The sequence below is a fragment of the Archocentrus centrarchus genome, chromosome 18, assembly GCF_007364275.1.
Source record: "Archocentrus centrarchus isolate MPI-CPG fArcCen1 chromosome 18, fArcCen1, whole genome shotgun sequence".
Lineage (NCBI taxonomy): Eukaryota > Metazoa > Chordata > Actinopteri > Cichliformes > Cichlidae > Archocentrus > Archocentrus centrarchus.
In genome coordinates, this window is record NC_044363.1 from 14,743,126 (window position 1) to 14,811,683 (window position 68,558).

The 68,558-nt window shown below is 39.4% G+C and overlaps 1 protein-coding gene across 1 annotated transcript; it reads left to right on the top strand.

The window, feature by feature from the left end:
- The first annotated feature begins 12,563 nt into the window (after positions 1-12,563).
- Positions 12,564-60,109, top strand: htr2cl1 (5-hydroxytryptamine (serotonin) receptor 2C, G protein-coupled-like 1). The gene is made up of 6 exons (XM_030753993.1): positions 12,564-12,987; positions 37,807-38,007; positions 51,848-52,011; positions 52,121-52,274; positions 56,580-56,812; positions 59,537-60,109. Exons 1-6 carry the CDS (start codon positions 12,564-12,566, stop codon positions 60,107-60,109), a joined length of 1,749 nt encoding a protein of 582 aa, XP_030609853.1.
- Positions 60,110-68,558: the final 8,449 nt, after the last annotated feature.

Consider the following 68,558-nt stretch of genomic DNA (forward strand, 5'->3'; position numbering starts at 1 on the left):
CAGCAACAACAGTTTCAGTTCATACGATTTGATGCTATTTAAATTTATTTCAATAGTCCCAATTCATAATAAATGTCTGAACAAATGCACTTTATCATGTAGGGTAAAGAGCCCACAACATTACAGATAGAAACCCAAAAATTCAACATTTCTCATCTCGAGGGATGTTTCAGGGTCACCTGAGCCAGCCTTGCCTTTGATGCTGCAGGTTGGAGACAGCAGCAAAATCACTGAGACCATGTGCAATGAACTTGCAATCCTGTTACTTTTTAAACGTTTGCTTCAAAGACGGGGACCAGGGCTGGAATCGCTTGCAGTCAGTTGATAGATAGATATCAACTGACTGCAAGAAAGAAAGGCAACACTGTGCAACACAGCTGATAAAAACACACAATATATAAAAAATATACAGAGAAAAAAATGTATATAAAAAAATACAACATATATAAAAAGGTCAAAACAGCCAGTAAGATTAGGCAAATGTCAGTGCAAAATGTCAGTGTAATGTAAAATACTGTAAGCAATATGTATTCATCCTTATATGTGTAATAGTGAGTGCAATAGACCATAATAGTGGTATTAAATATGATAGTGGGTATTACTAAATAAGTACAATTATCTAGTACACAGTAATGACCCGACACACAGAAGAAGAGCTGTACAGTGTGATCGCAGTTGGCACAAATGATCTCCTGTACTACTCCTGTACTCCTTACTACAGCGGAGCTGAATGAGTCTGTTGCTAAGCGTACTGTCTGGCCAGTAGGTTATGGAGGGGGTGTGAAGTGTTGTCCAGAATAGTCATAAGTTTATTAAGTGTCCTCCTTTCCACCGTCACCTCAAAACTGTCCAGAGAGCAGCCAAGGACTGAGCCAGCCTTCCTAATCAGTTTGTTGAGCTTGTTTGTGTCTCCACTCCTGATGCTACCTCCCCATCAATCAGCTGCAAAGAAGATAGCACTTGCAACAACAGACTGGTAGAACATCATCAGCATCTTGCTACACACACTGAACTATCTGAGCTTCCTCAGAAAATAAAGTCTGCTCATCCCCTTCCTGTACACAGCCTCTGTGTTGGCCTTCCAGTCCAGTTTGTCGTCCAGGAGGACACCAAGGTATTTGTTTGTTTCCACCTGCTCAACATCCTGTAATAGGGCTGATCATTGTTCTCTTCCTCCCGAAGTCCACACTACCTCCTTGGTCTTGTTCACATTGAGCAGCAGATGGTTCATATCACATCACTCAACAAAGCTATTCACCACCTTCCTGTACTCACCCTCCTGACCATCGCTGATGCGTCCAACCACAGCAGAGTCATCAGAAAACTTGTGGTGCTCCAATGTTACTGACTAAGACCTCGGATGGGTATGCTCCCAGCTGCACATACTGGGGTCTGCCAGACAAGTAGTCTTTGACCCAGGTGATCATGGACTTGTCCACCTGCATTCTTTCCATCTTCTCCCCCAGTCTGAGAGGTTGGATGGTGTTGAATGTGTTACAGAAATTGAAGATGGTGATTCTTGTGGAGCTGTTCTGATCCAGATCTTTGTGCACCTTCTGTAGTAAGGCACGATGTGTTCAAAGTGACTCTGGTGCATCAAGTCAGCAATCAGACGCCAATAAGACGAAGTCGGTCTGCCAACAGTAGTGTCAAGTTGCAATTCTGTGCAATCTCTTTGCAATAATATGCCAATTAACTGTGAAATATCAAAAATCTGTTTCCTGCCTGTTGCAAATCTGTTTCCCTCTATGTACACAGAAATTCACAATAAACAGAAATTCACATTAAATACTTACTTGTGGTTTTTCACAAATAAAAACCAGATTTTACAGAAGAACTAGATTTTTAAAAAGTAGAATGGCTGGACTCTGAATGTAAGTCTGCTAAATAGCCTACTGTGTCATGTTTTTGGGGGTTTAAGGTATAATGGAGCTTGGTCAGTATGAGCTCTGTACATGAGAAGTATCCTTTTAAACTGAATACTGGATTTTACAGAGAAGCTAAAATTGCAGAAATATAGTTCTTTTGTAGTTCCTGTTATTACCCTTAGTGCAGTATTTTGGTTCAACTACAGGCTTTTCTGAGCTATTTTAATATCCTGATATACTGACTGGCAATGGAAGTAACACAGGCAAACACTGAGCACTTATCAGACGCTGAACCCTTTTTAGACTTTCTCTTGTTTCACGCAGTGGAAACTGATGCTCTGTATCATGTTTGTAATTTACTCCACATAACATACTATATAACATATACTTAGCTAAGTGCCTTTTCCTGCTTTTCTAGTATTTCTTGCTGCTAAAAATACTTAAAAAAAATTAACTATTTATTCAGTGCCACTGTGCTTGTGTTGGATGAAAGAACTGAAGATTAATGGTACATTTGGTTGTAGTGCTGCTGCTGGAGTGTGGGTGTGTGTAGGAGCCAGTGTGGTTTCATGTTTTCACTCACTTTTACTTCTGTTTTGAAGTGAAATGTTTCACAAATGAGAATTCAAAAGTCAATACCTCACCCCGCCCCTTTTATTTTCCCTTTTCCTCCCTCTTTCACTGCAGGCAGATGGATGATGCTGCTGATCCCTCAATCCAGAGGTGTGGAGTGACAAATGACAGAGGGTTTGATACAGCAGGAGGCAGAGCCGGAGAGAGAGGTGACGACGGAAAGACTCACCACTGCTGATAACCAAAAAACAGGAAAGGTCTAGCGCATTGATTGGGAGGTAAGGAGGAGTAAGTGACTGGATTTGATGATGCTGTTCTCACTTGCGACCTGTCTTTACATTCGTAATTTTTTTTTTAACTCATTCTACTTCCCTCACTGCAGCTTTCTTTTTCCCCCTTCTTCTGTCTCTCCACCTGAACAGCTCAGAGAGCTCAATATTTCTCAGTAAAGCCGCTTTAAAGTTGTATTTGTGATGCACTGCATCGCTTTCTTGCTTTTGTGATGAAATGTCTTGCAGTTTTGTTGTTTTAACTTTAAAGCCTGTGGCTGAAGGAGATGTGTTCTTACAGCAGTGCACTACACCACAGCAATGACTCAACACATAGTCAACTCATTTAACTTCTTCTGTTTTAAATTCTTGCTATGTCCATGCTCTTTCTGGGAAGACTTAAGGTGCACTTAAGTTTTTAACACAGGGGGAACAGCAATTTGTTTAGAGCAATGGTGCTAGCAAAATACACGGAGCCATTAAAACCACAGAATTGCATTTAATGACTGCATGGTTTATGATCAACTCTAAAAACAGCAACGCCTGCGAGATGAAGCTCACTTGTCAGGCAAATAAAGTTAAAAGCACTAGAAAGTTTTCTCAGTAGCCTAACTCCCTACCAAGGCTAGGGTGTTTGCACTGTAGCAAGCTAATTTCATGCATGGGGGCTCAGTGTGCAGTACTGTTCCCTCACAGCAAGAGGGTCTTGGGCTCAAACCTCAGCAGGTCCCTTCTGCGTGAGTCTGCGTGCTAGAACCATGTACATGTTTTGGAAGGCTCTGCCTCCCGTTCTACTTTTAGAAACTCTAGGAATCTGAGAGTGAAGTGCTCTATTGGGATACTGTGACATCTTTAGGTTATGACTGGGGCTGATCACTCAGGACATTGAGGAGAAGGATTTTTAAATCCAATTCTGGATTTAACAAGGTAGCAATTAAGAGAAGCCAATATGGTCTCTCTTTCTAGTGCCCATTGGTATTTGTGCTGCTGCATTTTGGATCATTCAAAGGTTTTTAACACAATAATAAGTACTTATAAGTAATAGGAAATAAGGAATTTGCAAGCCACTGCACTGGAGTATATTCTGGTCTCTCTTATTCTTTAACCTCTTTAGCTTCAGCAAAGTAAATGTGTTATGTAAAAGATTCAAGTGTAAAAAAAAAAAGAATTATTTTAAGAAAATCTAATTAAAATCTATTTTTTACAGTCTACTCAACAGATTTCATGCAAACATGAAAACAAGTTCATATTGCATGCAAATGGAATTCAATGGAATCCCTTCAATACTTGCTTCCAGTTTTCTGGATTACAGTTTTAATTCAAGTTACTGTTTGGGGTGAATCAACAAAAGACTGAAGTAGCTGATACTGCCAAGGATACAGCTCACGCAATGCTAAAAAGAGACCTTTTTTTATAATAATGTAATTCTGGAGTATTTCCAAAAAGCACAGCATGCCAATTTTAGGATGTAATTGCAAGATAGAGCCAATCGGTGCCCAGTTAGTCTGCTCCACTATAGCTTCTCTCTCTCATTGCTGTCTCTTTATTACTTTCATTAGTCTGGAGAAAAGAAGTTTGTTCCTGAGGTTTTCTTTCCACATTCACATGCAAGTTAATGTCCATTACAGTTAAAGCCTTTGTCATTTTTGGGATCAAGTTCATCAAGTTACACCAGTCAGCCAAAACCAACTAACTCCCCCACATGCCATGAAAACACAGCTCTGACCACATGGCATGGACACTGGACCTTTGCAGTGTCCTGTGGTGTCTGGCACCAGGGCATTGGCCGCTGATTCTTCGGGTCCAACTGAAGCACAGATGCACTGGGTTACTGCTTAATACATGTATGAGAAGTCTGTTGGTTAACACCATTGTGATGTTCCTCGAGCCATTCCTGTGCATTTTTCCTCAGCATTCCTTACTGGTGTGCCACTTTGTGCTGCTGAGAGAGTGCCACTGTCATAAGAAATGTGCCCAGGCTACAACAATGTGTCAAAGTAAAACCAACATGAATGCCAGGACCCAAGATTTCCAAGTATAAAATTGCATAAGATAAGATAAGAGATAAGATAAGATGAAACTTTAATGATCCCACAATGGGGAAATTTGCACATTACAGCAGCTCAGTACAGAGAAAAATGAAAAGGATGAGTAAAATGAACTAAAATAGAATAGAATAGACATAAGCACTACATACATAAAATATATATCAGTGTCAATACACACATATACATATACACATATACACATATACACACACATCAAAACACTATATACAGATATCAAAACATTATATCCATTATATCCATATCCATGTTATTTACTTCACCTGTCACTGGTTTTAATGTTGTTACTGACAGATGTACGTGTCCAAAGTAATTTTTTTTCCCATCACTGCTGAGCAACATTTAGCATCTTCTCCTTCTCTTTTCCTGCTGCTCTTGTATCAAGCAATGCTGATTTTCTTTTAATTAAAGGCTGCTAAAAATAGAAATATTAAATAAATATTCATATTGATTATCACAAATTGTTTAAATATAAGATTTAAACACACTGGAAAAGTTCTGTCCAGGCAAAATTTTTAGTTAGTTAGCATAGTTACAAACTGTGAGATTCTGAATGGAGTTCTATTGGTGCTACTCAGTTCAGCTCACTAGTTCATCTTGCACATGTGTAACGTGCAATGCTCAGAGTAACTCCAAAAACCCCAAGAGCTACATCTCAGACTCTACAGGCATCAGTTTGTTAAATGTTGAAGTTCATGACAGTGCAATTACAAAAAGACTGAACAAGTACGGCTTGCCAGGAGAAAGCTCTCTGAAAACAACATGGCAGCACGGGTTTGAGAAGGTTTGAGAAGTTGCACCTGAACAAACCACAAAGCTTATGGAACAACATGCTTGGGACAGATGAGACCAAAGTGGAGATGTTTGACCATAATATGCAGCACCACATTCGGTGAAAACCAAACACAGCATATTAGCACAAACATCTTATGCCAACTATGAACCATGGTGGTAGAGGGGTGATGATTTGTGTTTGTTTTACAGCTATAGGATCGGGTCACCTTGGAGTCACTGAGTTGACCATAAAGTCTTTTGTATACCACAGCAGGAGTTATTCTCTGTGGTGATATTTGTCCTACAAAGCAAAAGTAGTGCAGACCACCTGTTGCTGCTGCTGCTGTTGCCCCAGTACAAAGTGTTGGCATTTACCGGCACATATAGCTGGCGGTGTTTATAGTTCGGAAACATAAACCCTTGAATGTTAAGCCTCAAACCACACAAAAAAAGGCAGTGTTTGCTTTGGTAGGGTACACTAATAAGAAGAAAATCCTCCCATCCTATTTTCCTTTCACCCTCCACTGTTTAATCTCACAGAGCAGAAATAGCTTAAACAAACACAAGTGCAGCGACAATTTTTTTTTCCCCCACGGTGAAAAACCACAGCAACCACGGCAACATCTGTGCTACAACTAGGCTTCGGCAGCATGATCCTCTGCGAGTCTCCAGCCGTGTCTGTGTAACTCTCTCTAGGATGTGGGGTGGGATGTGTTCTACAGTCACAACAGCAATTACAAACCTAATCTACATATGATGCGATTGGTTAGCTGAGACCCTCTCGCATTCACTCCGCAGGCTGCCTCTCATCTTTGGTTTGAAACTAATGAACTGTGTGCTTTCACGCCAGTTTCAAGATAAAAAGATAATCGCTGGTAGAATAACAAGTTACTGTCGTGTGGAGTCGAGAAATTGGTTTCATTCGGGGTGACTCATAGTTTGTGTGCGTCTCTCCTCGATCTCTTTCTCATTCCTTTTATCTGTTTCCTCTCCTTTCAATCACTTTTCCTTTATCTCCCCAATCACTGCTTTGTCCAACTTCCCTCCTCCTCTTCTCTTCCTCCTTCCCCCTCTTCATTGTGTCTCTCTCTGTGACTTATTGCTGCTTTGTCAGACCAGTTAAATGGCTTGCCTGCAGTGCTGTTTAGTTTCCTGTGAACTATGCTGATACTCTCCCTGAGAGGAGGCGATAGGAACCAGCCTGTCTGTTACACACTAGGCAGTGCAGTGGTGACAAACACACACACACACACACACACACGCACACAACACACACACATGCAATTCATAATCACATATGTTATTCTTCCCTCATCTCGAATTAAAGTTCTTTATATCGTTTTCTATGTTGCATTTTTTATTACGCTGTTTCCCATTATTTACAGCCATGCATACCACAACCTCATTAATGGGTTTAGTCAAGAAACAACACCACAACACCAGTTTCATTGACTTTATGTCATGTTTTCTTTTTTTTTCTCGCCCTCTCTTTTTTTTTCAAGTGCAGATACAGTTGGGAGAAATAGTCAATAAATTCTGGTAGAGCAAGTTTTTGCAGCCTCCTCTATATTGTGGTCTTCCTGCTCAAAGCTATAAAATATGTCCCAATAGTTCAGGTTAAAGCCCTGCGAGGAGTTGAATGTTCAGCTCTTTAAAGCCAAGGTGGTGAGGTTGCATTATGAATGACTCGAGTTTGATATTGTCTGAGCAAAGAAGCAGTCACTAATAATGGTACCATATACCAAATCTGTCCTCACCCCAAAAGCAATAACCTCCATTATTTTTGTGTTTCAAACAAGCTTTTTTTTTTCCTTTTTACCTTCTGTAAACTCAAGCTCCTAAACTTCAGTTTGGTTGTTTTCTTTACTAACACACACGATCTGTGTTTGTCTGCAAACTCCTCCTACACAATCAAACTTGGCACACCAGGTGCATCTTAGGCTTCTGAAGGTTTTTATCTATATCACTTATTATGATGTCATTATGTTCCCTAAACCCCACAAATGGCACCAAATTTATGCACCTATAGCAGTGCATAAAAACCTTGTGTCATTTTAATTTCAACAGTAGCATCTAAGTCATATCCACAAAAGTTGAGTTATGCATGATATATTATGATCTCCTCACATTTATTAGCAACCACCTAACAATGGAAATCCAACATGTATATACTTAATCACATTTTGTCAACATGATTAAGTTGCCACAGCACAAACATGTACTGGTTCTCTAAACTTAACAATAAACTGAAGTTTGGAGTAGCTCCAAAATAGGCAAATAGCATGCTGTTCTTTTAATCCATCTGCTGTAAACTTTGAGGTTTTATGAGACATTATGTGTCAGTTTTCCTTGGCAGAGTTTTGTTTTACTGGAAACTCATTCAGTTTGTGGCAATTAATAAATGAGAGAGAGAATTTAAATGACAAGGATAAATAATAGATGATGTGTTCTGTGGCAGAGCATGTTTGACCCTTAAACTCTAGGTTGCCTGACTAGCGTGATCACTGCATGTCAGCGTACTGAGCCCTAGCCTTCTTGAAAGAGTGGGCAAGGTATGATAGCTACCTGTGCTGTGGTTTTATGCGGTTGTTGGCTGTTGCTAGGTGACTGCCTTATTGACTGGCAATACTGCTAACTACTTACTGAGTTATAGTGAAACTTAAAAAAACCTGAAAAGGAGACTGTTTGCCTTCAAAATAAAAGCTGTACCTTACCACTGAAACCAAAACATTTCAAAAGCTGCAGCTTTTATTTTGAAGATGAACAATCTCCATTTTCTGATTTCACTCATCACAGTTTCACTACAACTCAATGAGGAGCTGGCAAGTGTTTGCAGACAGGTTGGCATCTTCCATGTAGACTACAGGCGACCATGGCAATCTGCTAGCAACCAAAGCAATCGCAAGGAGGCTTTTGATGCAAATTTTGCAACTGAAACATGTGGAAATTTTTTGTAGCTTTCCTTATTGCACAGATATTCATCAGTTTCCCTTGTAGAGCACAAATTTTGGAGAAAATAGCATTTAAATGAATCATAAACATGAGGAAGGGTTTGTGGGAAATGGCAAAAAGAGCACTGACTGGTGCAGGTGCAGGGTTCTAGCTAAGTTCAGGGTTCTAGAAAAAATTGGCAGTACCGATGACCGGGGATGGGGTGGGGGGGTTTAGGATGACAACCAGGGGTGTCTTCCCTGGTTACTGGGCGGCCGCTTGCTAATTGTGGCGATAGCAAACAGTTCCGATAGCGATCCAGTAAAAGCCTGACGCAACACAACCTCAGCCCGGTGCACCGCCAGGCAATCAACCACTGGCTAGAACCCTGTAGGTGGACTGCTCAGAGCCATAAACACTCTGCCAAAAGCTTTTGGCTCTGTAGCTCTTCACGGGTATGGTACAAGGCAACTGTGAAGTACAAGGCAAACTAAGTAGGACATGTAGACTGCTGTTTTACTTCATTGCAGTGTCCATATATGTGTTATGGATTAAAATGCACTGGCTAAGTGTCATTTTTCTGTTGCATTATAAGTCAGGCACAAGAAAAAAACATAATTAGAAGCAAATAATTGCATTTCAGGAGGGCAGGTATTCATTGCCACTTGCAAAATAAAATTCTTGCACATAAATTCAGCAACCTGCATGCATAGAACTCAGCAGCCAAAGAAGCCATCGTGCACGCGAGAATGTCTGCTTTGTGCCTGCTCCTGTAGTTTCACGTTTTCACCAGTAACTCTACAGCTGGAGCTGAATCCTGCTTGCTCAAATCAGCTGACTTTTGACTATTTAGAGGGCGGAGCCCAAAAGATATGGTCCCAGTGTGATTGGTCACTTTGATGGACATTTCAGATTACTGTATTAAACAAGTTATACCATGGCACCAACATAAGTGCTGTTTTAAACATTTTTAAATGTATTTGTTTGCAATTTGGAAAATGACGTTTGTCGAATCAACTATCAACAGTTATTGTTTTCTGTGTACCAGTGGAAATACGGAGAACTTTAATGCTGAATAAATCTTTAAAACCAGAAGATTCAAGTTCTGAAGCCTCTGCACTCCTGTCTCATTTATCTGTTCTGTACTTCACTGTCACATGCATTTTATGATTTAAAAAAATCATCTTAACTTGGCACACACATCATTCCTTTAAAAAAAAAAAAAGTTTTCCTAGTCAATTGAGTGAACGTAATGTTCCAAAATGAACAAATATAAAACATACTTATGTTGCTGCCAGATGTCACTTAGTGAAACACAGCAGTACACATCTGACTGTGGGTTCAGGCTCCACTATAAGAGTTCATCCAGAAAATATAACAGGTTCTGTGAACAGGCGGTCTGTGGAGTGGACAGGAGAAGAGACTGTGACAGGCTGTCTTTTTGCAACATTGTGAATATGGTGAGTAGCTCATTTTTCTGATCTGAATTCGTGGCTGATAAAACATTTAAGGTTGTTGCTGTCATTTTGTGTAAATCTAAAGGGTCTTATAACTATGATACACCCCATCCTTCTAGCTGCTGTGTGTTAGGTGGACTATGTTTTATGGTTTGTGGTTATCTCTGTGCAGCTAACAAGCAGATAAACTTTAGTTATTTCTGTTGTAGATCCATCACTTTGGTTTCCTGCCCTTGACCCGCAGACCACGGGGAAACACTACACATCTGTCTGTCATCTTTTGTCACTGCAAAACTATTTCTTGTACAATTTTCTTTACATTTTTTTTAATTTTTATTTTAGTTTGATAAGTTAGAAGTCTAAATCAGGTCTAACTTGGTTTAATGCAGTAACCTGAACTGTCCAAGGTGACCAATCACATTAGGACCCTGCTCTTTTGGGCTCCGCCCTCCAAATACTCAAAAGCCAGTTGGATCAAGAGAGCAGGATCCAGCTCCAAGTGCAGCGAGTTAAACTCGAGAGCCTGAAACTGCAGCAGCGTGCAAAGCAGACACTCTCATGTGCGCAATGGCTTCTTTGTGCACATGGCTGTTGAGTTCAATACACACAGGTTGTTCAATTTAGGCACAATTGCATGCAAACCATTAAGTGCAATGTGATTGAAGACCAGTAGGGGAGGGTGTGGTACAAGGCAATCTGGTATGTGTATAGACTGGGTTCAGGGGTCACAAGTTTCTCGCTGCAAATAGTGTGTTTTATTTTGTCATTTAGGTATGAGGATTGGTTGTTTTTCCTTTTATAAACAACACAAGTAGGAACACACAAAGTATCTGCCCCCCCACACAGCAGTAATCTGAATGAATTATTGTGTTTGCACACAATCGCACCTAGACGATTCATTTGCATGCATAATAATTTACACAAATAAATGCAAAGCAGAGACAAATGAATACACTTACACACATTAAACAATAGAAATGTTAACAGACGAACACAGTGGGGAAAAAAAGAGGCACAGTTTTTATTACTGCGCATATAGCATTCAGTAAAAATGTACAGACATATTCTATTCTTCCTGATATTATCATAGACTCACCGCCCACTAAACTATCTCAGCTTGAGGCTCGGTTGTGTCTGGAGATGTGCTTGCTTTTTATCTCAAAATACACACAAGTGGACACATGGGAACACCAAAAGAAAAAAAAAAAATCACAAAAGTCAGCACACACACAGTTATTCACATTTCATTCTTAAACATGCCCACACAAATGAGAACATGTCTCATCGGTTTTTGGTCTTTTGTGCTCTTTAAACATATTGTATGTGTACACAGGCTCACACACACACACACACACAAACTTTGACTCCTCCACTTCTCCTTGAAGACATTTATGAGGTGCTAAATCACTAAGCCTGCCGACTGGTAAGGGCAAATAGAGAGGACAGCCAGCGCTCCAGCACACACGTATATGCTGTGATGTGAAGGAGTAAACATCAAAGCATCTGTTGGATTTTTATCTTCTTTAGTTCATTTAAGTGACTACAGTGTTTAACACTCTTCTCAAAAACCTGTTTTGAGGAGTGCGGACAATATCGTAAATTAGTCTGGTAAAAGAAGAATCACTTTGAGGATGAAGGAAGCTGAGAAATGGAGGAAAGAAGAAGAATTGAGTGGGCGGGTTGATGGATGGCTGAAGAGGGAGGAAGAAATGGATGAAAGGTGGAAGGAAAGATTTAGAGAAGCAAAAATGGAAAGTTATTGAGTTGAAGTGAAGGAGAGGAGTAGATGAATGGAGTAAATGGATGGATGAAAGGACGTTGAAAAGATCAATCAAAGGGAATTGGAAAGAGAGAATATATCAAGACAGATCAGAAGGAATGTAAGAGAGGAAGGTTTGATTTATTCTCAACTGATGAGTGACTGGGTGAATCCAACTTCTGCATACAGGAAGTTCAAACTAGATGATCTGATCTCTTTTTTTTTTTCCTTTGCTTCTTTCCGCAGTTCATCCTGACCACCTGTTCCCATAAACACCTTGGATCTGTCCAACCACAGCAGCAATGTTTAAAGCTGAATGCAGACATTGAAACTGACTGATACCCTTTGGCAAACTGACTACAGTGATTGGGTGGACACGGGACGATGGTGGCCTGCAGCCATGGATATGAGTCATCTAATTTCCAGCTCTAAATTAAAAACTCTTAAAGTCTCACTTCCATTTGGATGTAGATGTGGCTGAACACCAAAAAGCAACTTGGGACATATTTGATTAGCGTATACCTTGAGAACTCCCCAACAATGATTTGTTGGCCGGAAATGAGAAATATAAGCCTAAGAGAACATTTTGAGACCGTTTGCAGCTAGCGAGATTTATTACAACACAATAATAAATTCACTTGTAGCTACTTCCTCCCTATCTCCTCTCCCCGCTTCCCTGTCATTCACCATCCCCCAGATTTCTCCCTTTCATATTTTCTTCCCCTCCCATGGATGACATCAGCCCTTAGATGATGTCCTTTATAGAAGTGTCCCTTAATTTTCAGTGCATCTTCTTCTTCTGTATGCTTTAAAAGAGGATGATTTACTAAGAAAGTCTTTCCCATCTCCAATCATTTTTCTCTGAAATGGGTGGCCCAGCAAGGGCTCTTCTTGGTGGGTTCGGAACTACCACATCATCCTTGGAGGTCGCGGGTCAGATGGCTTGGCCAAGCAACAACCCCTTGGATCTCAATCAAACCCTCTCATGGGGCATAGGACTTGGAAGCAGCAGTGGAGGTGGAGGTGCTTCAGGCATTAGTTTAAGTTTAGATAATTCTACAACCCAGGAGTCTGTGAGCAGGGCGGGGATGAAAGAGAAGAACTGGCCAGCACTACTCATACTCATTATCATCGCGCTGACGATTGGCGGAAACATTCTGGTGATCCTCGCAGTGTCGCTGGAAAAGAAGCTCCAGAATGCCACCAACTTTTTTCTGAGGTCACTGGCTGTGGCAGACATGCTCGTAGGGATCCTGGTCATGCCGATCTCCCTCATCAACATCCTCTACGGTAAGTCAACACTACCCAAAAATGACATCAAACACTTACTGATAACTCTTCACTGCTCAGTGTTTATTGGTCAATAATGTATTTATACTTACTATAGTTCAAGGGTGTGTGTGATAACACCTTACTAGTCTGTCTTAAACAGCTTTAATGCATCAGTGAACAAGAGTTGGTTTGTTTTTTTTTTCTTATATGCTTTACTAAGAAGTGGTGAAGACACTTTGGGAAATAAAATAAATAAAATCCATATGTTATAGGTCACTTCACAATCTCATGTGCATTATACTATCCTTCCATCCATCCATCCATTCTCTTCCGCTTATCTTGTTCAGGATTGCAGGGGGTGGGGGGGTGTGGAGCCTATCCCTGTTGACATAGGGCGAGAGGCAGGGTACACCCTGTAGAGGTCGCCAGCCTGTTGCAGGACTTACATTATACTAGTATTTGGTTATTGTAAGAATGTGCCAATCCTTGGAGTAGATGCTGAGCAACATGAACTAAATTTTGCCAAATTGGACTGCTAGAAGAAAAGCCAGGCAGCATTATGTTTAACACTCAAAACTGATTTAGCTGTGGTCCTCTGTGTTGTTTTTTGTTTGTTTGTTTGTTTGTTTTTTTTGTCATTTTAGTTTTTGATAGTTACATTTTTTTCCCTTTTTTTTATTTTAGGCCTTTTCTAAAAATGTTTCAGGAGTTTGTCATCATGTTTGTGTACTATGATTTCTGGTACTTACAAAAAAAAGCTGTCACAATAATGGAAGTGATTCAGTGTCTATACTGTTTAGTGATATAACAGGCCAAATCGGGGTATTAGCATTACCATTAGCAATGCTACCTACCTCCTCAGCTTAGAGCAGGAGCATCTGTCAGACGATGAGTCACTAAAATGCAGTTTTAATTTTTGGGTTTAGTTTTAAAAATGCTTGGTTTAAAAAAAATGGTTGGTCGGTATTTATACAGTTATCAAATGGTCCTTCTTAGCAAGTATCTAGAACCAAATCATGAGTGATGCCTCACCAGTTTTGATTGGCATTACTTTCCTGTTTTATGAACTTTGGCTGCTGCCTGCATATTTATAGTTTCCATTGTTTTGTTGCCACGTCTTCTCATTGTAATAAGATGAATGTGAGGATCTTTTTATCAGTGCCGGTACAACAGTTAAAACTTCTGAAGTGAAGATGTTTTTTGGTCATCAAGGAGTCTTTTGATGATCTGGAGTTTAAGTGGGAGACGCCATGAATGGCTCAGTCATGCTAGAATAAAAATAGGGCAGCAACTTCTTTGTGACAAGGAAAAATTAGTCGTTGCCTGGTGATTGCATGAAATTTTTTTGCAGTTGGTGTCTGATTGCAACTAGTTGTGGCGACCAACTCAAAGCATGGAACACCCTCAACCTCACCTATATCGCAAGGAGATATACCTTCGGCAGGAAGCCACCTGTAGCCAAGTGTAATTGCAGTCAGACAGATTGGTGAAGGTTTGCAAATATTTGCTAACACATTGCGATCAATCTCAGTCTACGTGTAGTGCAACTCCTCTGCAACACGTTTCTTTGCAAGGGGAGACTCTATTCAACTGGTTGCCAACTGGTTTTATTCTGGTTAAATTTTTATGTAAAAGCAAGGTTGCCAAGCACCTGTGTCGTTTTGCAGTTAAATTGCTCTCCTGCAGCAACTCCATCACTATTTGGGAGGAATTTCAAAATTTCTCTCTCAGATCTTTAAGGTTTTGACTGGACTCTGAATAAAAATGGTTAATGTGAATTTCTGTGTATGTAAAAGACAACAGATTTGCAACAGATGGCAAAAGATGAAATTTTTGACAGTTTATCACAGTTACTACTACTACAGTTACTACACTGTTATCACTGCATTATCCCAAACAGATTGCATGTAAATGCCAACTTGACCTCATTCAATCACAGTCTGACTCTGCCTTCTTGCTTTTTTATTGCCATCTTGACGCACCAAAGATGCTTTGAAGACAGCCACTGACTGCAAATGGTTGCAGACCTGGTCCCTGTCTTCGAAGCAACCATGTCAAAAAGGTTCATTGCCCACAGTTGCAATAATTTTAGTAATCCTGCAGTCTCCTATTGCTGTTTTCCCTAGTGTGACTGCAGCATAAGGCTCTGCATAAGAAAAGTGTTGAATTTCTAATGATAATACAGTTTTTATTTTTTTAACAAAAATGTGAACAAATACAAATTTCAGATTTATTTTTGCCATAAAAGAAAAAGGTCCTCAATAAATGTTTTTTGTCATTGGTTTTGTCTCCTCAGGATGATTGTCTCTCTAGTCTCTAATAGTGTCTTTTAGCTTGCAAAATATTTTTAATTTCAACTGAAGAAATAAACTATATGCTTGACTAGATACCACTTAGTGAGTAAACTGGTATTTAAACTGAGGAGAAACTGACCATTTAAATATTAAAATAATAGTTTTCTGTTTCTGTAATTTCATAAAATATGTCCCTCATTCTCAATTTCCATCGCACATAATAACTTGTACATTACTTGCACATCTTTAAAAGAGTAGCAAAATAAATGATTCACTTTCCGTAAGTGCTTGTAATTATTGATTCTTTTCTTTACAGCCCCTCTTTGATCATAAAAAGGCATATTCGTGCCTATAAATCTCACCCAATTTTTAGACAATCTGCACCTGATCTCAAGCACCTACCTACTCACCAGCTGTTGCCAACACACTGTGACATACGCCCCATCGTCATTAAAAGAAAATGAAATCCATGCAGTTATTGAAAGGATTATTGCTTCTCAGACACTGCACACCGTTGTTTTGCAAGTGATTCAAAAGCAAGAGGATGCCAGCTTAATAATTGCAGTTTCATACCAGCTTTTGACTGCTGCTCTTGCTTACAGTGTCTGTGCCAGGATTCTGCATGAACGCCCACATTAGCGTAAGAGGATATGCGCAGCATTTCTTCTCCAAGTGTGTGTGAAACTATTAGATTAAAGATAGTCTTCTAACATTTCAGCCAGCTCTCTACATGAACACCTCAGAGGGGAGGTATATTTCCTACTTTGTACCTGTAAATGTCACCATCACAGAGACTATCACAGAGCTGAGAGTCAGTGAGAAAATCTGTTTCAGTGATGTAGACAAACAGATGGTGACCTTTGCAGTTTTCAGTGACAGTTTTCTTTGTCAGTAGTCACATCACTGACTTCCAAGAACTCTTAGCACTTGGAAGTCAGTGATGTGAGCAGTGACAAAGAAAACTGATAAATTTATCACAAAGAAATCTTAGCACTTTGTGATAAATTTATCTGCATTTTTTTGGTTGATGTCATATCTGCAATCCAACATGTCCTCCAAACTTTCATGCTTGGAAAGTTTTATTTTTACTTTTTACTTTTATTTTAAAATATAGATGTTGGTTGTAAAACGTGCCAGCAGAAATGACCTGTGTGGTTGTTTTTTCAAGAAGGACATATACAGTCATATGGAGTAGGGATGGCACGATACCACTTTTTTATGTCCGATACCGATATCGATATTTTACATTTGGATATCTGCCGATACCAATACAAATCCGATCTTTAAAAAAAAAAAACTATTGTTTTTAAATGCCTGAATACAAGTCAATAGTCTCTCATACAACAAAATTAAAATCTTTTCGTTGTCCCACGTACAAGACTTAGGACCAGGGGGGACAGAGCTTTTTTAGGCAGTGGCGCCAAAGCTCTGGAACTGTTTACTACTCCAGCTCCATTTAGCTGACTCTGTGGCATCTTTTAAAAAGCCGTTGAAAACTTTTCTGTTTTATTTTTATTCTTTTAATATGGTAATGTTAATATGTTTTTAACATGGTGTTTTATATGTTTTGTTTTGTTTGTTTTTTTGATATTGTGTTTTAATTATTGTACAGCGCTTTGTGACATTTTGTCTGTGAAAACGTTATATAAATAAATTTTACTTACAACAATCGCTCTGTCACCTGAATCCTGCTGCTCCCATGTGAGAAGGTGATGCATTGGCTTATGGCATGTTGCAAATTTCATTAGGGCTACAACTATCAATTATTTTAGTAATCGGGAATTCTATCGATTATTCCATCGATTATCCAAGTAACTGGATAAGAAATACTTTTTTCGTATTAACAGTTCATCTGCATATTTTAACATCCGTACTGCAGTTTTTCCCTGTGTGAAACAAACAGGGTGGATGGAGCAGCTACAAAGTTCTCTTTTCTTCACTCACTGATCAGGTGGTTGATGAAGGACCTCCAGCTGTTTCCCCAGTAAAGGTTTAATGGTGCTTACAGGGGGAAAAGCTTCTTTAGGATGCTAGAAAAACATTTCTTTCCGCTCCACCTGAGCTCACGTCACCGGCTCTACCTCTTTGCACTTGTCCAGACTGCGCGCAAAACAGCTGACTGCTGCTGTGTCATCAGTGTTTATGTTGAAAAACTGGGGGCTGTGTGAGCGTAATGTTGTAATGCTTTGTATTCACAAGCATTCTCCTAAATACGTTTCTGCTGCAGGTCAAGATTTAGTCACTAATCAGGGATTAAAGAGCAAAAAATATTTTGACGGGGAAGGGGTCCTTCCGGTGCCGAACGATCGCTAGCGCTAATAGCTGCACTTGCTAGCAAACTGCGATTAAACTGGGAGCTGAAGTAGAGGAAAAAAATTACAGCTGAAATTCTCAGCACAGCGAGCACAACACACAAACACGGTAGAGAGCGGTGGAGGCGTGGAAAAACATGTCAGCAATAATCCACCATGTTAAAGGGAATCCGTCGCAGCGATGGAGAACTTTTTAGAATCTGAGGGGTTTTTTAAACCTCTGATCCCGCCTCCATTACAGTAGGTGGCGGTAATGCAGCTCTAAGCTGGTTTGGTCAACCGCAAACCCACAAGAAGAAGACGATGACCGCGACTTGTAATGCAGCTAATGTGGGTCGGATCGGATCGGCTTGCATTTTTTGTTCCTTTCCGATATCCATATGATCCATTAATTTAGGTCAGGATTAGACCGATACCGATACTGAATATCGGATCAGCGCATCCCTAATATGGAGCCATATTTAAAAGCATTTTGATTCATCCATTCAATAGTCTGAGAAACCTGAGGGCATTTTATGATGGCAACATTTTCAGGGATGCTGTGCACTAAAAAGCAAGAATCATAACACATAGCGCTACAACAACTGACAATATTTTCACAAATATAACAAATGGAGAACTAATGGGTGGTATTTTGATGACTGATGTAAGTGATCATTTACCAGTATTTATGATTTACAAAAATGATCAATATAGTACAAAAGTAGTTAGAATTAAGAAAAAAACAACAAATACTTCAAAAAAAGTTTTGGATAAATTAAAGGATGATTTAGGAAAACAAAATTGGACAGAGGTGTATGTCAATGATGTAAACAGAGCTTATGACGTTTTCATGAATATTTTAGGAACTTTGTTCAAAAAGAACTGTGTGCAAAACAATTACAATAAGACAAATACTATTGATAAACCATGGATGACAAAAGGACTGAGAAATGCTTGTAAAAAAAAGAATTACTTGTACTCTTGTTTCTTGAAGTTGAGAACAAAAGAATCAGAAGAGAAATACAAGAAGTACAAAAATAAATTGGTATGGATTATCAGAAAGCATAAAAAGAAACATTACAGTGATTTTTTAGATAAAAGTAAAAATGACATGAAAGCGACATGGCGAGTAATGAATGGTGTTTTGAAAAATAAAACAAAATTTGGTGTTTCACAATATTTAGTTAAGGATGATCATGAAATTTACAAGCAGAATGAAATTGTAAATGAATTTAATAATTATTTTGTGAATGTTGGCCCAAGTCTTGCTGCCAAGATACCAAATGTAAATGACAGTGTGACTGATAAGGTGATGGGTTGTACCAACAATTTTTTTCTTGATGGACCTGATAAAGAAGAAATAATGAATGTGGTAAAAAATTTTGCTGATAAAAAATCTAAAGACTGGATGGACATGGATATGACGTTTGTGAAGGAAATAATGGGTTATGTTATTGAGCCGTTCACATATATTTGTAACTTGTCTTTTTCGACAGGGATTTTTCCTGACAGCATGAAAGTAGCGAAAGTAATTCCTCTTTATAAGAGTGGTGACAAATTTATGTTTACTAACTACAGACCTATTTCCCTGTTGCCTCAGTTCTCGAAAATTTTGGAAAAATTGTTTGTTACAAGATTGGATCAATTCATTGATAAACAAAATTTTTTGAGTAAAAATCAATATGGCTTTAGAGCTAACAACTCAACATCGATGGCACTTATGGATTTGATAGAACAAATATCAACAGCTATTGATCAAAGACAATATTGTGTTAGTGTTTTTGTTGATTTAAAAAAAGCTTTTGATACTATTGATCATAGCATTCTTCTTGAGAAATTGAATAAATATGGTATGAGAGGTCCAGTATTACAGTGGGTATCCAGTTATCGTACCAACAGGAAACAATTTGTTCAAATAAATGACGTAAGATCTACATTTGGTGATATTACATGTGGAGTCCCACAGGGTTCTGTTCTTGGACCAAAGTTGTTTCTTTTATACATAAATGATTTGGTAAATGTGTCAGGATTGTTTGGGTGTGTTTTGTTTGCTGACGATACCACATTTTTTTGCTTGGGCAAAGACTTAGAGCGAATGTTGGGAATGATGCAAACAGAATTTGCAAAAATACAAACTTGGTTTAAGCGTAATAAATTATCGCTAAATTTGGATAAAACAAATTACATGATATTCAGTAATAGAAAAAGAACGGTGGATGTTTCATTTAGAGTTGATGGTGTTGAGATTTGCAGAGTCAGTGAGGTGAAGTTTTTGGGTGTTATTATTGATGAAAACCTGACCTGGAAGTCTCATATTAATTACTTAAGAACAAAAATGGCAAGGTCTTTTGCAGTACTATATAGGGTAAAGGAGTTATTTAATGAAAAAGCACTGTTTATATTGTATAATGCTATAATTGTTCCACATTTGATTTATTGTGTTGAAGTTTGGGGGAAGGCATGTAAAACATCTACAAATTCTATTTTTATTTTGCAAAAAAGAGCTATAAGAATTATTGCCAAAAAACATTATAGTCACCCATCAAATATATTATTTGATCAATTGGGATTATTGAAGTTTTATGAGTTGGTTGATTATAAGATTTTGTTGATTATGTATAGGGCACACAAAAATGTATTACCTTTGAATATTCAATCTAATTTTATTAAGAGAGAAAATATTTATAATCTAAAGGGATTTGAAATGTTTGTAAAACCTAAAATCCGAACAAGTTTGAAAGAGAGATGTACCACTGTTCAAGGAATAAGGTTGTGGAACAATTTGGCTAGTGATAACAAAAATGCTGATTCGATTAAATTATTTGGTAGAATGTTAAAAGTAAATCTGTTGATGAGATATAAAACTATATAACATGTATTTATACAGGCTATTATTTGAGTGGTTGAAGTTTTTTTTGTTTGGTTATTAATAAGGGTGTGAAATTTGTATATGTGTGTATGCATATATTTTTTTGTTAAATAGGGGCAGAGATTATAAGATTTTTTCTTCTATCTGCTTCCTTTCATTTTATGAGATTTGTTTTTTGTATTGAAATTTGTTTTGTTTTTAACTAAAATGAATAAATGATTAAACTATATACCGTATTTTCCGGACTATAGAGCGCACCATACTATAAGCCGCACCTACAAATTTTTTGGAAAAAACTGGAAACGTACATATATAAGCCGCACCGGGCTATAAGCCGCTGGTATCTCCGCCGCTCTCGGTTTTCCACAATTACTCGGCACTCAGCAGAGGGGGACAGACAACCCCAAATTTGAGTTATAACAAGTCAATTCACCATTGATTCGTTCACGCCGAGCTTACGTGCAGCGGCTCTATTTCCCTCCTGTAGTGCCAGGTCGATAGCCCTCAACTTAAAAGCGGCATCATAGGAAGTTCTTTTTGTGGTTTCCATGATGAGGGAGTTTGAAAAAAATCTCTTTTGTGCCTGCTGCTAGCACTTGTTGGCGCTTTCTTCTTTGATTTCCAACTTTGACGTCCCATGATTCATATCCTGCTAAAGAGCCCCCTGGTGGTTAAAGAAAAATCCACAGAAACGCCGCACCGGGCTATAAGCCGCATGGTTCAAAACGTGGGAAAAAAGTAGCGGCTTATAGTCCGAAAAATACGGTAGCTTTTTATAGGGGAGCTATTCAGCTTATTTCAAGACCCATCTTTTTTATCATTAGACTCTACTGGACTGTCTTTGCATGATTTATACTTTAAGATCGTCCTTTTTTTTAATCACTGAGCTTTGGTGCAGCCCTTCAGTTTATTAGATGTTAGATTCAACTCATTGTCATTGTGTGCACAAGGCACACAACGACCAGATCACTCATCCAGAGACGAGCATCTGCGGTCAGAGACCGCCAGAGACCAGCGCTACCGTTAGGCAATGTGGTTTAAGTGTCTTGCCCAGGACACAACGCAGGGACAGGGGCTCAAACCTGCAACCTTCCAGCTGCATGGCGAGCACCTACCCACTGCACCACTGCCACGCAGTCGCTCTAAAGCAAGATATTTTAGCTCCCTTCCATCTTTGTTTAAGCCCAGACCACTTGGAAGTGGTTGTGACCACAGTGGTTATTGGCAGTCTCTGTGAAATCAATTGCTAATGCCGCATTCACACAGGTCGATAGAGTGGTCAGTGACATCCCCATACTCCTTTTCCACCCCGTAGGGAAAATTTGCATTCCCCAACCAATTTGGTAAGTGGTTGCTGGAGTTTGCTGGCAATCACTAGTGTGAAATTGGTGGCAAAGAGGTATACATTGCTATATCAGAAACATGCTTTTGATTGCTTTGGTCATTAACAGATTACACTGGTTGGTGTCCACTAGCTTGCATGGAAGATGCCACATTGTCTGCAAACAATTGCAGCCACTCACTAATCGGTAGTGAAACAATGCCAATTTGCAGCAAAAGGGACAATGTATCACAAAAGTGAGTACACCCCTCACATTTCTGCAGATATTTAAGTATATCTTTTCATGGGACAACACTGACAAAATGACACTTTAACACAATGAAAAGTAGTCTGTGTGCAGCTTATATAACAGTGTAAATTTATTCTTCCCTCAAAATAACTCAATATACAGCCATTAATGTCTAAACCAGCAGCAACAAAAGTGATTACACCCCTAAGAGACTACACCTGTAAATGTCCAAATTGAGAACTGCTTGTCATTTCCCCTCCAAAATGTCATGTGACTCATTAGTGTTACTAGGTCTCAGGTGTGCACAGGGAGCAGGTGTGTTCAGTTTTGTAGTACAGCTCTCACACTTTCTCATACTGGTCACTGAAAGTTCCAACATGGCAAAGAATTCTCTGAGGATCTTAAAAGACGAATTTTTGCTCTCCATGAAGACTGTTATATAAGCTGCACACAGACTACTTTTCATTGTGTCAAAGTGTCATTTTGTCAGTGTTGTTCCATGAAAAGATATACTTAAATATATACATGTGAGGGGTATACTCACTTTGGTGATACACTGGAAAAGGAGAGCATTTGCCTTCACACTAAAAGTTGTACCTTTTGAAAGGTGTTGGTTACAGCAGTAAGGTACAACTTTTACTTTGAGTCAGTCCATTTGCATCACACTATTTCAAGTTTCACTGCCACTCAGCAAATAGTTGGCAGACAAGTTGGTGTCTGCCAGCAACCAAAGTAACTGACGAGGTTTTTGGTGTAGCGCCCTCTTCATGACCAATTTCACCAGCAACAGCCAGTGATCATTTGCCAGTGGGAAAATACACATTCTTCTGCCAATCGTTCTTTAGGCTTGTCTGACTGAAACCTTAAGAGAATAAAGTCTTCGAGTGAAGCTCAAAGTAATGTCACAGGATTTAAACTCACAGGTCTCAAGTTTCCAGTAAACTAGACTATATCATGTTTTTAACAGTGATGACAGCAGTGGACGCCTTTTAATGTAGACGTACTATGAAATTAATTTATTTATTATTGATGAGGAATTTTAGCAGGTCAGAACATGAGATCTTCACTATGAAATCTGATAATGCATGCAGACAAAGTAAGCAAACTAATTGGCTCAAAAAATTAAGTAAAATTAAAAGATCAAGTTCAGTTTCATCATTGTGAGTGTGCAGCACTTACATTAGTAGAACTAGCAAATGATAAGTCAAAGGATAATTCACATGAATTGAATTATGCCATAGTAATTGAGTTTTAGCTCATTTTATGTTTAAAGCATTTTATATGCCTTAGGTCAGCCGATTTAGTGATCAAATTACCTCAGAAAATATGATGATGAGTAGCTTTCTTTTTGTTAGAAACTTTAGTGTACTTGTACACATTGGTAGCACTACATGTGAACAGATCCCTTTTTGCTGCAATCTCACATCCCACAGCTGCAGGTGCACTGCTTTAATCAGTAGTGAAACAAAGACCCTGAACATGAACAATTACCATGAGTGCCTACTGGAGTTGTGAAAGACTTTAAGAAAGTTTTTTTTTTTTAAAAAAAAGGGGAAAAAAATAGAAAATAATAAAAGGGCTATGTGGGTCCATGGGGTTTGGGTTAGGGAGGTTGTTTGGAAAAGAGGAAAGGCGCTCTTCTCCTTTAACAAAAAGAAAACTTCAACAGAGGCAGGCTCAAGGATGATGGCCATCTGTGTCGAATAGTTGTGGTAAGGGGAGAGTGGAGAGAGAAAAGAAGAGCACAGAGAGACAACAAACAATACAACAATAAACACTCAGCAGGTTGGTGAGGCTAGTAGCTTCAGATTAGAAACATGCAGCTCTGGAAAGGGACATAACAGAAAAAGCACAAATCAGGGGAAAGAGAAGAGAACGGGTAAAACTGGAGATCACTGAAAGATCCATACTTCAGTAGCTCATCTTCTTGTGGTTGGGCATGCTAGTTTGAGATTCATGTGCACAAGTTATAAAGAGTATAGAAAACAATGACAGAGATATATGCTCTCTCTTTACCTCAAATATAAACTAAGGATGATCAAGGATATGTTGCATATATGTTAATCAGAGAAGAACGCATTAACATATTTCTTCCATCCATCCTCCGTAATACAAACAAATACAATAAAGGCTTTCATGAATTAATACTCCCATGTATTGTATGTATGGAGCGGAGTCCTAAATTGGTTTCAACTGAAACCACTGATTAAATATGACCCACGCCCCCTTCACACCTGGGCACATGTGTTCACGCACATGATCAATAGAGGGTCATAACCACCTCCAGGGGACTACGCCCACAGGGGTTTAAATACCTGGGTCTCTCCACCATTTGGTTGAGAACTGAAGAAGCCTTTCGGATGAGAGGTGAAACGTCTTCAAGAAACAGAAAGAAGTCCAGTCGCCTTTTTCAAGCTCCAGAGACTACTATGACCTGGATGACTGAAAATCAACACAGACATACTCCCATGTATCTTCAATTCACTAATAATGCACTAGGACTGTCCAAAAGCCTTTTGCCTTGTTTATGATCACCACCCTGGTTGTGTTGTGAACTAACTGTGACATCACAACTGTTTATTACAAGCGCTGTGGGTGTGCCATACTCACTGCAGTATCCTCCTTAACAATAGCTGTCAGCACTCAGACAAAGTTTCCACATCAGCGCTGGTATAGAAGTGGAAGAATTCAAGACGAGGGGCAAAGATTTTTTTGTTCAAAGTTTTCTTGAGAAAGTCTATTAAAAATCAACACGATCAAACATTCACGTCTTCAACATGACAGCACCAAATGCACCACCTGCATCAGGTCGCAAAAACTGAGAGGTGCACAGCACTGAAAAGGATACCAAAGCACAGCTCACACCAGCAGTTGTGATATCACTTTGGGTGTTTTGGCCATTCACAAGGATGAAAACAGCAGGTGTAAATGAGCCTTTATAAGTATGATAATAACATAATGATAATGCTGTCTGTAGCCATCATATTTGGAGTTTGATGTTTACACCAAAGCGCCTATGTAAGCTCTTAAGACATATATACAATTATCAGGTTCTAGACTATTAACCAGGTGCTGAATTTAGTATTTCATGCATTGTGCTGCTTGTATGTAGAAGAGTTTATCCAGAGCTTGAAAAAAAAAAACCCTAAGATAGACTGGCATCCTGCCCTGGGTGTGCCCCATCTTTTGTCCTATGACAGCCGGGATAGGCTTCAGCCCCCCTACAACCCTGAATTAAATAAGCAATTAAAAATGTGGCAGCATTGGCGGATGAAGAAAATGGTTTAAGTTTAAGACTGAAAACCTTCAGCTTTGCCTTCCACCATCAAAATTGTGAGACAATGGGCAGTTCACAATGAAAAGATACCAAATCAGTTTGCATATTTTCCTTCCTGACACCTAACTCCATATACTGACTTCACTTTGCAAAGATCTGGGTGTGCTGTGTTTGGCTCACTAGAATGTAAAGTAGATTGAACTGCAGACTCCAGAAAGCAGATAGATTTTGAAAGCAGAGTGGGTCTAATGATAGAGTGGAGTGCAGGGTTTCTGCACAATTATCAACCCGTATTGTACTGCTGATTGTGAAGCAAAGAAGGAGCAATGGAGCTTTGTTCACGTGGGTGCACCTCTTCACACACTGTGGATCAGCAGAGCCAGTAGGGAGTTTATTTACCACTTTACGGGTTATACCAGCTGAAGATTTATTGGCAATGAGTACAACAGAGGGACAGCTCAGGTTGAGCAGTTTGAAGACAAAATTAGAGAGGCAAGTCTGAGATGGTTTGGACCTTTGCAGAGGAGGGTAGTGGATATATTGGACAAAGGAATATGGAGAGGAAGACCACAAAGAAGATTCATGGATGTAGTAAAGCAGGACATGCAGAGGATTGGTGTGACAGAGAAAGATGCTAGGGATAGAGTGAGATAGAGCCAGATGGTTAGCTGTGATGAACCCAAAAGGAAGCAGCCGAAGAAGAAGAAAGGTTATACCAGCAGGAGAGCATAAAGTCACAATTAACATATGACAAAGAATCCTTAATTAGTGGACATAGTGGATGAATATTAGCTGAACAGGTAAAACAGTATTAGGTTTTGCCAGTATTTTCCTGGTTCTTTATTAGCCTCAAAGCCTCCAGTTTTTAAATCTTTCTTTTATGTCCTTCACATTTATGGCAGTTCAATAAAAAAATGCTGGAATACAACTTTAAATCAGCTGAAATATTATATTCTTGTTTATGAGCCTATAAAATACAGATGTGAATCTGCATTTTCTGCACATACTGTGTGGATATTCATGCTCCTGTCTAATTCTTTTATTTTGCCCTGCAGGCCTTCTGGTTCCTCTGCAAAACTTGACCAAATTCACAATAGTCATGCCTTTCCTTTTGTGGCAGGCAGGCATCCTGCTGGAATGCTAAGCAGGACAGGGAAGGTTGATTGCTGCTTAATGGGCCACGCGTGGTCAATGGACACACTCGCTCGCTCGCTCTGTGCCTGTCTGTTAGTTCAAGCCGCCACAGATTGCTCACTGTGGTAATCAATGTTTCACACAGACACACACTGAAACAAAACACTGACAAGTCTGTCCATTCCTCTCGCTCTTTCAGATGCACAAACACACCGAGACAGATAGGCTGTTTGTCTCTCTGTCATTTATATACACAAAAGAACGCTAGTCTCTGCAAACACACCGAATGCTCACACACCCTTGAGTGGAGCCTGGATCTTTACGTGCAGTGTTATCCATCAGACTGGTACTTGACTGCATTGATCCCCGTGGCTGGCTGAGTGATCGACCAGACGCACAAGCACACACGTCACTGAATGTTCTCACACCATTTCAGTTGATAATGAATTATTCTAGCTATGGTAATAATGATGATGCTAATGAGAATGATGATGACAATCATGATAACAGATGATGGGGATGGTAATTTGGCGATTTTTATTCACCACTCTTTTTAATGCATAGCCCTACACACACACACACACACACACACACACACACACACACACACACACACACACACACACACACACACACAGCTTTTAGCAAATATGTGTTTGCATTTCTTTAATTGGTATTGCCAGATGATTAACGGAAATTGATGGAGCCTAAGCTTTTTAAAATAACAAGGATACACACATGCACAGGAAGGCAATTTGCCATGTAATATAAAATGATAAATGTTCTTGAGCAGGAATTATGAGTCTAATTATCATAATTAAATCATGCATTTCTGATACATTTCTAGAAACCCAACTAAGGACACCAGCTTGAATGCGGTCTCCAGTTAGACAAACACACAACCTAATTTTGTCTTCTGTTGTGTGGGAATGTTGGATAACAGTCCATGTGAAGCATGTCTTGCAGTGAGCAGAATGTGCTAGAGTGGAGTGGAACTTATATAGTGGTTTTACACTCTATTTGAGCACTCAAGGTTCTTCGGGGGGGCAACTCAGGGTTCAGCGTCTCGCCAGAGGATACTTCAACATGCAGACTGGAGGGCCGGGGATTAAACCATTGACCTCCCAGTTGGTAGATGGCCTGCTCTACCTGATGAGCCACAGTTGCCCCAAAATGCATTTCAAAAGGCAAATGAAGACGTGCGCTGTGCGCACACATGTAAAGTGGAAGGCAAAGGTCACTTGAAGATTCAGTTCTATTGCATGAAATCTGATGAAGTGGTTTGAGTCACGTCACAAGAGACACTGTGGGTGGCCCAGCTAGCTCAGTCAGTAGAGTATGAGATTTTTAATCTCAGGGTTGTAGCTTTGAGCCCCATGTTGGGTGTAGGTGTCTTATGACAGAACTTGTAGGACTTTACAGTAAGGGAAAAAAAACATCTGTCTCTCCATACCCAAGGAATTTAAAAGATTTAAAAGATCTTTTATTTAAAAGATGAGTGAAGCCTAAGGGGCTGAGTGAAGTCCCTGCTTTAATGAACTGGAAAGAGGACCAGCATATGCAAACAGACAGGGACTCTAATATAAGATACATATATATATATATATATGTATATATATATATATATATATATATATATATATATATATATATATATATATATATATATATATATATATATATATATATATATATATATATATATATATATATATATATATATACATATTATGGAATGCCGTTTAGGAAATATTATATATATATATTAAAATGAGAGTCTGAATATATTGAATGAAACTTGAATATATTGAATGAAAGTCTGAATATATGGAATGAAACTTGAATATATTTAATGAACTCTGAATATATTGAATGAAAGTCTGAATATATGGAATGAAACTTGAATATATTGAATGAAAGTCTGAATATATGGAATGAAACTTGAATATATTTAATGAACTCTGAATATATTGAATGAAAGTCTGAATATATTGAATGAAAGTCTGAATATATGGAATGAAACTTGAATATATAGAATGAACTCTGAATATATTGAATGAAAGTCTGAATATATTGAATGAAAGTCTGAATATATTGAATGAAAGCTGTGGTCACGGAAGCGCCATCTAGTGTTTTCGTTACGTAAAGCGCATAATATCGCTACAAGAAGCGGCACTATGAGTCAATCTGCAGTTCATCTTCACTGTTTCATCGTGGAAGACCAAATGCAGCGAACCTCTCAGATCAGACAGCTCCTGCATGCAAGCTAACATTACGCAGAACATGCACAGGCACCCTCCACAACAACAGGCGCCGTCTAGAATCTGAGATGTGGATGTGGAAGGCATGTTCTGCTTATTGTTAGCTTGATAAGCAGGAGCTGTCTGACCTGAGAGATTCACTGAATAAAACTCTTCATCAGTAGTATGATTAAGAACACTGCTGCTAGCATTATGTTGGCCAGTTCATGCATTTGACGGGGTGTTAATTAGCTACTCATTATTTAGGATTTCTGCCACTAAATTCCCTGCAGATTGACTATTTCTTGTAGCGACATAATGTGCTTTACGTAACGAAAACACTAGATGGCGCAAGAGCTTCCGTGACGTCAGTTTTCATTCAATATATTCAGACTTTCATTCAATATATTCAGACTTTCATTCAATATATTCAAGTTTCGTTCAATATATTCAGACTTTCATTATATATAATCTGAGTTCATTCAATATATTCAGAGTTCATTCTATATATTCAGACTTTCATTCAATATATTCAGAGTTCATTAAATATATTCAAGTTTCATTCCATATATTTAGACTTTCATTCAATATATTCAAGTTTCATTCAATATATTCAAGTTTCATTCAATATATTCAGACTCTCATTTTAATATATATATATAATATTTCCTAAACGGCATTCCATAATATATATATATATATATATATATATATATATATATATATATATGTACACATATACAGTCTAATTAGATATATTTTTTGAGAGCATGCTGCCACTAAAATATGCATACGAGAACACCATGACGGTTTCTTGGTACAATTACACACTGAGCATTTGTCAAATAATTGTATTAAAATGCTCCAAAAGAAATAATTACCATGACTAGAGTTGTCATGAAGGAAAAAAGTAGCTGAAGAGACCAAAATTATTAATTGTACCCAACTAGAAATGTGCTTTTTTCTGGTGCAAAGTTGGACAGTTTATAGGGGTTGACTTGCTTTTGGAGCCAGCCTCAAGTGGCCGCTTTAAGAGCTGAAGTCTTTGAGCTCTGGCATTCAACACTTGGTCATACACCTTCATGGAAATTATAAGTCCTATGTTACCATCGGTCTGGCTGATGCATTTGATGCCAGCGTTTCATCAAGCTAGCGTAGGAGGTGGTCTCCAAATAGACAAACACATAACCTCACATTGTCGTCTGTTGTGTGTAAATGGATAAAGGTCGATTTGAAGAATGTATGGCAGGGAGCAGAGTATACTAGGAAATACCTTTTTTTTTTAAAAAATGAAGGTATACACTGTGATCATACATGTAAGGCGGAAGCTAAAGGTCACTTGCAGTTTCAAGGAGTCCTGTTGCCTGAAATCTAAAGTGGCTTGATTGATGTCACTAGCTCAGGTGGTAGCACATTAGACCCTTAATCTCAGGGTTGTGGGTTCAAGCCCCATATTGGGTGTATCTTTTAAGATGAAACTAAATGTAATTACTATAAAATGTTTGTTGTTGGGGAAGCACAGGACTTCCAGTCTTAAGTGTAGAAGTGTTCTTGAGTAAAAGACAGAGCCCTGGTGGATCCAGCAAGATGAGCACTGTAGAGTAGATTAAAAAGTCCTTTGAGAGGTCATTAATACCAGAAAAATGAATTAGCTGAGATCTAGGAAAAGCTGGGAATTTACTGATGGAGAAAGCCTGAAATTCATCCAGGTATCCAACTGTAAATTTGCTTTGACCTGGTAAAGATGGATATTTTACAAGTAAACACTTGGCAACAATGAGAAACAATGAGAAAAAAAACTTCCTTTTAACAGAAAGAAACCTCTGGCAGAACCAGGCTCAGGGAGGGGCAGTCATCTGCTGTGACTGGGGTGAGGGGAGGGAGACAAGACAAACAATGAAGAGAGCTAGAGATTAATAATATCCAATGATTAAATGCAGAGTGGTGTATAAACACATTGTGAGCAAAAATAAGTGAGTGAAGAAGAAACAGTACATCATTGGAAGCCCCCAGCAGCTTAGGCCTATTGCATCATAACTAAGGGATGGTTCAGGGTCACCTGATCCAGCCCTAACTACAAGCTTGATCGAAAAGGAAAGTTTTAAGCTTAAGCTTAATGTCTGTCTCCCGAATCCAAACTGGGAGCTGGTTCCACAGAAGAGGGGCCTGAAAGCTGAAGGCTCTGCCTCCCATTCTGCTCTTAAGTATCCTAGGAACCACAAGTAAGCCAGCAGTCTGAGAGCGAAGTGCTCTATTGGGGTGATATGGTACTATGAGGTCTTTAAGGTAAGATGGGGCCTGATTATTCAAAACCTTGTATGTGAGAAGAAGAATTTTAAATTCTATTCTAGATTTAACAGGGAGCCAATGAAGAGAAGCCAATATGGGAGAAATCTGCTCTCTCTTTCTAGTTCCTGTCAGTACTCTAGCTGCAGCATTTTGGATCAGCTGAAGGCTTTTCAGGGAGCTTTTAGCACAGCCTGATAATAATGAATTATAGCCCAATAGTCAAGCCTAAAATAAATGCATGAATTAGCTTTTCAGCATCGCTCTGAGACAGGATTTTGAGATATTGCACAAATGCAAGAAAGCAGTCCTACATATTTGTTGCAATGTGCAATTAAGGTTATATCCTGGTCAAAAACTACTCCAAGATTCTTCACAGTGTTACTGGAGGCCAAGGTAATGCCATCCAGAGTAAGTATCTGGTTAGACACCATGTTTCTAAGATTTGTGGGGCCGAGTACAAGAACTTCAGTTTTATCTGAATTTGGAAGCAGGAAATTAGAGGTCATCCAGGTCTTTATGTCTTTAAGATATTCCTGCAGTTTATCTAAATGGTATCATCTGGCTTTGTGGATAGATAAAGTACCAAAGATCATCCCCGGCAAGCCCAGTCCTTTTGCCAGCTCAGCTCAGCTTTAACCACACGTTTTGTAGTCTTAAAGGAGTTTATATTCAGGTACAAATTGAGAACTTGTATTTACTGGCTTGTTGTGGAAGCTGTTCCACAGACCTTCCAGTCTGCATGAACAACCTTCCTTTGGTACTGAACCCTGATGCATCCATCAGGTTTTGTGTGGATTATAAAAACTATACATCCTAGGACTTATGAATATAACAACAAAAGAAATGCGAATTCAGGTGCAGTTAAGAATAAAGGGCTTGAATGTAAAAATCTTTTAACTTAGTTTAGGCCAGAAGCACTAAAACAGCTGATACTTTTCTTTATGGGAGGAAAATTCTAAAAACAACAAAACATCAGATTTTTGCTGGATTATGACTTACGCCTCTGTTTTTTTCTGATGACAGGTAAGGACAGTTTCTGGAAAATTTGTTCTGTTTTGCAGATGGTATCTAAATTCTATTCTGCTTTTCAACAATTTGTTCATGTTTTCCCTTCGTCCACATTGCGATCTTATAAAGTGAGGGAGATATGGTAACATCAAGTGAATGTAATTCAGATTCATTTGGCTTCTTTCCTTCCTCGGGTCTCTGTTTGCTCTGTGATAAATCACACAGTAGAAGTGATAATATAGCACTGATAATACATGAAGTGAGAAAACTGTTCATTTTTTGCAGGTTTGACAAAAAGAAAAACAATATATCTCACTTCAAGTTTTACCACCAAATGTAAAATAAATACACAAAATGATGAATTATTAATGCACAGGGGGGCAGAATGGCTAAGTAAGGACGGAAATGAGAAGGAACAAAGGCAACAGAAAGGGAGATGAGATCTTGGGAATAAATTAAGGCAGGAGGAGATTACACAGAGGAAAATACAGCCAAAAAGTATATGACATTCAAGGTCAACTCAATCAGTGTTCACTGTAGGCTGTTCCTCTGCACAGAGCCCAAACTGGAAGCACAGATTCATGAAGAAGGCATGTAAAAAAAAAAAAAAACATTTTTCACTGACAGAGAATTGACTTGATACATCAAAGTCTGACAGAAGACCAGCATATATACAAACAGAGGGGACTACTGTATGATATACAGATATATACGGTCTATCTGGGGATATTTTAAGGGCTTGTTGCTAAACAATATGAGAACAGCATGATGGTTTTGGTTGTACAATGTGTACAGCAACCCATACTGTTTATGAGTGCTTGCGCAATCAAGGTGAGTAGTGTGCGCTAGAGTGGGAAAATATCATTCAAAGGCTATACAAAGACATGCACATATGCTTGGTAGCGCATGAGATTCTTAATCTCAAGGTTGTGAGTTCAAGCCCCGTGTTGGGCAAAGATCTTTAAAGTGGGAGTTAATAACTCTTTATATAGTTCTTTGTTGTCAAGCTCAACAAAAAAGACAGCAGTCCACTGTTCTTGAGCAAGAGACCAACAAGATGTGTGCAGCATCTTATAAACTACTGTATGACTGTAGATTAAAAAGTGCTTTTGGTGGTTATTAACACCACCAAAGTCATCACCATTTGCTAAGGCCCATAAGCTTGAAAATCTAAGGCTTACTTGGATCAATCATTCATTTATATAACTGTAAACATGTTTTGTTTTGTTTTTCCTATTCAAAGTTGGGCATTTTAACATAGGAATCTGTAGGGATTTATTCTTTTTGAGTCAATCTCAATTGGCCACTTGAGGAACTGCAGTTTTTGATTTCATTTTTCAGCTCTAAAGTTTTAAGACAAATTAAGACATACAGCAATTAACACATTCGCTTGGCAAGCGAAAGGTTGCTGGTTTGATTCCAGGCGGAGACATAAATCCCCCTTAGGGTTGCGTCAGGAAGGGCATCCTATGTAAGACTCTGCCAAATCAAACATGCAGTGCTGCTCATGCTGGTGACCCCTAGTGGCAAAGGAGCAGTCGAAAGTAGCTTTCTTTCTTTCACTGTGTATAGATGTGCAATTTCCAGGATTCCGATTGCATGAAATCTGATAAAGTGGCAGCAAAACCAGCTATCTCAGTTGGTAGAGCATGAATTCTTAATCTCAGGGTTTTACTGATGGGTTTTGAGCCCCACGTTGGGGGCAGCTGTTTTAGCACTTAAAGGGAGAAATACTTCTTTATTTTTGGAAATCAGTGTTACCTCAAGCTAAAGTGGGCAAACACAAATCCCTCCTTGACTAACATCTGACCATTTTCTACATTATGCAAAGCCTGACAAAATGCATGATGATTCAAAAGTGCAGTTTAATTATAAGATATTTTTGCACATGGCAGTTCAGTTATTTTCACTTAATCTATTTAGAAGAAAGTAACTCACCCGGTAGCCAGCTGAGTAACACCTTGTGCGTTTGTGTGTGTCATGCACTGCCCCCCAAAAAAGTGTTTGACCTCTGAAACATTATGCAAGCTGCCTCCCACTCAGCATGCACACAAACAAGTGTGTGATTCATTCCACATGCATCACATACATGCTGCTTGTCCTACAAATCAGAGATGAAATTAAGTAACCAGATTACACGTTTGCAGGTTTGGCCGCAGTTCTTGTCCTCTGTTCATATAAATAGCTGCAGGCATAGAGAGACACTGATAGACAGACTTTGCAGGATATGCCCTCTTTAGGAAGCTGAAACAGCCGGAGATAAAACACAGAATCAGTGATGGATATATTACATTTCACTTTGTGTTTATCTTGCACAGAACACCTTTTGAGTGAAACAGATCACTTAAAATCAAAGGAACTGTTTTCCCAGACGATTACCTTTACTGATTTTTGACATAATATAGTCCCCTGAAATTTGGAAGCACTGACATGAATTTCAGTTAGAAGGCTATTCACAGGGAAGTGACAGAAAAAATATGACCTAGAGTGACTGAAAAAGACAATAAATAAATACAATAATGGAGCATTCGTGCCTCAAGCAGTTAGTGTAACTGTAGTAGATGTTTTCCTTGTTTCATTTCTTCAAACATGTTTTTTTGTTTTTTTTTCCCAATAGTACCTTTGAGTCAGAGAGTGCCAGAGTAACATTTTAGCCAGTTTAAGCAGTGTGTAACCTTTTGATTTAATTATGTGTCCACTGGTCTGTGCTGACTCCCTCTTGTATTTTTGTAACTGCTGTATCCCATGGGGTGGGGGGTACATAGGCCCAACGCTGAGATGCCAGAGAGTGATTTTATTCCCCCTCGACCCAAACTGCTCACCCTTCAAAGCATTGAGGCGAGACTGACTAGCTACCAGCTCTACAGGGTATCACACTGGCACTAGATTTGACCTTTGATCTCCATGTGGAGGGAGCGATAAAACAAGAAATTTACCCTACGGGGTGTTACAGCATCACTGAAAGACAAAAAAAAAGGCTGAGCATTTTTAGCTTCACAAACTATGCAGGTCTTCATCTGATCCTGGCATCTGTTTCCTGCTGCGAGGTAAACTGAGCTCACTGTGGTCAGGAATGCTTCTCTTTTATCTTTGTTTGACTTTTAATGTTTCGTTTCACACGGGGGGAATGCCCAGCACAAGCCTATGGACTCTTGGTCATTGGCTTGCTTCAAAGCATCACACTGAGGTTAATGAGAGAAGACTAAATGTGTGTCCTTTATACATACAGTCACCTATGCAGTCCTATAAAAAACTAAGCACACGCAAAGATGCAGTAACTTGTAAATAACTTCAATAGCTTGAAGTAATTGTGTGACTCAAGAGCCTGAAAAAAAGGCGACTTGACTTTTTGAAGATGTTTCACCTCTTATCTTCAATTTTAAAACCAAACATGGAGAATCCCAGGTATTCAACCCCTAATAGGGGATGTCCCCTTTGGAGGTGGTCATTGACCCACTATATACCATGTGCATCATCACATGAGCCAAGTTGTGAAAAAAGGCGTGGGTCATTACCATCAGGGGTTTTAGGTGAAACCACTGTGAGACCTTGCCCCACCCTATTAAGTGATCTATTCAGGTCACATGATAGCCTCTTTTCTTTCAAACCACCTGTCTTCTTGGTCCAAAATGTGAACATTGGCATCCTCAAAAGAGTGTCCTTTCTCCTTTAGGTGCAAAAATACAGCTGAGTCCTAACCTGCCCAGGGGGCTCTTCTATGTTGTGCCATGTATTTGTGGAGTGGCTGTTTGGTTTCTTCAGTGTAGAGGTCCAAGCACTCCTCACTGCACGACAAGACAGGACAAGACTCAACTGTAGGATGCCAATGTTTGGTTTAAAAGAGGAGTAAAAGAAGTCAGCTATGTCCACTGTGAATGACCACCATTGAAAAGAGGTGGTGGATTACATCACCAGCTGTCAGCTACATACACCTTCCCAGGTGCCTCATCCCCCACTCACACTTTACTTCAGTTGACTTCAGTCCTGTCACGTCTTTTTTTCAAGCTTTTGAGACTATCATGCCCTGCGTGACTGAGAATCTACACAGACATTGTCCACGTGACTTTAATATTTTCTCACATCGTTATGGAGCAATTTTGGTCTACTCTTTTTTACAATGTTGCTTCAATTCATTCTGGTTTGGGGGCATTTGTTTATGCACTACTCTCTTAAGATCCCTCCACAGCATTTTTATCAGGTTGAGGTCTGGTTTTTGACTGGACCATTGCAACACCTTGATTCTTTTTCTGTTGTATATTTGCTGCTGTGCTTTGGATAACTATCCTGCTGCATGACCAATTTTAGTCAAGCTTTAACTGTTTGACTCTAGAATACTTTGGTATACAGAGGAGTTCATGGTCGACTCAATGACTTACAAGGTGCCCAGGTCCTGTGGCTGCAGAACAAGTCCAAATCATCACCCTCCACCACTGTGCTTGACAGTTGGTATGAGGTGTTTGTGCTGATACACTGTGTTTGGTTTCTACCCAAACATGTCGCTGTGCATTATGGACAAACAACTCCACCTTGATCTCATCTGTCCAACAGACATTGCTACAGAAGTATTGTTCAGATGCAACTTTGCAAACCTAAGCCATGCTGCCATGTTCTTCTTAGAAAGAAGTGGCTTCCTTTTGGTAACCCTTACAAAGCCAGTCTCGTTCAGTCTTTTTCTAATTGTACTATTGTGAATTTTAATATTTTACATGCTGAGGCCTGTAGAACCCTAGATGTAGGGCTTATGATTTTTGCATCTAAGTGTAAGTTTAAGTAGTACAGTTAGGAGTGCATGAGGCTCCTAATCTCAGGATTGTGGGTTCAAGGCCCCCTTTGAGTACAGCTGTTTGATCTGGCCTTGGTAATTTCCTACAATGACTGCTTTTACAGAGGTGCTCACACTTGCTCATGATTGGTTAATCAAGTGTATTTGATTAGTAGCACCTGGCTGCTATTTATCTCTTTATTCCTCTGGAAGCAGTAAGGATGTACTTACTCTTTCTGACATAAATGCATGCAGTTAGTACTTACAACCTGCAGAATAAATTACTACAGGCCCACTTCCCTGTGTTATGTTGTCATGGGCCTACAGTATGAGGTTTTCATTGCCAACTTAAATTTTGTCTGAGTTGCTAAACACATAAAATAAATCTTTCATATATCTGAATAAGTTGTGGGTTTGTGTAGGCACGTGCCCTGAATGTTCTTAGCAAAGTCTTTAATTCAGTAAATCTCAAGCTATACAGTTACTACAAACCCCTAGCTTATGTCACAAAAACACATATAACTGTTCAGACATAGTAAACAATTTTGCTTTTAATTTTCACACACCAGTTTGCAGTAATTGGCCTGCACAGAAATATGAAAATAATACTTACATAAAACATTATCTCAGCCTGAACTTTACATTCCTAGTGGGATCATTGGTATGCAAACTAATCATCTACTCTTAACCTCTATTTTCCAGCCATTAAATTAGCCATCTAAACAACTCTACCTAAGCCTAATCATAATTATTACAGTAAACCATAGAAATGCTTTAATTAAAATATTGCATTCATCTGATTTCTCATGGGAACTTGGAGCTGCATGTGAAGCGCATTCTTACTTTGATGTACTCTAATTAATTAAAGTTTAGTCAACCTCTCCATGCCGAATGTTAAGTCTTCATAGTCTGCTAACCTTGATGGCATTCACTCAGCCAGACTTTTCGAACCAACTGAACATAATGAAATTATTGCTTTCAAAGTCAAAACCAGCAACCGCAGTGCGGGAAAAACAGTAGGCAGATTACTATAAGTTACATCAGCTGGGCGTAACCTGGTGGCATAGTCATTTTTCATGTTCTCTCTCAATTCTTCCAGACTACGCCTGGCCTCTTCCCAGCGCTCTGTGTCCGATCTGGATCTACTTGGACGTGCTGTTCTCCACTGCCTCCATCATGCACCTGTGCGCCATCTCCCTGGACCGATATGTTGCCATCCGCAACCCCATAGAGCATAGTCGCTTCAACTCCAGAACCAAAGCCATGATGAAGATCGCTGCAGTGTGGACCATATCTATAGGTCAGCATTTACATTTTAATACATAAAGATAGACTTGGTGCTTATTTCACATACAGTGTTAGTTTGCAGAATCCCAATTGAAAATATTTCAGTTCTAGTCAAAAGTCTCAGGATGGCATAATTATGCATAATTGTGCAGTTTATTTTCATAAAGTCAAGAGGTGGAGGAGTCTTGACTCCTTGATTGCCACAAATGCTCCCAATTTCACTCACCAAAACTGTTGTACAGACTTTTTAGACGAGCTGTGTAAAATTACCCATAGAGCAAGCCATATTATTTGCTAAATTATCACATTAAAAACGCTCCACAAGGCACCAACATCACAAACATGGTCAGATTTAATAAAATGAATTAGCTGAAGTGAAGCATAGCAGAGCTCCTGGCTTAGCACAGACAGTGTAAAAGGTGAATGTAGCTACCATGATGTCACCTACTGGTTTCATGAAGTCTCATTTTGAAGCTTTGAAAATTGGTGTTTTTACTGCCGCCATCTTGGTTTGGACCAGAATGTCTGTGAAACTGCTTGCTCATTGGCTAATGCCTTGTAAATCACAAGTCGTTAGTTTGCGTACCACTTCCTTTTTGAAACATAGCATGGCCAAGATTTACAAAAAAGACTTTTTTTGTTTTTTTTTTTGTATTAATTATGACGCAAAATGAGTGACGGAGCTTATGAACGCAACAGGAAAGTGTTTACAGAGGTCAGGACAGAAAGCTGTTTTCCCAGCTTTGAGTATAAGCTCTTTGAGGTCTCAGTTAGAGTAGAAAAGCCCAGTATAAGAACTAGCCCATTTACCACGTCATTTTTTTCAGGCTAAAAAAAACAATACCCAACTAAATATACGGGACAGAGCAACTTTTATGAACTGTGATTTAAATGTACTCCCACAGGGCATGCCCTGCTTTTTTGACGGCTCATTACAAAGCACTTAAAGGAGCTACGTCTCTGACTGATCCCACCGTGCCCGAAATTCGTGAAGAAAATTGTGCTACTACAGATTTTGAAGTGTTCCATTAGGTCTCCGGGCCTTTGCAAAAATATGTTGTCGCTATACTGTTGCGTTCTGCAGCCAAAAAAAAAAAAAAAGAACCAAAACAAAGCAAACAAAAAAAAAAATTTAAAAAAACATTTTCTACTTTTGCATTGGAGTCAATTCTCTCTCTTTCACTTAATTCAGTGAACCGTCCCTCTCATATTTACACATCTATGTATCACCATCCATCCACTTCCGCTTGCCCTGTTCAGGGTCACAGGGGGGCTGGAGCCTATCCCAGCTGACACAGGGTACACCCTGTACAGGTCGCCAGCCTGTTGCAGGGCCAACACAGAAGGACAAACAACCATCCACACCTATGGACAATTTAGAGTGGGCAATTAACCTAACCCCAGTAAGTGCATGTTTTTGGACTGTGGGAGGAAACCAGAGTACCCAGAGAAAACCCACGCAGAGACGGGGAGAACATGCAAACTCCACACACAGAGAGAGAGAGAGGCCAAGGTGGAATCAAACCCAGGCCTTCCAGATGGTATTCTAAATGTGAGGCAGCAGTGCTAACCACCGCGCCACCGTGCTCTACGTATCACATGGTGAAGAAAATACACTGCCACTTTGTCGTTTTGTGGTCAGTTCTAAGGCTGGATTTTTGTACAGTGCTCCTGTTAATTTACCATCCCCTACAGGCACACATGGAGAGTTTCCAGACTGATGACTGTGGTTAAATTTAATGACTTTTCAGAATCCCTTTGCAGTCTTGCCAAAGGTCCTCTTAGTGCACCTCCTGACTTTATGAAACAGTGGGAACCCTCTCAGTTTGTTGACACTCTAAGCGTCTGGCTGTGTACTGTTACACCCCAGAGGTGATCGCAGCGCTTATTCATTTTTAATAGTAGCTAGGACAATAATATGCAAATCAATTAATTTTTTAATACAGTATGTTTTACCACAAGGATTTTAAAGAAAATTAGTAAACCTGCCCTGCAGCTTTGCTTCAGCAAAATCAGTAATCTAATACAGTCTTATGATTTCTTTTGGGCTTTTTTGTTTATAATTTAAAGTGACAGTTCACCCTAAAAAAACAAATTTGCATGATGTTTCCTCTTGCCTGTTATGATATTGATCCATCTACATAAATAGGTGTAGAAATGATTCACTTGCCAAACTGCACATTTACCATGTAGATCAGGAAAATAATACACCTCAGCAGCAATTTCTCTTTCAAGAAATCATGGCCCAGTTTCATATAGGAACCATTTCCTCTCTGCTGGACTGTACCTGCCAACCAAAAGAAGGGTGCAGCTGGTAAACATTACAGGTGTTTCAGTCTTGTCATGCGGTCACAAACACAAGCCCCTCATCACACGTAGATGCACGCTTTCTTCTCGACCCACTGTGTTCTACCATTTTGTAAAAGTCACTGGCATGTCAAAATGATGTACAAAGTGTTGTCATCTGTGTCATGACAAAACAAGTTTAGGCAACAGTAAGTTTCGTCTCACTCCCAACTTCAAACACATTGGCTAAGGCCTCAGTCATACAGGGCTAGAAACCAGTCAGTGAGTCCCTTGGAACCACAGGTAGCGGGTTGAAGACACAGGTGTACAATCGTGTCAGTTTTTACCACAATTTTAATGATATATCAGTACAGAAGCTTCAGGATTCACAAATTATACAAAGAAAGATGTTGCAACAGTTTGAAAAGATGAGACATTCTGTGTGTGTGTGTGTGTGTGGGGGGGGGGGGGGGGGGGGGGGGGGGCACTGCAGTTTTTCTGTTTCCAGCTTTGGTTTTGTCTGAGTTACAACATCTATCGTTCAGGAGAATACTGCAGCAAGTCCCTAAACGCTGGTATAAATGGTACAGAGCTGTGGCGACATCACTGTCAGCATGCAAAGCAACCGGTGTGGTGGGTATAATGGAGCCTTTAGTTGTCTTCTAGGTTCTTTCAGGCCTTTTGGTGTTGCTGAGCTGACCGGTGCACATTATTGATTTGTCCTCTTCTAAAGCTTTTGCTATCTCTCTGATAGCAAAAGCTTTTAATTATTTAATTATTATTTAATTATTTAGCCTCATGATGGCCTATTTTCCTTGCTTCAACATCCCTTTGGCCTTTATATTGAGAGTTTAGTGAACAGATACCAAAATACAAATTCAACGCTTGGAATCAACTCCACAGCTTGTATTTGTTTAGTTTGTCATAGAAAATAATGAGGAATCAGGCCTCATCTGGCCATGAAACTGCTGGTCAGCCCAATTGCTTCTGAGCATCTGAAAATGCTCAGAAGCAATTGGGCTGGCTGTAATTCTTGATGCACTTGATGCAACACTTTTGTGAAAAACCTCGAATTAAAGCTGAAAGTCATGTAGTCACGTTTCGCTCCTTTTCTTCCCTTGTTAGAGCATTATTTTCAGCCGCTTAATAGCTTGAAGAATTTAGTTTATCAAGTGTGCTCATTTGTGTCTGTTTCTGTCTGTGTGTGTGTGTGTGTGTGTGTGTGAGAGAGAGAGAGAGAGAGAGAGAGAGAGAGAGAGAGAGAGAGAGAGAGAGCTGTACAGGGAAAGTGTGACCTCCCTCTGAGGAAAGTGATGGGGGATCAAATGACTTTTAAAACTTTTCCCTCAGCCCTCCACCGGTCTGTCTGACCTCCGGCTCCTGCTGATGCTGTTTTGTGCTCTTTAACACCCAGGAGGGCTTTCAAGTCTTGACACACACATACAACTGTGAAAGTGTGTATCATTACTGTACGTCCTCTGACCTCTGAGTGAATGCAGCGCTATCCAAAGTCTTTGCATTAGTGAATAAACCCTCCTGGGGATTGATTGTTGCTGCATTTAAAGTCACAGTGTCACAGAATAAAATGCAAATGCTGTAATTGTTTCCTGTGTGGGATTTAATATGTGTGCACCTTAAAGTTACATTAAGATTCAACTGAATGAAAAAGTGTATTTAATGAAGGGCAAAGGTTTGATATGTTTTGGTTGGCTGAGATTAAATGTTGGGTCATGTCCCAATAATTAAACATTTAATTAAAGATTAAGGATGTTATAAGAGATTAGCCGCAGCTAGCCTCATGTTGACACTTGACAAATAACTTTGTTTTTTAAGTGGTTAAGGCAGATCAGTGTGTCAAGCTATGTGCCCACAGTCAAAAAATCCCAAAAAATAAAGACACAAACTCTAATAATTCCAGGACTTATCTTAGTTATCTGCTGTTCTTTCTTCTTGTCACATACTGATACAAAAAACTTCTAATTGCCAAGTCAAAGAAAAAAGTGGATCAAACATTAAAGTTTTATGCATTGCCTCTCTTCACTTTCTTTACTCTTTTATGCACTTTTGTGTAGAAAAAAATCTACTCCTAACCAAAGACGATTGCTTTAATAGTTTCCTGTGAAATACATTTTTCCAGCTGTTAAAAAGTTGTTTTGCAGAGAAGGGATTACTTCCTGAAAGTTTCAATGACAGACTGAGTTGACTGATGACTCCAGATAGCAGGTTGGATTTTAGTTTTCAGTACATTCTCACTCTGCACTCATTCGCATCTGGCTTTAAATCAGAGCAAATTGCTGTTTTCCTGTTGGCATTTCCTTGACCCCCCAAGAGGTTCTGCACCATCTCAGCTGTGATTGAGGTCTGAGAGGGCTTACAGGGATCAATGCTAAAGGATTAACAACGAAGGATCCAACAGAAGATGTTCTGCCTCTTGCTGACATTTTACTTTCTAGCTTTCATCTCTCCTCTGGCTCTTTTCCCTCTGTCCATTAGAACTAATGTGTCTCCTCTCAAGTAGTCAGTCTGGACACAAGAGTTTCCTCATTTGTGACAAATTTAAAATGCAGATTAGGGGACATGCACAAATTACCTCAGTCTGTTTTGGTCCAAACTGACAGCTGTTACATATTTAGATGCACTTGTACTTTTCAGAAGTTCTGGGTTAATTTCTATAAACTGATATCAGCATATGAATATAAAGCATCTGTTCTCTGTTTGTAGTCTTAAATTTAATGGCCTATCATATTAAAGCAGGTTTTGGCTGCATGCTGTCTGAATGGTGACCAAAAGATAGAATACATTTACTAAAATGCAATCATATTCTAGTGAAAATTTAGATTTTTATTAACTTTTTTGGGTTTACCTACATTCATAAACAGTTTCCATATCCAGTGAGTTTCCAAATTGCATCTGCGTGACCAGAGTGGGCTTTTTACTTCTGCCAAGGAGGTTATGCTTTTGGTAGCATGTGTGTATGTGTGTTATTCTGTCTGTAAATACGATAGCTCAAAAGGTTTTAAGTGAGTTCTGATAAAAGGGGTGCAGGGGTGTAGTAGTGTTAACAATCCATTAAAATTTGACTTACATCCACCAAGGTCTTCGAGGTCAGCTTTATGATTTATTGGTCAAAAATGGACAAAAAGCCTTATAACTTAGAAACTGTGATTCTTACATGTGTGGTGTCAACATATTGTCAACATATAAAAAGCACCATATAAAGATTTAAACTATCATGTCACATTTGACATCTGACCTCACCTTCAAGGTCAATAGATTGATCTGAAGGTCCAAGTGGATATGCTAATTAGAACTATTTAAAACTATGTTTCTTAGTGTCATTGTTTGTAGTGACAACGTATAGGCATATAGGGAATGATTTATGGGGATTCTAAATGTCACGTCACTTGGGACCTATGACCTCTTCTTCAAGGTCAAATAGGTCAAACTTTCATAAAATGTATTTTGTCTTTAAAACTGTGCTTAAAATTGGCCTCACATTTGACTCTAGAATACTTTGGTATACAGAGGAGTTCGTGGTCGACTCAGTGACAACAAAGTGCCCAGGTCCTGTTGCTGCAAAACAAGCCCAAATCATCACCCCTCCACCTCCGTGCTTGACAGTTGGTATGGGGTGTTTGTGCTGATATGCTGTGTGTGACATTCACTAAACATGGTGCTGTGCATTACAAACATCTCCACTTTTGTCTCATCTATCCAAAAGAAATTGTTCCAGAAGTCTTGTGGGTTGTTCAGATACAACTTTATAAATCTAGGCCATGCTGCCATGGGGTTTTTTTTTCTGTTTCTTTGAACAAAACAGCATGATACTTTTAATCTTGAGGTCATGGGTTCAAGGCCCATGTTGGGCAGAGCAGGTCAAAGACAGGATTTACTAAGAAAAATTGTACTCAGGTGAAAAATGGTTGGGGTGTCTACTCCTGGGGACAACTGTGGAATTAACACAGACTTGGGAACTGCCAAATTTTGTTTATTTATTTATATATATATAGATATATGTATAGAAGTGCTGACAATCAGTTAATCAAATGCATTTGATTAGTAGTTTCTGGTGGCTACTTGCACTTTTAATTCATATGGAAGCAGTAAGGGTGTATTTGGTTTAAGGGCTGCACAGAGTCCTGTGAAAACCTTCTTTTTCACGTAAAAAGTACTTAGTTTTTCCTGACTGGGAAACCAAGTGAACATTCTTGGTACTACAGGCCCATTTCTGTGTTATGCTCACATCGAGAAGTGCTAATATAAAACTTCAGAAGCTTTGTTTATCAAGTCCCAAGTCAATGCTTTATGAAGTAAAATCTGTATAAGGTCAAATTTCAGAGGCGGAGGTTGGCTTTTGCTGCCATGATTGACATGACAAAAATTAAATTGTCCTGACAGCTGGCAGAGCAAGCAGAGAGAAAACCAAGTTTAATGAAGGATTTTTTTTTTTTTAAAGCAAAAAAAAAGCATAAATTTATATATAGCTCTACTTCAGAATCCACATGGCTTTAAGAAGGTGAAATGAATTAATGAGCTGTCTCACAGCTTTGTATTTAGATTCACCTGATTGCTCCCTCTAAATGAGAAAAACACCAGATGGAGGCAATTGTTTATTCTCCTTGTGTGATGCATTTTAAAACTTACATTTACTCTCTTGGTCTGAAGCATATCACCATGTTCTGCAGACATCTTTATTAGCTTGAGAGCATCTGTCAGCAAACTTTTGTAAAACTGCCTTAAAACAAAACCCTGAATGTTATATTTCAGTTCTCCACTGACCGTCTCTGAGCATAGTGAGTATTTCATTTTGATTGTTACCTTTAAAACGCAATAACTGCAGGGTCTTGGTACATATACCTGAACAAAATGTCTTATTCTTGGGTTAAAGCAGAACAACAAAACACTTTTGGTGCAAAAGATTATTTCTTATAAGGTGCACATCTTCTGAGTTGATTTTTTTGCTTCCAGCCCACATAAGACATTCCTTGTTTTCCTGTTGGCCTTTCATTTATCCCCCTGTAACGTAAGTTGTATGTTTCCTGTACCTACAGTATTAATCCTGATGGACTGAAACAACTTCCAAGTCAAACAGTGTGTGTGGTTCTTAAACCAGAGAGACGGGCAGCAGGGCTCTTATGTTACAGAGAACTTTGTAGATATTTTAGTATTTGTAAAGTTCATCAACAGTATTTTAGTCAGTGGTTTTGCACAGAGAAAGCAGTAATAAGCATGCTCTGCTGTTTTCTTGGCACTTCTCAAGTTTTAACTACAGATGTAATCTTTTTTTTTTTTTTATAGTCAGATTAAAACTTTAAAGTGAGGAACCTAACAGTTGCCCCTTTAACAAGTTCCTAATGATATTATTCCTTTGATCTCAAGAAACCCTCCCAGAGAACAGGGTTTTGTGGATGTGGCCAGCTATTAATTTTAGCTAAAACATGTGCTGGTGCAATGTCCCATATGGTCAAGCAGTTAGGATTCCTGATTTTCACCCAGGTGGCCTGCATTCAACTCCTGGTATGGGAATGTTGTAAGTGAGCTTGGACACTAAGGAAGGATATCAATTGGCTGGAAAGGATGTACAGCAGGTTAGGGTAATTGAGGATAAAGACTGAAATATACTAATCAGCGAAGAGCATGTATTGAGTGTCCTCACATTTACAGCGTATCCGGGCTCTGTTCAACCGTTTGGCAGATGCCAATCTCACAATCAGCCTCGCCAAATGTGAGTTTGCTAAGGCGACCGTGACGTACCTGGGGAGGGTGGTTGGACAAGGCACAATTCAGTGTGGGACAAGGTGAAAGCTGTGGAACAGTATCCTACGCCTACCACGAAAAAGGAGCTGATGCGTTTTTTGGGGTTGGTAGGATGCTACAGGAGTTTCTGCAGGAACTTAACTGATTTGCTGAAAGGAAAAGTCACCTTTGTTTGGTCTCCTGCCTGTCAACAAGCTTTTGCAAGTGTGAAAACATTGTTGTGTAGTGCTCCAGTGTTGGCAGCCCCGAACTCTTCGACCTTTCTCACTTCAGGTGGATGCTAGCCATGTGGGGGCAGCGGCTGTCCTTCAGCAAGCCGACTCTTACTAGTTAAATTATTCAACCATTGAAAAAGAAGCATTGGCGCTGTTATGGGTCCTAAGGTATTTTGACATTTATGTGATACTCTGGTGTGGCCCCTGTGGTGGTCTACACAGATCATAATCTTTTGACATTTCTTAACTCTCTGAAATGTCCAAAGCAGAGATTGGTAAGATGGTCACTCTCATTACAGTCTTACTGGTTGGATATTCGTTACATCAAAAGTTCTGACAATGCCTTTTCTAGAGCTCCCCATCAGTAATGGTGCCAAATGTTGCTTGTTTTTTTCTAACTTTGCTTTCTTTCCCTCTTAATTTGCTTCCTTTGGTACCAGGTTGATGAGGGGTTGAAGGCAGAGTAGGAATGGAGGTGGGTAACATGCAGTATGCCCTGTTAATGGTTTATTGGGGGGTGCAGTGATGTTTTGAGTTTTACTGTGTAGTCATATTCAATTTCACCAGTCTGGGGTTGGTGCCCCATTGCTTGTTTGTCTGTTTGTGTGTGTCTTCCAGGCTCCTGGTGGGTGGAGTTAATCAGTGCAACTGGGAGCACCTGGCCAGTCTCCCTGGAGCATTTAAGAGCTGGCTGTCTCAGCTCTAGAGAAGGGCTTTTACCTCTATTCATCCAGCACCATGTTTTTCTGTTTATTTGAGTTTATACTGGGTTAACTTATTGTTTGTGATCAAATAAATGGGTGATATTGAGTTTAAAAATATCATCAACTGCAGCAGCAACTTCATTTTAATAGATACCATTTTTACAGTGTTTGAGCAAAAGCAGCAGGTCAACAAACCAGATTACTCATTGGTACTTTTTCTATAGTACCACTTAATATTAATGAAAGTATTTCTTAAATGAATGGGTCATATGATATATCTGTGGTACAGCCTTTACATTAAGACTGAACACAAACTTGGCTAGGCCTTTGGCCTCATCATAGGAGGATACCTTGCAGATTAAGACTTCCATGAGTACCGAAAGCGCAGAGTGTGTTCACTCATTGTTCACCTATTCAAGGCTGAGTGTATATAGTTCCAGCAGAAAATAGCTTGACTTGTTTTGGGGGTTTTTTTATGGCCTTCATCTTGTATAGTTGCATTTTATGCCCTTAATCTTTGACTAAAAGCAGTATGTTAGTCCGTTACACAAAACTCAACAGGAAAATTGCAGTATTTAATGTCTTAGACAGTGACTGGAAATGTAAGAGATTTGTTTGCCTTTAGTTTTTCTTTCTTTCTTTTCTATGCAGGGACACCTAGACTTTACACATGGTACACAAAGTTAGCCCAATGCAGAATTGTCACTTTTTGCCTTAAAATATGCCATCCCAAGTTTTATTCCAAAAAAGATTTTTTATTCAAAAAAGTCATCCCAATGTAATATTTGTAGGAAAAGCGGGACCATTTTTTGAGTGGGCAGTAATTACTTTTGAGTCTAGTAACCAGCCCTCATTGAACTTTCTGCAAGGAGAGGACCTCAGGCTGCTCTCATTGCTTTCCACTTTAAGTGAAACTTAAGTGGTGCAGCCACTGAAATGAAAGAAAACAAACACTGAATTCAAATTCAACTGGTGGTGCTTTAATAGTATTGCACATATTTCACTCTGCTGGCAGCTTTGCTATTCAAGCTTTTGTTTCTGCATTACTGAATGTGCAAATGTGTGTTTGGCCCTCTGTTTTTAGCATCTATAAAGTTCATCAGCAGCATTTTAGCCAATAGTTTTTCAACAGAGAAAGCAGGCCCTGTTTGTTTGTTTGTTTGTTTGTTTTTTGGTCCTTCTTATGTTTTAACTATAGAGTATGTTATCTTAAGACTTTTTATAGTGGGATCCAAAATTTAAAGCTTTATAGTGAGAAACCTAACAGTTGCCCCTTTAAATAAGCTCCTAGTGATAAACTCCTTTGAACTTTAAAAAAAACAAAAAAAACAACGGGGATTTGTGGGCGTAGCCAGCTGTTCATTCTGTCTAAAACTTTCTAAATATAACTTCTCCCCTCTCTGTTTTCTATTTACAAGGTTTCCTCCACTGATTTTGTATACAGTATGAGCTCATGCCATGCCCCATATGGTCAAGCAGTTAGGATTTCTGTCTTGCAGCCAGGGTTAAACTCCCATTATGGGAATGTGGCTTTTATAGTTAGTTGTATGTGAGGCTAGACACTAATGAAGGAGAAAGTAATTTGTATTAGAGATTAAGAACAGCGAGATCACGCTGGAAAGGATGTGCAGCAGGTTAGGATGGTTAAGAATAAAGGTGGAAGTTTGTTAATAAGTGTGGTGAGAAGGTGGAAGGAGTACTTCGAGGACCTGATGAATGAAGAAAATGAGAGCGATCAGGATGGTAGGATGGAAGTTAGGGAATCAGGAAGTGAGGGCAGCTGTGAGGAGTGGAAAAGCAGGTTGTCTTGATTTCATATCTATGGAGGTATGGAGATGTCTTGGGTAGTGGGCCTATAATCTTTGTTTGTAGGCTAGCTACTGTAGCCTTACTGGATAAACGGTTGGAATAGCCAGCTGAATGTATGAATAAAATGTCAAAAATTATTAGCTAACGGTACAGCTAGCAGTGGGAATTGTTTGCTAAAAGCTAAAATAGTGAAATAAAAGAATAGATAATCAATTTAAATTGTTAGCTAACCACATGAATAACAAATACAGTTGTTAGCTAATCAAAATGGATAAACTGAAAGGGACCACTAAACCTAATCAACAGTTGTAGTTAAATGGTGTAATAGATTGTGGATTAATTCTTGATATAGGAGGCCAGTAGTTATGGATAAATAGTTGTGATTTTTTTTTCTAACATAACTGAAAGTAATGCAGATCCAGTTTTCAAATGAGTTCAAATGAAAACAGTTGATTATGAGAGGTGGTGTTAATAAAGTTATTATTGAGTCGACTTGAAGGTACTGTAGAGGTACATCAGAAGCAAAAGGTTGGGAACCATTGGTCTACACTCTGTGTGAGATGGTCAGGTTAATCGTGACTTGACCCAGACCAATGGACAGCCTCTTTACTCAGCTTTATTTGCATTCATAAGTTATCCAAACATTCAGAAAAGTAAAATGTGCTTTTAATGTGAACAAATTTATCCTTCTGGGCAGTGTGTGTGCAGTCGATTGCAACGATTGCATTAGGGGAGCCACTACTGCTCTAAATTGCATTTTGATGTTGGCCCGGTCGCCAGCAGTCCAAGGGAAAATGATAGATCTTGCACTTATGCCTGCCCACACTGTAGGCATGACACAGCTAAAAGGGGACTGAGATGTCCGACTACTCTGTAAAACACTACTGCTGCCTGTAGAGCTTTAAAACATGGAGCTGCTCCTCTTCTCTGTCTCCATTCTGAAACAGAGCCAAGGGCACCAAAAACTTTTAACGCTCTTTGAAATCAGAAGCGGCACATTAGTCAGTGTTATTATCATAGGTCAGAAAATCAGCTCCGTCTCAAAGGATACGTCTCACCTCAGGCTTTTATCAGCACAAAAGCACCACTACAAACACCCATTACACACTGATAGATTTTTGCAGATCTTTCTCTTATTTAATATCTGTAATATGTTATTCTACAGTACCTTATACAGGGTAGTTATTTTCTTTCATTACCATAAAAAGAGAGCGTTTACAGACCAGCGTACAAACCACCAAATGTGTTTTCAGTTGCTCATGAGGAGATAATGCTGCATTTTCTAGCTGTGATTTGTGATTATCACTCTAAAAATGACTCTTTCCAGGTAATGACTCTGGGTCTGAGCATTTGAAGTAACTGAACCCTAAAATTGAGTAGAAAGTGGTCTTGTTTCAGCTTTCATTAATCGTTACCTTAAAAATTGCAATGGAAGTCATTCACATGGAGTGAAAATACTGTATAAAGAACCATAACATTAATACCACCTGCATAATATTGTAATTCCTAGATTTAAATTTGTGCATCCTAAATATCTCTGACACCCACTGGGGCATGGATAGAGGGACTCTGGATAATCTCTGTGGTGTCTGGCACCATGGGATTGGCAGTGGATCTTTTGGGTTCTGTTGCAGGGTGGAGCTTCTGCCAAACAGGCTCATTTTGTTGCATTCCAAGGATGTTTTATCACATTGGCATCTGGGGAGTTTGGAGTAAAAAAAAAGTGGCTCTTTGTTATCTTTCTTTAGCTGTTATCCTACTGGGGGATAGCATTGCTGCCTGGGAGTACGTTTGCTTTTGGGGTGTATGCTTGGTTTGTAACAATTTTTAGGTACATGTTAAAGTAACATTTGCTTGAATGTGAGGGCAAAAGGTTTCCCAGCATACCACTGTTACAATTTACATTGTAATTCATTGGTATGCAACTTTTGTTTTTTATAATAGCAATCTGACAGCTGAGATAGGCTCCAGGCCCCTTGTGACTGTGAAAAGGATTAAGCAGAGGAAGATGGATGGATGATAGCAATCTAATTAATATTAATGGCTTTTAAACATAATTAAAGTGGTGCTATTATGCCAATTACACTCATCCACCTCCATATTTGTATTATTGCACTCTAGCAGAGTAGCTTTTCATGATTCACAGATCATCCTCTGTCCAGAATAAGCTGTTTTAGCTCCTTTTCCTTTAAGCTAGCTTTTTTCTGATTGGATGCCTCACGACCAAAAGATCTGCACAGCGTGTAGGTAGGGCTTCAATGCACACAGCCAGAGCAGACCATAAGAGGGATATCCCCTCTCTCTGAAATCATACAGAACCAAGAATAGAAAAAACACCTCTGAATTCAAGCCGGAGACAGACCTTTTGGATTTCTTGCACATTCTCCTTAATTGGATACTTTGTTGATGTTTGTAAATGCACTCACTGGCAACTTTTCAGGTACGTGTGTTCAACTGCTCATTAGTGCAAATATCTAACGAGCCAGTCACATGGCAGCAATTCAGTAGACATGGTCAAAATGGCCTGCTGAAGTTCAAACTGAGCATTAGAATGAGGAAGAATGGTGATTTAAGTGGCTTGATTATGGCATGGTCATTGGTGCCAGACTAGTCTGAGTCTTTCAGAAAACATTCAGTGGCTGGCAGTTCTTGGTGGAAATGCCTGTTTGATACCAAAGGCCAGAGGAGAATGATCAGACTGCTCTGAGAGCACAGGAAAGCAACAGTGAGTAAAATAATCACTTGTTGCAACCAAGGTATGCAAGAGTATCTTGAGTATCCAGACCAAAATATCTGAGGAATGTTTCCAGAATTTATGCTGTGAAGTATTAAAGCAGATCTGAAGGCAAAAATGGGCCCAACCCATTGTTAGTTACTGTAGGTATATCTAAAAATTGGCTGGTGAACGTATATGTACATATATGTTAAAATATATATACCAAGTTGCCTGTACAACAGCAGAAATACAGTAGTAGGAAAGGAGAGAGGAGCATACACCAAAGAAAAGCATTTCAACATAATAATAAAGATGAAAGATTTTAAAACTTTTCTTCTTTTCTACTGTCTTTCTTCCTTTCTGTAGGCGTATCAATGCCAATTCCAGTAATTGGCCTCCACAATGAGCACAAGGTCTTTGTCAACGGCAGCTGTGTCCTCAACGAGGAGCGTTTCATGCTCATTGGCTCCTTTGTGGCCTTTTTCATCCCACTCGTAATCATGGTGGTGACATACTGCCTCACCATACAGGTAAATTTCATTCATGTTTGTGTGGTTGCACTTGTCTTGCCAGCTCAACATACAGCTGTTGTAATGTTCTTACTTTATTTCCTTTTTCTTTTTGTCCTCTCTTCACCAGGTGCTACAGAGGCAGGCCACAGTCTTCCTGTATGAGGCAAAGACTTCTTCCCAGCAGCCTTTGCACACACCAGCAATGACAAATACATTGCAGCCTCCACCCAGCACCTTCCATCTTCCTCAGATCAATACACTTGCTCCTCCAGACTCACAAGGTAAACACTGATGAGGACTTTACTACAGCTTTATCTCAACAGGAAAATCATCCATTAACTTTTAACCAATGATTTCATGGTGAATATGTGAATTCATTCTTAAAATAATTTGCAAAAGACACACGTCCACACACATACACACACAAAGTCATTGTTGGTAATTTGTTTTCATATATTTTATGTTGGTCTCTCATCTTGTTTTCCCTTCTGAAGGATTTTAATCACTTTCCAAGTATTAAACCCTCCAGAAATTAAACCAAAAAGAAGCACAAAACAGACTGATGGATTTGTATTTTGTGACTCTTGAGATGTATGAGTCATACCGCCTAAGCATGGCATGTTTCAATTTCCATTTTAAAAATGAAGAAGGTGTCCATAGCAGCTCAAAACCAACAATATGGTGTGGTACACACACTTTAGTTTTCATGTTCCTGTTGTTCAGGTCCTTCAACACTTTCATGATTGGTTTGACAGATTGTACAAATGCTGCCAGTCAAGTTCTAATTAGTATAAGGTAAAAAGGTTACTGGAGGTTCCACTGTAAGCTCTTAAGCTATGTGGGTCTACGGTCTTTGAAAATATCCCTGCATTGAGGTATATTAGAAAACTCTCTGTCTGGAGAGGCTCCGTGTCATTCACCTTGGTTTGAATCTCAGCCCCTGAGACTCACAAGCTAATGTACTGTTAGTGCTGGTCCCAAGACCAGATAGAAGGGAGAGTTTTGTCAGAAAGGGCATCTTGTGTTGAATCTGTACTAAATCAAGCATATGGATCCAGGGCCATGGCTGGATGGATCCAGTTGGTCTAAGGATTAGGGGAGTAACATTGCACTAGGTGGAGGTAAATATGAAGAGACTGTTTGGGTCAGATTGAAATGGTTTATTTCCAGGTTGTTTTGTAGAAAGCATAAATCAACTTCAAGGCCAAATGGAACCTTTCCCCTTTCACTGACAACATAATACAAAACAATGAAACAAACAATTACTCAAACAAGGGTAATCACGCAAAGCAAAAAGCTAAAAAAAAAAAAAAAAAGCTTTTAATGTAGTGTTGTCATCCAGACTGCATCAAGGAGACTTCACGTTGCACAGTACAGGCACATGGACAGGCAGTAATTTAGGGACTGCTTGATTTGCTGTTGCTTTGCACATTTTCAATATCAGTCGATCATGCTCTTTTAATTGTGGGAAGCCACAATCGTGATTGAGAGTCCATTAAATGTGCAGCCCTATCCTGTTCTCTCAGTAATGTGAACATGGACTGTTTTCAGACAAATATGTGAGCTAAACAGCCAAAAAGGGGTCAAGTTAAAAGTCTAATCTTACCTGTTTCCTTTTATAAGTAAAAAAAAATCCCAGCTTGGCCCTACAAGCGGTCTTTTTGCCCTCCAAGCTCGCGTCCTCTACCAGAGGCCTGGGAACTTGAGGGTCCTGTGCAGTATCTTAGCTGTTCCCAGGACTGCACTCTTCTGGACAGAGATCTTGGATGTCATTCCAGGAATCTGCTGGAGCCACTCTCCCAGTTTGGGGGTCACTGCCCAGAGTGTTCCGATTACCACGGGGACGACTGTTACCTTCATCTTCCACAGCCTCTCTAGCTTCTCTGAGCCCTTGGTTTTTATGATCTTCTCGTAGACCCGAGCTTGGAGAGCAAAAAGACCATCCGTAGGGGTGAGCTGGGATTTTTGTTTGTTTGTTTTTGTATATACATATACACACAGTACCAGTCAAAAGTTTGGACACACCTCATTCAATGTTTTTATTTTTTTTTCCTGCATTATAAATTAATACTGAAGTCATCCAGATTATGAAGGAACACACAAGGAATCGTGTAGTAAACTTAAAAATGTTAAATAAACCAAAATATGTTTTAGACTTTATATTCTTCAAAGTAGGCACCTTTGCTTTGATTACCACCTGAAATGGTTTTCCAACAGTCTTGAAGGTGTTCCCAGAGGTTCTGCTTTGCCTTCACTCTGCAGTACAACTCATCCCAAACCATCTCAATTGGATTTAGATCAGGTTATTGTGGAGGCCAGGTCAACTGACGCAACACTCCATCACCCTCTTTCTTGGCCAAATAGCCCTTAAATAGCCTGGAGGTGTGTTTGGGGTCATTATCCTGTTGAAAAACAAATGATGGTCCTACTAAGTGCAAACCAGATGGGATGGCATGTTGCTACAGAATGTTGTGGTAGCCATGCTGGTTAAGTGTGCCTTGGATTTTGAATAAATTGCCAACAGTGTCACCAGCAAAGCACCTCCGTACCATCTCACTTCCTCCTCCATACTTCACGGTATGGAGGAGGAAGTGAACTACACGTGTAGGAACCATCCGCTCACCTTTTCTGCGTCTTCCAAAGACATGGCCTTTGGAACCAGAAATCTCAAATTTGGACTCATAAGATCAAAGGACAGATTTCCACTGGTCTCATGTCCATTCCTTGTGTTCCTTGGCCCAATCATTCTCTTCTTGTTGTTGTTCTTCCTTAGAAGTGGCTTCTTTGCAGCAATTTGACCATAAAGTCCAGATTCACATAGTCTTCTCTGAGCAGTTGATCTAGAGATGTGTGTGCTACATGAAGCACTTAGGTGGGCTCTTATCTGGGGTGCTGTTAACTTGCAGTTAACTTGCAGGGAACTCTTGGTCTTCCTTTCCAGGAGCGGCGTGATGAGAGCCAGTTTCATCATAACGTTTGATGGTCTTTGTGACCGCATTTTTAGATACTTTCAAAGTTCTTGAAAGTTTTCAGATTGACTGACCTTCATTTCTTAAAGTACTGATGTATTGTTGTTTTTCTTTACTTATTTGAGTAGTTCCTACCATAATATGGATTAGCACATTACTCAAATAGGGCTTTTCTCTGTATACCAACTCTACAACACAACTGATGGTCTCAAACACATTAAGAGAGCAAGAAATTCAAAGAATTAACTTTTGACAGGGCACAGCTGTTAACTGAAAGCCATTCCAAGTGACTATCTCATAAAGCTGACTGAGTTTATTTATTTATAGTAGGTCTCCCCAACTTTGGTCTGGTCACAAGCGTCATGTCTCTCTAATGTGATGAAGCAGCTCTTGGAAATAGCCTCAGATCATAGTTCTGGCATCCTCAATCTATTTCACATCCTTAGAAGCCTATAGGTCAGCCAGGCTGAGAGCAAAACAGGAAAGATCAGCTTAATGAGGAAGGAAGGGTAGACCTAAACCTACCACTGTGTGTACCTGATGTAACAAGTCTGTTTCTCCCTCTTGCAATTGATAAATGTATTTTGAATAATAGTGTCACCAGCAAAGTATGTATTTTAATCAAAATGCTTTAGTTATGCATGAGAGTTATGCAAGTTTGAGATATGCATGAGAAAACCCACAACACATTTTATTCAGCTTTATATTACTGGAACTAATGAGCTTGCTTCACACCTCTCCACAAGACAAATGCTTCTTTAATTAGTGTATGTTCTTCAAGTGGCAAGGATGCTGACTTTTTGCTTCCAGGTAGTTTTAACTTCATGTTTTTGAAAGTTATAAAGTATATAGACATCAAATGTATAATAAGAACCCCTTTCACAACATTCCTAGAATGATTCTTATCCTGAGCTCTAAGGATTTTGATTAGCAAAATTTGCCATTGTCACTGTAAACTGCATATATGCCACATTGCTCGTCAGATGCAACAACACCAAGAAGGACAAAGCTTTGCCAAAGGAAAAAAAAAGTTTCTCCAGCTCAGTGCCCTTGCAGGTGGTGAGGCAGAACAGCAAAAAGCACACTTTGTCAGCTATTTCCTGAGATGTGGTTGTGCTGCTGAGAAAACAGCAACTATCTGATCCGATCAGTTTGGGCAGCACACGAACACCACTGTTTCCTATTCCAGGCCAAGCCTTAGCTTCTCCAGTTGAGATAAAATTGCATGATGCTGCAGTCTTTACCCATTTTCCACCTTATCCTCTCTCCAATCCCAGCCGGAGAAAATTGTAAATGAAGCATTCAACTCGTGCTTTAACTTTTCATCTCGCCTCTACCCAGCAACAACATTCAGCGCCAACATTAATAGAAAACTTGACATTCTTTCACTGGCTGTTGGACAGGCAGTATTTTTCTTGTTGTCACATGCTGATAACTTACACAAGTCCAGCCATTCAGCTTTCCACTGAACAACTGAAAAAATTTTAAAAGGAAAAGTTTGTATTTATGAACAATCTCCATTTTGCACAATGTTTGTATATCTATTTTTGCCTTTATTTTGCAAATGTATTTCAACAGTCACAAACTTAAATGGTCTTTCTTTTGCCCCTCGCACAGATTTGAAAGTTCCAACTCTTCAAAGCAGACGAAACACCTTGAGCTGCCTGAAAGGCACAGAGCCCAGCATTCTGCTCAGCGCCTCAACCTCAGATAGCATCAGCATTATTCCCAGCTCTGAGGTGGCATCCCAGCTCAGCTCACCAGCAGCTGGACCGGGTCGGAGCGATACATCAGGTCATGGTCGACGGGGGATGATGCAGGCCATAAAAAATGAGAGGCGGGCCTCAAAGGTGACAAAGAAAGGAGCTGAGCTGCAAATACCCATCTGTGATAGTGCATGTAATCAGGGGTAAAACAACACAATGTACAATCATGTTAAAAAATTTTTTTTTTTTTTTTTTACTTTTTACAGATTTTATGTATCAAGACATGAAAAAAGTTTCTGGTCATTAGCAGATTAAAATTAGGTAAGCACAAACTGAAATGAATGGCAAGAAAATGACATTACTCTTCTACTCATGTCATTATTATTTTTGTTTTGGTTTCAGACTCTACAGACCTCAATAAGCATGTTAAATATTGAAGTCCATGACAGGAACAATTAGAAAATGCCTGAACAAGTATGGCTTGTTTGGAAGGGTTGCCAGGAGAAAGCTTCTTCCCTCTAAAAGAACATGCCTCATGGTTTAGGTTTGCAAGGCTACATTTGAACAAGACCAAAGTGGAGATGTTTTGATATAATGCACAGCACCATGTTTGGTGAAAAGCAATCACAGCATATCAGCACAAACACTTCACACCAGTTGTCAAGCACAGTGGTGGAGGAGTGATTTATGCTTGTTTTGCAGCCACAGAACCTGGCTGTTTGTAACTTTGCAGTTATTGAGTCAACCATGAACTCTTCTGTATCCCAAAGTATTCTACAGTCAGAGGCATGAGGACATCTGCCCAACAGCTAAAGTTTGGCCCAAACTGGGTCATGCAACAGGACAGTGATCCCAAAAGCAGTAGTAAATCGACAACAGAATGGCTGAAAAGGAAAGTGTTGTAATGACCCAGTCAAGGTTCAGACCTCAACCCGAAGAAAATGCTGTGGCAGGGGGGACCTTAAGAGAACTGTGTATAAATTAATGCCTGCAAACCTCAAACAAGCTTTCCAATCATAGGATTTATTTAGATTTTCACATATGGCTTCTGTGTTTTGACTTAGTTTTTGTTAAATAAATAATGACATGGTGTAATATGTCATTTGTTCTTGTTCATCTGAGATTGTATTTACGTCTTTATAACCAATGACCAGATAACTTTTATTATGGCCTGATATGAACTGAAAGAGGGTGTACTTTCTTTTTATCATGATGATGGACATAGATTCCACATGTGAAAAGTAAAGCCAGAGTGGAAGTGCCTTAAACTTTAATTCTTCCTAATGGCCAGCAAGGGAAACTCATCAACTTAAAAAAAGAAGACCAATTTAAAAAAAAAAATCTGTAAGAAAATGAGCCTGCTTCTGACTTATATTTAAGAAAAGGAGTAGGGAATGGTTACTTTGTGATCAACAAGTTGCTACATTATAGGCATGAAGTTTCCACATTTTTTAAAAGGCTCTCTAAAGAGTCAGCTGTTCATTTTTATTTGTTTGAATGTTTGTCTTTCACTCATTAAGCCAACATCCCAATTAACAGTAAAAGACTGAAGCACCTTGCTAACCAAGCTAGCTATAGCATTAGCTGGTCAGCTCTACCTCCTTGTCCAAACAATCTAGTTTCAAAGAGCCAGATGTGGCAGACACACAAATTTGAGTCTTCAAAACTGTTGTCCGCAAACCATCACCTCATTAAGGTTATGTCTATGGGGGGAATACCTCTAAAGATTTAAAACAAATGATTTAAGGAATGTTTTTTTTTTTTTTTTTAACTTGGCCTTACTTTTGTTATTACATGTGTTAAATTACAGTTACCATTTTTGTATTTCTCAATGGTATGGTGGAATTATTAGCAATAAAACTCAGGAATCCCGTCAGCGGTGTAGTCAAAACATTCCAAACCATGTCCTGTCCTACTTGAGAGTGAATATTTTAAAATATCCAACTTTTTGACCTCTAGGGGCAGGTGTACACAACACCCTGGATGTGCTTGGCTTAATATCACCTTATATGGCTTTTAGTCATTGCCACCCAGTGAATGTTCTTTGATTTTCAATCTTGCTGTTTTTTGGTCTACACTAACATTCAAACACACTATCCTCAGCTCTTTAGCCAATAAATGTGTCCTGTTTACCAGTTTGTTGGCCATTTTGTCTGTCTAGTAGGTTTATAAAATGGTGGGTATGAGCTGATAAGGTCACTGAGCTGAAATAAAAGAGTAACTTTATGACCCATGGAAACCAAATATGATGTGATAAGGTCTCCTACAGCTGAAAGAAACTGCAGTGTCAGTTGTAACTCTTGTTGTCTTGTCAGTATGTGTGACTCCAAAATTTATTGATTGGTGCAGCTTTAAGAATAAGTCTTTAGGTTGCAGTTTTACAGCAGTATGTTGTTGTGAAGCAAGCCAATAAATGTCCAATAAAAGTTTTTATTTCATTTTTCCTTCCTCTCCAGTTCTGATTTGCATCCAAAATCTGTGAAACCATTTAGTATCTTGTCTGAAACATCATCGTAATTACTCCTAAGAATGATGTGTTTTTGTGCCAGACACTCTGAACAAAAAGTGCTGGTGGAGACACTGAGTGTTTGCAAGGGGCTTGGCACTGGCTCCAGAAAATTCAAATTCATTCTGGATGAAAACCAAAGTCCTCTTATACCTATATCATAAATTTAAATCCTCTTAGAAATGGTGCAATCGCAAGGATATCGAAAGAAAAAAAGAACTAAAAAAATCGGCTTCATCAGCTGCACGCATTTCAGTTAGAAAGCATTCAAGAGGTTTGGCCACAAACTGACAACCTGACATCCACTGTCTCCTCTCCTTTTCCTTTTTTTCACTTTTTTTCTCTCCCATTTCTCCTTTCAGGTTCTGGGAATTGTATTCTTCCTCTTCCTCATCATGTGGTGTCCCTTCTTTATCACCAACGTCACCTTCGTCTTGTGTAGTGATTCCTGCAATGAGTCGCTGCTCCATGACCTCCTCAACGTTTTCGTCTGGGTGGGTTACATCTCCTCTGGAGTCAACCCTCTGGTCTATACCCTCTTCAATAAGACCTACAGGAGAGCATTCTCCAGCTACATCAGGTGCCAGTATAAAGTCGGGGCCAATGCCGCTGGACAGAGTTGTAAAACCCTCCTGGTCCCCCCACCATGCCCTTCGCACGCCGTCACTCCTCTTCTGATGGGCAGTCATGGGAAGGCAGGGGTGGACCGTAACAGTAACTGTCGCAATGGTGGTAGGGGGGATAACGGGAGGCTCGCAGTGGACCCAGAGGACACGACAGATGATGGGACGCAAATTGGAATAACTTCACAGAGCCTCTTGGAGTGCCAGAACATTTGCATGCTTTCAGAAACAGAGCCGGAAACAGAGCTGGAGCAAGAGCTGTCACTCATCAGCTACAGTCCGGCCCCAAGAGAACACACAAGCAGCGTGTGACTGTGTGCGTTGGGCCGTTTTAAGTCTTCGTTCGAACCTGCAGATGCTGTTCTAAGCAGAGTTCTGATGGGCTGGTGCTTGGACACAACAGCCTTTCTACTGGTTTCAACTGTAGTGAGGACTCTTAAGGACTAGTTTCTGCTGACAAGCCTTTTCTCTGCACTACATCCATCAATGTGGAAAGAAACCAGTTAACATCATGGGTGGAAAAGTGGAATGAAAACCAATATTTCCAATGTGCTCGTTTTCTATTTGTTGCCAAAATGTTGGTTTTCCTACCATAAACAGAAAATCTGCCAGGCCTTTATCTATACATAAAAGCACTCATCAGTGACAAAATGTGGAGCACTTCATGGGGACGAAGGTGCCAGCTGAGATCCACTAAAAGGAGTGAAGTGAAGAGTTCAATGTAGAGCTAACTCTCGTCAACCTGGCATGAAGTCAAGTGGCCCTTCACGGAGTCCCAGTAGCAGGTTACAGAGTCGAGCAACAACCACGAGGCCACCGGGGTCAAACTATGCCTTCAAGCCTTCACACAGAGTCGAAATGCAGTCCGAGCTCGGGTCCATGTTGATTTCCTCCACACCAAGCAAACTAAACCAAATATATTTTTGTGCCGGTCAAGCTTGACGACAACAGCAGCCCCGAGATCTGTCTGAATGAACCTCTCCAGCATGTTTAATCAAACTACTCAGCCGTCAGAAACGGGATATTTCTCTATAGAAAACTTTCTCCAGGCTGCAGTCAAAGCTTGTCCGAGGGGACCAAGATGAAGGAATGTATGACCGCTGGTGTCTGGTGGATTCACAGTGCCATCTAGTGGTCACACGACACAGAGCGGGCACCTCTTCCCCCCCTGCCCTCCACTGTTGGATTGAACAAGGGGGATACAAGAGCTAAGAAACAAGGTGCAGGCCTTTAGCTTAACATGGCTATCAGGCTCTGGCTTCTGTTGACCAATACAAACACTTTGCAAAATATTAAATTCACAACTTCCACAAGTTTTTACCCAAAAACAACCAATGAAATGTCAAATAAAAGTAATCAGGCTAAAAGGGAAGCATTATATATGAAGCTTTTTAATGTTAAGTTGAACTCTTTTCATGTTTACATTCATCAGTTTCACAAATTACCAACATTATCAATTATTCTCCCCCATTCATTTTGCAAGATCTTCCTCTTTTCTTTTCCAAATACAGTAGGTCGGTGTAGAGCTTCTGCATTCATCAATTAAAATTAGACTGCAGCGAACGATAGAGTGATATGTCAGTCATGATGCAGATGATTGCAACTCTTTTTTTAATAAGATGACTGAATATTTGTCACACCTTATACATGACTTTAATCTTGAATATGTCTCCTCAGCATTTCATATTATCAAGTTATGCATCAGAATTTTCATATCATTTCACAAAGCACATCGCACAAATCTTAGCAGATATTCATGGTCATCTATGAAGGACACATCCTTGAATTGAAAATAACCTCTGAGTCACCTCCTTTTAAAAAAAAGGGGGGGGGAAAAAGGAGGATTTGTATTCAAGAGCAGTTATTCATTTAGTCCTGTTTCAGTCATTCTGCAGGCCAAAACCTGTTTGAATAGTAGATTGAAAGCTAAAGAGGGAAGAAATTTGAGAATACTAATGTTTTTTTGGTTTTGATTTTATTTGTTTTGCGTTTTAATCAACAAATTTTACTCATAATGAAAGAATTTCTTTTACACAGAAGCTCTGATGGTGGTTATGGCCAAAAAGCTTGGCAGATTTGCAGTTTTCACCCTGACACTTTTGAATCAGACTCTCTGATCTGTGACTGCTTCACCGTAACTTGCAGCTAAGACCCAATGGCTTTAGATTTAACCATAAGACGGACAGAAAATCAATACGCTAAGAGATAAAGTCCCGAACCCTCAGAGCTCTGTCACTCTGACTCCACCTCCCTCACTCCCACTTTTTATTGACATCTGACAAGGCAGAAGGCTTCACCCACAATGCATCTCCATCAGCTGAAATGCCGGCAATTTAATTTTCTCATCAACAAATTCACTTCTTAGGAGATAATGTAGGGCATCAGTATGAAGGAGTTATAAGCAGCCCGATTCAATCTCAAGTGCGAATGAGCAGTAAAACCCTACTAGCAAGCCCTCCGTTTTCCACCTCTCTTTTAGTGTTTGCTGTGAAGACATTCACTTTTAATGAACCAGTCATTTAAAAAGTCAGTGAACAACAGCCTGAAATGACCTGAAAAAGTGAGTAAGACTTCAAAAATATGCCTTAGTTTTAGTCAACCATCACTGCAAAGAAATCCCAGTGTCATAAATCAAAGGAAAGGCACAACTCATTGGCTTTACCACCTTAGTTTGGTGTGACAGACCATTAATCATTTCTTTGTCAGTAAGAAGACAAATCTTCCTCTGAAGAAATCAACCGCTTGGACAGTCACTCTCATAACAGCTTGCAAAGCAATGCTTCTTTGAATTTAAAACAGAGAAAACTCCAAAAATGATGCCTTCCTTCTCTGCACTCTTGCACGCCATTCGGCGAGCTGTAATCGAACAATTTGCTGGGGCCCATTCTGGGCGACAGGTTGTGTGTTAGACACCCATAATGTAGGTATCCTACAATCACCTCGTCATTGGCCAGCGACATTCTCTAAGCTCACCTGTTTAGAGCCTCGCGTACTACGTTGAAGCAGTCTGCCAAAAAGCTTGTTTCTGACCGGATGAATGTGGGCATTTTACAGTTTTTTTGCTATGATGTAGGGGGAAGACCCCTGAACACCCTCATTTATAAATTTTTTTCATTATGTCAAGTCTTTCGTCTTTGAGCGATGACTTGAAAGACTCACCGAAGTTCAGCGTGCCCCGTTGTCAAAATCGGATTCCATTATGGTGGCCAAGAGATCAATGCCAGAACTCCCTTGTAAAATAGATTTTAAATCTCAGTGGGATTTTCCTGGTAAAATAAAGTTTAAATCAAATTTTTAAAATGACTGAAAATGAATGTCCGTCCATTTCAACTATCTATGTTTGTTATAAAGCTGTTTTCTCAGCTCTTATTAAATTTTCAACATTAAATTTTTTTGTTTCAATGAATAATTCTAATGTGCCCAATCTTATAACATGTCTCTCAACTAATTTACATACATTTGATGATCGCTTTCTATTTGCCATACTGTACCTTCTGCCTTGCTTTCCTGAAAATTTCATTCAACTATCATTAAAATCAAGGAGAAAATGTGAATAAAGTCAAACCAATAGGGCTTGGTTGTGTTGTAAAAAAATTAACTGTTGTAAAGAAAAATTTCTTCAAGAAATTCACCATTTAGACTTAGATAATATATGAATATATATAGAAGACCCATCCATCCATTCATTTCCGCTTATCCTGTACAGGGTCGCGGGGGTGTGGGGGGGCTGGAGCCTATCCTAGCTGACATAGGGCGAGAGGCAGGGTACACCCTGGTCAGGTCACCAGCCTGTCACAGGGCTAACACAGAAGGACAAACAACCATCCACACTCACATTCATACCTATGGGAAATTTAGAGTGACCAATTAACCAAACCCCAGTAAGTGCATGTCTTTGGACTGTGGGAGGAAACCGGAGCACCCGGAGGAAACCCACGCAGACACAGGGAGAACATGCAAACTCCACACAGAGAGAGAGGCTAACCACCGCGCCACCGTGCTGCCCTATATAGAAGATTTAACTTTTAATTAAAAGCTGGGCTAATATTCCCAGGGATCATCAGTTTACAGAACAGTTTACTGGAGCTTTTCAAAGTAAAAAAAAAAAAAAAAATCACACCACTTCTTAATAGAAGTAAAGTATACTAGAAGAATTTAATTGAAAGTAGGCCCTTAAAATAAAAGATGCATACTTTACATCAGGGCTCTTCAACTCCAGGCCTCCAGAGCCCCTGTCCTGCAGGTTTTAAATGTGTTCCTGATTCAACACACCTGAATCAAATGGCTGACTTACCTTCTCAGCATGCAGTCCTGCTATTGACTTCTATATTTGACTGAGGTGTGTTGAAGCAGAGACACATCTAAAACCTGCAGGACAGGAGCTCTGGAGGCCTGGAGTTGAAGAGCCCTGATGTAAAGTATGGGAAACTATCCCTGTCTCCACTGCTTCCATTTTTTTTTTTTTTTTTTTGACCAGTGTTTGTTTAGTTTTCCTCTTTTTTTTTACCCCCGGCCTTTTTGGAAGTCTAAAACTGAACTACTGGAATACTTTAAACATAAAAGCACCGACTGACTTACAGTTAATAACTAATTTTGCAAAGTAGATGATAGTTTCTCTAGAGCTCAATATTTAACTTTTAAAATAATCCCCTCAAACATATAAATATCACACTTACAAACACTTGAATGTTTGGTACCTATAACCCCCCATCACAACCCTTCAAAAGTAAAGAGTAAAGGTCAATGCCTGCAATGTGATCAATCGAACCTGGAGCCTGAGGTCTGCAGCCACCTCTGCATACAATTAGAATGAACCATAATAACTGCCTTTATTCTAATTCTATGCGCCTCTGTATAATTTATCCACTATTTGTATGCTTACAGACTTAACCGGTGGTTGTTGGCACCACTTTTCTCTTCACAAGGAGAGGTCTACGTGAGCTAAAGTCGGCAAACCGGCAATGAGGCTTAACCCACAAATGTCATGCATGTTTGAAGTGTTGTTCAAAAGGTCCTCTCTGCCTCACTTAGGTTTTTGTTTTCTCGTGAAGTATTTGAAAGTTATGGAAAAGTGCAGGAAAGAAATGAAGAACAAACAGAGCAATCAGCAAAACACACCAAGTAAACAGCATGCAGACATTTAATCCCCGACATCCCAAATACCACAACAGTGTAAACAAGGGGAAAAACAGAAAAAAGGAGAAGAGAGGACTCTCTGAACTTGCTTGAATGGATCGTGTTTGATCCATCTAGACATGAGCCACAGCCAGGCCAGCCAACTCAGTATGTCATAATGTAATAACTATGTTTCTTGTGTACCTGTGTGTGTACCAGGCTTGGTTCAAATTGCAATCTGAGATCAGTTCAGTAACTTTTCTTGGTTTTATTGATTGTGTCCGGCACTGTGGATTGAACCGGGAATGTCACTGCAGATGCCAATCCTGTCTGTACAACTGAAAGAAATCACTTTGGAAAAGCACCTGAAAGATTTCAGGGACTAATTCGATCCAGGCCTGCTGTGTATAGACATAGCTGGAGCCGTTTTTTGACAGACTTTCTTTTCAGTACAAAGAAAAATGCTAGAAATGCTTCAGCACGATACAGAAAAACAGAAAAGGATGATAATGCGCTGTATCTCATGTTTACTGAAACATTTTATCTAGTATAGTTCATTTTATGCTTACAGTGAGTTTTGTCTTTACACAGATATTCAAGGAACACACTGACATTCTGAGAAATATGCTTATTTGCTTTGATTAGAAGACCATTAGCAAAGCCAGGACGCAGTTAGCCTAGCCTACCATAAATACAGAAAGCAGCGTGAACCCGTTAGCCTCAGCAGCACATCTAAATAACATCCATCCATCCATCCATTCGCTTCCGCTTATCCTGGTCAGGGTCGCAGGGGGGCTGGAGCCTATCCCAGCTGTCATAGGGCGAGAGGCAGGGTACACCCTGAACAGGTCGCCAGCCTGTCACAGGGCATCTAAATAACACATTATTTATCATTTATTATAAAAATCCAACACATGCCTCTGTATAGGTTATCCACTATTTGTATACTACAAACTAGCATCCAAATAGCATGCTAGTGGAAGTAGTAGTTTTATGCTAGTAGAAGTTTTATGAGGACTTTTATTATGGCCATAACCAGTGAATTAGAGTGCTGAAGCTTCAGTAAAGCCCCAGTTAAGCTAACTAGCTACTTTTTAATACACTCACACATACTCTCACATGCTAGCACATGACGACAGGTGAGACTGACATGGTAGTGGTTATTGTGGCGAGTGGGGGGGACTGGCACAAACCTTAGTGACAGTAGCAAACACTGTAAAAAAAAAAAAAAATTGAAAAATCAGTAAAAATTTTACTATTTATGAAAGCGTCCGTTTAAAAAATTAAAATAAAAAGGGATAATGTACTGGCAGAAAATTACCACTGTATTTTCAGGGTTTCTTTACAGTATTATAAGTATCTGATGAAGTACAGGATGCCACAGATATTTATTATATGTGTCAGACTAATAGGGCTTTGGTTTGTTTAGCACTATGCATGAGTTTAGCTGGCGTAGCTGATAAATTTGGCAATATAACACATCAGCTTCTCCTCCATTTTGGTGTAAAATGATATGCTACACCAGCATCCATTTCATGTTAAAGGATAAGCACATTACCAATGTAGTACTTTGCACTGATATATTGTAAATTACCCCCTAGAAACAACAACAATGTTATTTTTAATATGTCTCATCAACTGATGAGCAGAAGCCGTTTTTTTTTTTGTGCACTAATCAGTCGTCTGCTAAAAACTACCCGCAAGTGCCATCTCCCTTTGATGATGTATTACCATGGATAAAATCAAACAAAACAGCATGTACAGTGTACTGATTAGTGATGTATTGAACCTTTCTCACAAAAAACTCATGAGTTGGTTGATTTAATCAGTGATGAACTGGAAAAATCTTAAGTTACACCTGAGGCTTTATCTGCCTCCTCCACCACTGCCCTCTTCTCCCTCATCTCCACCTCATACTCTACCTGCTCACCTCAAGCTTCATTTCCTGAACTGAAGTCAGGGCTCTAACACACAAAAATTTGCATAAACATGTCTGTTCCCAATATTGTTGAAGTTATTTTTTTGTCAGCAGATTACCTATACACATACCTGTCAAGTCTCCCGTTTTGGCCGGGAAATTCCCGTATTTCACCCCTCTGTCCCGCCGTCATCCCGTATTTTTATTTTCCTGTATTTTTCCCGTATTTTCAGTTTTCAATTTTCAAACTTTTTTAAAGCATTCCTGTGCCGCTCCAAACTGAATTGTCACTAGGTTAATGCCAACAGCCAGAACAACCCCGTAAAAACAACTGGACCTCAGTTGGGCTCAGTGTTGCCAATTTAGCGTTTTTGTTTTTTTTCCCATAAAGCGACTAGCAACAGTGAAATCCTCTGCTGTCACCATGTTCTGTGTACATAAAGCCTTCTTACTGTGTCCCTTCGTACACTCGTCCAATCCCCGGACCTCGCTTTGGCCTTTATCAACCGTTTAGACAGCCGACAGCGAGTTTTCTTACACAAGTTGGCAACAGTGGCCCAGATAAAGGAGGAGGGTTGAATGTAGCTAGCAGTCTCACCCCACAGTGTTTTCATTAAATTTGATATTCTAACATTAAACAATACGGGACAAAATTGATCTATGTAATGTGTGTCTAGGCAAAGCATTAAAGTTATTAAGTTATTTCATAAAGTTCATTTGTAGTTCTAAACATATTTATGGTGGTTTTTTCTTCACTTTTTGTCTCTCCAAAGATGTTTTTCCCTCTCTCCTGCAGCCTCGATTGCAACTACAGTACATCCAAATGAATAATTTTGCAAATTAGGGGATGACGTCATATAGTGACCTCTATTTTCAGCAGCGGAAAATTTCCGGTATTTTTAAATACAAAACTTGACAGGTATGCCTATACAACCTTCCCATCTCGAGATAGCTGACAAGAACCGTTTTTCAATACTCAAGACCACAAGTTCGTTCTTGAAATGCATCCCAGAATGCATTTCGAATGAAACTCAAACCCAGCAATGGCAGAATAGACCACTTAAACTATGAGTAAATTTTGAAATATTACTGCTTCTGTGAAACAAAATAAACTTTTACGGTGTTTTCAGGCAAGAATGTAGATGTGTAAACATCAAATATCTGCTCAGTTTATCAAGATATTGCTTAATTGCAAAACGGCTCCGTCGTTTTCGGAGACGTCCACTCCACTCCTCTAACAGCAGCTGCCCGCTCGTCAGCCAGACGAGGCTCGCTATACACGGAGAAAACGTTTGACTCCCAGGACATCATTTTCAAAACTCCCACTGGTTTTTGCAGCTGAGTGGAAGTTAAACACAGATATAATTCACTCAGATGATTTCTAATGGCTGATGTTTGGTTTATTTCAGTGTTTTATTTGTTCCTGAGCAAATCGGTAAAACTGATATTAAAAATATTTTACTCAGGAAGGAACACAAGAGCCTTTTCACCGGGAAAGGGAAAATCACGGCATGTTGGTGCTATTCATGGTGATCGTGACGACTGGTGACAAGCCTGCTCCATAAATTATCAAATTATATGTTTTAAATGTTTTATATTTATTCGACTGTATTCTAAGCATCATCTGTCTGTTGTGAGTGGCGTAAGTCATCTGGAATAGAAACATCATTTTAACATCTGACCTGTTTGTTTTTTGTTCAGTAAGCAGCTGACCTGTGTATACCTGTA

Coding starts and splice junctions, on each gene's coding strand:
- htr2cl1 (XM_030753993.1), top strand. CDS start 12,564: ATGGGTGGCCCAGCAAGGGCTCTTCTTGGTGGGTTCGGAACTACCACA. Junction 38,008..51,847: donor AGTGTGGACCATATCTATAG/GTCAGCATTTAC, acceptor TCCTTTCTGTAG/GCGTATCAATGCCAATTCCA. Junction 56,813..59,536: donor ATGAGAGGCGGGCCTCAAAG/GTGACAAAGAAA, acceptor TTCTCCTTTCAG/GTTCTGGGAATTGTATTCTT.